This window comes from Callorhinus ursinus, unplaced genomic scaffold (genome assembly GCF_003265705.2).
Source record: "Callorhinus ursinus isolate GAN/ISIS: 27379988/994484 unplaced genomic scaffold, GSC_fseal_2.0 scaffold10, whole genome shotgun sequence".
NCBI classification, from domain to species: domain Eukaryota; kingdom Metazoa; phylum Chordata; class Mammalia; order Carnivora; family Otariidae; genus Callorhinus; species Callorhinus ursinus.
Window position 1 is genome coordinate 37,138,214 of NW_027397072.1, and position 72,089 is coordinate 37,210,302.

Genomic DNA, 72,089 nt, shown 5'->3' on the forward strand with positions numbered 1-72,089 from the left:
TCCCTCTGCTCCCTGTATCTCCCAGAGTATCCTTCAGACATCAAGTACCATTATCTCAAAAAAGCTCTCCCTGACTGTCACCCCACCCCATCTAACTGGGCCAGTCACCTAGCACAAAGCTCCCTAGACCCATCTTAGTCACTACAATTAGATACTAGTTAAAACTGAATAGCCAATGGATAGCTTACAGTTTCTAGGCTCACCCAGCCCCTACACCTGGAAAGAGGTTATTCCAAGAAGGGGCAGAGTGCTATGGCAACTAGTGTTGAGAGCACATTAGTCCTCCCCCCTCTCCCCCCACACACATTCCTACACAAAGAGAACAGACCAGACCTCCACATTAAGTAGAATTTGGCTGTGAAGGCACATCTCCATCCCTCTCCCAGGTCCTCTCAAACCAAGTGTCAGAGAGCAAGGCTTCAAGCCTGGGTAGAGGTTGGGAGCACAGTGCACCCACTGACATGGTGACAGCACATGTCCCAGCACCCCCCTTTTAGGCAGGGAATCCTCCCTCCCCTGCCCCACCTGCCCCTGCAGCTTCAAGTGGTCACAGCTGAGACGGGAACGATGCAGACAGTCCTGGGAGAGCCCTGAACTTCAGAACACTCTGGCACTGAGCTCAAGTTCGGGACTCATTTTCCACAGGCACACTTTATCATTCCCTGGTGGGAGCCAGGTTTCCATGCTCATAATTCCCAAGGAAGAAACAACGTGCCCGGATCCTAACTACACAATGTGCCTTCATCTTTTTCCTATAAAACAACTCCAAGTACCTGAGTTATGCATTTTATCAGAAACCATGTGCTGGGTGATTTTTAAATATTACCTCCATAATGCATATATATGTTGCCAAGAAACCATCAACTATAAATTACCTCCTATTCCAAGGGCCACGATATGGTTACTGTCACCATGCAAGTCATTCACATAAAATTTAAAACGTCTCACACTTTATCTTTAAATTTTACAAAATTTATTGATCTTTACGGCCATGAAAGGCAAGAAGAAATATATTTTAAGTTCGTGTCTTTTATTACTGACCCAACTGACCATGTGAAATGGCTCAGATTTATCATCACGTCCAGTTTGCCAGCATTTATGGCAACTTTTAAACATGTCATTCTACCTTTGACTTCTTGTGGTTCAGGCGCTTTGGGAGTTTACTGAGTAACTCTGATTTCAGGACCAGAACAAATAAATGGTTTAATTACTTTTGCAGCTCACTGGAAAGGAAGTTTGAAATTCACTGGAGAAGATTGTTAACGTGGGCCACAGACACCTGGGGAAGGAGCAGGCACTCCCCAAATTGATGTCTCTTTCTATATGGAAATAAAAGGAGGGGTGCCCTCTGCCAAGTAGATTCCCATGCTCCCCAGTGGGCACCTCTGCTCCACCAGGGAGCTTTAAGACAATAGTATTCAATTGCCCCTCCATTTGCCAAAGTAAAAATTATTACTGATAAAATGGAAAAGGAAGTTTTGGTGTCCTTAAAGATGTCCTTAGTGGGGCGCCCAGGTGGCTCAGGTGGTTAAGCGTCTGCCTTCGGCTCAGGTCATGATTCCAGGGTCCTGGGATCGAGTCCTGCATCGGGCTCCCTGCTCAGCAGGGAATCTGCTTCTCTCTCTTCTCCCCACTTGTGCTCACTCTTGCTATCTCTGTCTTTCTCAAATAAATAAAATCTGTTCTAATGTGATCCATGTCAAAAAATTTTTTTTAAAGATTTAATTATTTATTTGACAGAGAGAGAGCACAAGCAGGGGGAGCGGCAGGCAGAGGGAGAGGGAGAAGCAGGCTCCTCGCTGAGCAGGGAGCCCGATGCAGGACTCCATCCCAGGACTCTGGGATCATGATCTGAGCTGAAGGCAGATGCTTAACCAACTGAGCCACCCAGGCGCCTGGTCCATGTCAAATTTGGTTAAGGATGCAGAGGCTCAGTGGGGTCACCCTTTGCTCTTCGCTCCTTCAGGCCTGTGTGGCCAGCCAGCCCAAGTCCTGGGTTATGCTTTGTTTGTCCTTCCTCTCTCCCATCTCTTGGCTCAGGGTACTCTGCCACCAACTGACCTCCCTTAAACTTGGTCTAGGCTCAAATACCTTGTAGGCTACTTACAGCTGGGACCCAGAAGACAAAAGTGTAACCGTGCCTATCTACAAAGGCAGAAACCATCTCTGTCTATGGACGTCTCCAGTCTTACAACCCATCTATGAGATTTCTGCTCCCAGCACCCAGTGAACCCAAACACACAGCTGTCTCCAGACTTTGCTCATGACAGCCCCACAACCAGAATGCCTTCCAGGCCTTTCTAAAATCTCCCCACCTGTCAAGAAGGGGAGGAACCCCCAGCCCTCGCCAGATGGGATGACCCTTGCCCCTCTCAACCATGCCTGAGGTGTTATCCAAGGCAGCGCTGCAGTGTTCTGGGCAGTACCAGCCTCCCCCTGCTCCATCCTCTGTAACTCGTGTGGGACACGCAGCCTCATACTATATGTAAATGTTCTGTGCATGGCATCTTCCCTCACAAGCCTGTGCACCTGAGGGCAGGTACCGTGTCCCAGGCATAATTATCCTCAGTAGGAGCTAGCCCAATGCTTACAAAGGGTAGGTATCAATAGACCGGTTTTGAACAGAACCAAACTTACCCACAAAAATAAAATATTCAGGCTGTAAGTTGGGGGGGGGAATGATGCAAACTTATCTACTTCATAGGATTCTGTGGAAAGTTTATACATGTTAATGTTTTCTAGAGTCACTATAGTGTTCACCTTCACTGAAGGTCTGGTGATGGGCTGCCAAGGAGGAAACGTCTGGCAACATCTGTGAAGAGGTGTCACATGTCTAGAAGTGACCGCTCCCTCCCTTCTGCCTCTGATACTTTTTTTGTGTCCCCCTTTCCTTAACACGTACTTGTGTAAGAGGCGGTGGGCTTCCTGTCTGCAGGACCCCAGCAACGGTGACACATCTCTGACGTCCCAGGATCCTCCGGCACATCAAACGAGGAAGTGCTTGAGGAAGGCACGCAGGGGGCTGGCTTTCTCCAGTTGGAGGGAAGCTAGCTTAATTCTGTGGCCTTAGGAGAATTCATATGTATTTGGGTTTCTAAACCCACTGAAGAGAGGCTGGAAAGTACCCTGTCTCTTCTAGGCACAGCTAGTTTGTCCCTGCTCTGACTCAACAGCCAGTCATGAGTGGCCAGATTCAAACCCCAGCCTTCACAGGTTCTGCTCCTTCCCAGGAGGCCCAGCTCTTGGGGAGCAGAAAAGTAAAGCATCTGTCTTAGTCTGCTTGGGCTGCTGTCACAAAACACCAAAGACCAAGTGGCTTAAACCACAGACATTTATTTCTCACGATTCTGGAGGCTGGAAGTCCAAGATCAAGGTGCCGACAGGTGCGGTGTCTGGTGCGAGCTCTCTTCCTGGCTTGCAGACGGCCACTTTCTCACTGGGTCCTCACATGGTGAGAGAGGGCTCTGGGCTCTTCCTCTTCTTATAAGAGGCCCCACCCACATGACCTCATCTAAACCTAATTACCTCCCAGTGGCCCCATTTCCAAGTATCGTCACACATGGCGGGTTGGGCTTCCACAGAAGGATTTTGCAGGGACATACACATTCAGACCACAACCGCCTTCTCTGACCCTGTGCTTCCCCTTCATCTACCAGCCGGGCCTTACAGCAGAGACACACTTCACAGAGCAAGCTGAGGGGCAGAAGGACGTCTCCACTTTGATCTCTGAGGGGACAGCAAGCCTGAGAACACACTCCACGGTGTCCCACCTGCCCGCAGAGGCTCCTGGCAACTGGGCACCAGGAGCCCAGACCAAAGCACTCCTCGGCATAAATGGCAGCAGTCTATGTGCCAGGAAGCCTACAAAAAGAGAAGGAAGAAAGCCATGAAAGACTGCTATTAAAAACAAATTCTTCACAATGCTGCTTCCAGAAGTTCGTGACTAAGATGATCACTTGCCAAGTGTCCTCAGACAGCCCAGAACTACTTCTTCAAATGTGAGATGCTCGTATATGGGAAAGGGCCAGCTGACTCCCCTCCTCCAGACGAGCGACTGCTCTGGAGAGCAAACTTTCAGATCACCCCCTGCATTAGTGTGCGAGGGCCGCCATAATTAAGTACCGAGACGGCTGGCTTCGACAACGGAAATAAATGTATTATCTCCCAGCTCTGGGGGCTGGAAGCCCGGGATCCAGGTACCTTCTGAGGGCTGTGAGGGGGAATCTGTCTGGGCCCCTCCCCTTACTCATGGGGCTTTGCTGGAAATCTGTGGCGTTCCTCGGCTGTAGATGCATCTCCCGATCTCCTCCTTCATGTTCACATGACATTCTCCCTGTGTGCACGTGAGCGTGTGTGTCCACATTCTCCCTTTGTATAAGGATACCAGTCATACTGGATTAGGACTCACCCTAATGACTTCGTCTTAACTTCACCGTCTGCAAAGTCCTTATTTCCATACAAGATCACATTCTCAGGTACGAGGGCTTAGGACGTCGTCAACATCTTTTGGGTTTAACCCACAACACCTCTTAAATGGAATCCATATCACTGTTCAAACATAAAACATTTACATGGATATAGCATCAGTGAACTGGATGAGAGCCACAGATAAAGATGGATGATGAGGGCTCCTCACATCTGGGCACAAGGGGGAAGAGGGTGTGAACAACAGCTGAAGGGCACTGATGAGTGAGGACTAGGGTGTGAGATCCCACCTTGGTCTTCAACCATGTAAATGCCCCGCCCCACCCCATCCTGCCCAAGTGCTCAGTCAGCATCTTGGAGGCTCAGAACAAAGCCAGACTGCTGGAGCGGGGGGAATCTCCTAACATAACTCAGCCCCTGATGTGTATGCTCTTTAATTAATCTGCCCTGAAAAAGCAAGTCTTTTCCTAAAAGAATAAAAAGTTCAAAAATAATTTCGTATTAATACATGTCAAAGACGGCAAGGTTTCTCCTTTGTTCTTTCCTCCATTTTTAAAAACTCCAAGACCCTCTTAGAAGCCCAGATTTTCGCATGGCTACCCCACCCCCTTGAGATCACCCCACTAATTGTCATTAAGCCTGTGGGATGCCAGATATTTCATATGGACCTCACATAATTACACCAGCTGCTAAGGGGTAAGGCTCTCCCAATGTTAAGGTTATCGGACAAGTGTGGATTGGTCCATGAGTTGTCATGAGATGCTTGTCATTCTCATGGAAAATTTCATTCATTCATTCATTCATTCATTCACTTGATTGGTATTAACTCAGGATATATACAAGGAATATTATTTTATAGGACTGTTTTAACAAAGTACTACAGCCTGGGGGACTTAAACAACAAAATTTATTGCCTCACAGTTCTGGAGGCCAAAAGTCCAAGATCAAGGTGTTGGCAGGGTTGTTTTCTTCTGAGGGCCATGTGGGACAATCTGTTTTCCATGCCTCCACCCCAGCTTCTGGTGATCTGCTTGCCCTCTGTGGTATTCCTTGGCATGCAGAAGCCTCTCCTCAGTCTCTGCCTTCATCTTCACATGATGTTCTCCTGATGTACATGTCTATGTCCAGATTTCTCCTCTTGAGAAAGACCAGTCACTCTGGGTTAGGGGCCCACCCTACTTCCAGTAAGATCTCTATCTTAACTAATTACATCTGCAACCACCTTATTTCTAAATAAGGTCACATTCTGATATACTACGATTTAGGGTATCAACATAAAGATTTTGGGGGGACACAATTCAACCCATAACACTGTGTCTGGCACCACATTAGCCCCGGAGATTGAGAAATCAGTAAGAGTTGGCCCTGGGAATGAAGCAGCTCACCCATCAGGATACCAAAGGCCATGTGCCTCTCTGTTCTCACAGCTGTGACCCCATCAGAATACACGTTAGGCCAGCGCAAGTCCAGATGCCCAGGACCTAAAGGATATACTGATGCACACTGGGATAACACCTTTTTCAACAGGCAAACGGGTAGGGTTAAGGGAGATTTTCAGATTCTGAGGGTCTAAAATTTTAGGCAGTATATCTAAGAGGTATGCAAGTCATAGATTGCAACAGCACGGAGGAAGGACACACTCAGGGGACCTAGTCTCTCTACTACAGTGAGGGAGATGCTCTAATGGAGGAGGGAACCCAGGTAGAGAATGGCTGCCCCTGCTGGTGGTGGGGAGGACAGCTGGGTGAAGCGGGGGTGGGGGGGGGGACTGCGCTGGAGCGGGTCCCTGAAGAAGAGGCAGGAGTGTGCCAGGGGGGACGGGATGGGGACATGTCAGGCAGAAGGAGCGGCTGAGCAGACACACTGCGAACACCAGGACCTGGGTATGTTTCCGAGAACCTCAATTCCGCACATTGTTCAGAGATGGTTTCTTGTCACCGAGCTGGTGTATGTGGGAAGTGAAAGTGTAAAATACGGTGGTTTCAGAAATCGGGTGTTATTTTGGGTGCACCTAAAAAGTTTGATAGCCTAGCAGATCACTTTACAGTTAAAAAGAATTTTAAGTAAAATAGTGTAACTAAGTTTCTCAACTTCTGATCATTTCGAAGAGACCCCAGGAGCACTGAAATGTAAGTTTATTTTTACTCATATGTTCTGAAATTCTCTTCCATCTAAAGGACCAAAATTAAAACACACGCACACACACACACAAACACACACACACATACACACACACAAACACACACATACATACACACACACAGTCTAAAATTTATTCTGTGTGGTATTAAAAGGGAAAAGCCTCTCTTCATCCTCCTTTCTCTATTCCTCTTATGTAGATTTGGTGGGATTTCTTGAAGGGTCAACGAGGCTCTTCTGTTCCCAAGGTCTTCTCCTGGGTCATGTAACAGGGTCATTCTGTGTTCCCTGCTTCAGCCAGACGTGACTTAGCAGAGGAAATGGAAGTCTTTACCTTCATCTTTGAGTGCAAAGCTCAGGTCCTGGGATAAGACCAGAGTTCAGGAGGAATGTGTGACCTTACAAAGGAAGTCTCTGGCTTCAGCTGCACAGTGCTCTCCTCAGCAGAGTGGAGGGTCCTGGGAAGGGCCTGTGCCCGAAAGTGTGTGCCATCCTCACTTTGCCCTTCTGGTGATCAATAAGCAGAAGGATAATCTCAGACCTCAAGCTAAAGCCCACAGTGGGGCAAAACCCTAACTTCCTCCGGACAGGCAGGCAGAATAAATACCTATTTAATGGTTCAGAATTAGCAAGCCAGACCCAACTTCACCTGACTTCTTCCTAGGGATGGATGGGAGCTCCTAAGAGCTTCCCGGGCCCAGAGAGAGCACGCATGAAGCAAAGTCAGGATCAAGTAAGAACAAGAGACAACAGCAGTGACCAGCAGGGCCCGATGACCAAGAACTGGCAGGAAAGCTTCTAACAAACTCAAGTGGTGAGACACTGGTGCCAGGACCAAGCAACCAGCCAAGCTCGTAGCACTGAGCACATCCTCAGGAAAGGCAGAGGGTGCCAGCTGACCAAGTATAAGCTTCCTCCGCCTGTGCAGAACGGGAGCCTGAGAAATTAAATTATGTTAAAGAAAAACCAGCGTGCATTTCTTGCACATTGACTCCTGGGCCTGAGACTAATGCCTGCCCCCAGGACATGGGCCTTGTTGAGTTGTGGTGGTTTCCCTTAGTCATCCAGGTAAAGGGAAGGGCATGGTAGGTAACTCGGCCTACCTTTAACTGAACAGTCAAGGAAGAGGTGGAAGGGAAGAAGGAGAGGCAAGTTTTGAAGGCAAAGCAGATAAAAGCAGTAAACAAAGACCAGCTGTGGGAGCTGTCCCACTGTCTTGTCCCATGACAGCTCCTGAGGGTCACGATGCTGGGCCTCCCTAGGTAACCACTGTTTTCCCCTCCGCTCAGCACTGTGTGGTCTGCAGTCAAAGTGAGCACTGCAAGGCCAAGGGCTCGGGTGCATCTTGGCGTTTAACAGAGCGCCAGACAGTGCCTTGTTGGGAAGGACAACACTGGCCTTACTGAGTGGGGTGACTGAAGAGCTCCCAGGAGCACAAGAAGTATGAGTCCCACCAAAGCTCCTGCATGCCTTGGGGCTGCCCCTTCCCCCCGGGAATCCAGTCTGGCCTTTTGGCATGACTGCACGTTATCCCATCTCAAAGGAGTTGCCTCCATACCAGAGTGACCAGGTGGAGAGGAAACTTCCTGATAGCCATTCCCCACAACAGTCAGAGGGAGTGCCACCCTCACAGGCCACTGCTCCCTCCAACCTGGGCCCACCCCACCTGTATCAGACACCTTCTAGATGACTCTGACGAGAAGACCAAAGAGGCCATCAAAGCCTCAGCCTCCCTAAACCTTCAACCCAGCCCTGAACTTCCAACAACTCAAACTTCTTGCAGGCAGAAAAAGCAAACCTCATTTCTTGTAAGCCTCTGCCTTTTGGGTCTTCCTTGATTTGCAGCCTACCCAAACCCTTAGTACTCTGGTCTGCAGGTGGGGTATGTGGACAGGACTTTGGAGACCCCCCACCCCCCTCTCCAGCTCCCAGCACACAGGTTCTTCATGTGACAATACAGAAGGCACCCAGCATTATGAAACCAGAGCCACATGGACCTGCTGTCAGAGGAGGAGACTCAGGAAAGGCCTGTATGTGAGGCCACAAACCAACATAGTCAGTCCACCCCTCCTGAATTCCATTTCCTGATCCACACCCTTGACTCAAGTCATCAACTTATCGTGTGCCCCAGTTTAATAGAACCCCATGAACGTTCCTTACTTAGGAGACAATATGCATGCTCGTTCCATGGAAGGTCTTGGGTCTCCAGGGCTCTAAACTTCTTGCACCTTCTTAATTATAACATGTATGATCAAGAGAACTAGTATTGCCAAGAAATTGTTTCTAAATTGAAGCTCCAACAAATCCAGGTTACATGGGGTAGCTCTTTTCCAATAAGCCTCAACAAGACCTGTTTCAACATGGCGTGCCAGGAATCAACATCATCACAATGTTGACCAGAACACAAACACCTGCAAAAATTCAGAACCCCTCCTGCTGATGCCTATCATCATCCCACAGGAGGAGGAAATAGAAGTTGGAAAAAATCTATTCTATTCTAGAAGAGGAAAAAATAATTCCCTGGACAAGAGCACGGCCTAGTAAGCAGAATGAAGAAATACTGTGTTTACCAATTTTAGGAAATCACTTTAGTTGCCACATTTCTAAGGAATGTCAATGTCCATATACAGGCTGATCCCTGAGTGATCAGCAACACGCTTGGCCCAACATGGAAGGGTGAGAACATGGGCTGTGCCCAGAACACACTCAGCTTTAGCTCCTTGTGTTAGCAGGTCATAGAGAGAGGATGCCTGTTGGCCCTTCCTAAATTTTTCAGGACATGCTACTGACTCTAACAGAGACTGAAGTTAAATGTCTGTCAGAATGATTAGTGCAAGCTTCGCAAAGCACTGCTAAGGGGAGCTCTTGCTGCCCAGGCATATGACCCTTCAGGCAGAGGGCCCTAAAATCTATGGGTCTTTCATACTGGCCTGCATCCCTCAATTCTGGACTTTCCCACTGTACCTGTTACAAATCACCCAAAATTCACCTGCATGGGAACCCGAGCATGGATCCCTCTCTCACTGTGAGACCCCATGCAGCTTTCAAGGCATCCCGCAAACAGAACCAACACCACAAATGATAATTAATAAGAAACAGAAATTTAGGTGAAGAGTATGGGGAATCAAGAGAAAGAGTCCATCACATACCATCCAGGGAAAAAGCATGAGCCAATGCAGTATCAGGCTGGGGGGGGGGGGCGGTGGAAATCTGTGCTGTGGGACCAGCAGCTGTTCTGGTGTGTTCAATGGCCACTAGGATTGTAAAAGGGACACGTATACAAGCAGAATGAGGAGAGGGCCAACGGGAGGAGAGTTTTAAAAAGACATTCATTCTGCCGCTCCCCATTTGGCCACGACACGAAAGTCTCCTGCCAAATAATTTGGCTCACAAGCATTCATCATGGGAGAAGCTCTGAGGATTAAAGAGCGAATAAACAATCACAAACAAGTACCTCAAGTGGCTGGCCAAAAGACATACTCACGAGGTAGCAAATGGGCGTGCGGACCACTGATATCCCGAGAAATGCACCCTGGCCAATCACAACTTCCACGATGAGCCTCTGGGAGAGCTGCTCCACAGCTACTAAGTCTTCTGCCTGTGTGGCCTTTAGGAATGTATAGATGAGCAAAACACTTTCTGGATTTTTAAAGTGAATTGTAGGCTAGTCTCAGAATCAAGGCCATGGTAAATATGATCTTTCTTTTTACCCAGTTATTAACAGAAGCAGGCAATGTGGGTACCTCTGAGTTCTCATTTTTTAAGGACACCAAGAGAAAGGAGTTCAAGGGTGCTTTCACAGGAAGGCCACCAGCTAGCTCCATGGTGCCACCCACCCAAGCCAATACTTATTTTAAATGACTAACTAATGGTTTTAAGCCCTTTGTCTAAAACCACCACGTTGAATTTCAGCACCCACCTTCCTGCAAAAGCCTCCTAAACGTCTTGATAATTCTTCTCCTTTGCATTTTCACCCCATGACGGGGTTCAGGCCTATACGCCCTGCACAAACCACCACAACCACACGTTAGTGGTTCCTGCCTCCAACCTCCCTCTGCCCCTGACATGTAAGAAAACATTGCTTCAGGACCTCTGCGAGATTATTCCCTCCTCTGGTATACTTTGGGACAGCATCCCTCCCACCCCACCGAAAATAAGCCCAATACGCTCCCAGCTACGTCCTCCAAAACCCTCAGGTGTTAGCAGGAATCCTTTTCCCCCAGGACACCGGGCGGCGGCTCCCCTGACTGGCTCAGTTTCCCCTATCAGAGCGCTCTGCATTGCAATCATGCTACAGTGCACTTGCTTGGAGTGTGTATTCACTTCCTGCTGCTGCTCTAACAGATCACCATAAACTTAATGGCTGAAAATGACACAAATTTATTCTCTTCCAGTTCTGAAAGTCAAAAATCCAGGTCCTATAGGGCTACAGGTGATGGGTTGGAGGGCTGGTTCCCGCTGAAGGTTCCAGAGGAGAATGTGTTCCTTGTGCCTACCAGCTTCCAGAGGCCCCCAGCACTTTGCAGCTTGTGGCCGCATCACTCCGATCTCTGCTTCACCATCACATCGCCTTCTCCTCCTCTGATCACCTGCCTCCCTCTTATCAGGACCCCTGTGAGTACATCAGGCCCATTCAGATGATCCAGAATCATCTCTCCATCTCAAGGTCCTGAACTTAATCCCATCTGTAAAATCCTTTTTGCCATGTACAGTGACATTCACAGACTCCAGGGACCAGGGCGGGGACCACTGTGTAACGGCCCACCGCACACGGTCCTTCCCTGTAGGATGTGAGTAGTAAGGGTCAAGTGCAGCTGGTTGAGCTTGTACTCCAGGGCAGAGCGCACTGCCCAATAACTATGTTCAGTGAATGGACAAGGAAATGAGCTGAGGCGCGAACGAGCAAAAGCAGTTCTTCTCTCACCTCCCTGAGGCCTCCTCTTGCTTTTTATATGCTTGTCTCTTCCCTTTCCTTCTTATTTATGTATTGAGTCCCTTTCCCTCTCGTTTATCTTTTCATTTATTTTTTCCCTTTATAATCTCTTATTTACGTACGTACTTACGTACTATTTATCCCCTCCCCCCTCTTTCCCCAGCCCCCACTTCTTACTCACATGCACATCAGGGAGCCCGGGGCACGGGTTTGTCATCATTCGTCTTAAGCCTGTCTCCTGCCTCAGCTCTTTCGTTTCGTGAAGGCCCAGATTTCCTTCTGCTCTCACCTCTCCTGGATCTGTGACAGATTTAAAATGGACAAGAAAGATCACCACTACGTGCTCCCTCCAGAATACTCTCCCTAGGCCTCCCTGCCCTTCCCGGAGTGACATCTCGGTAGGTGGTAGAGCACTGCACGAATGCACACCGCGCCCGTCCGCAGACACGCAAGTGACCTCCGTCCAGCGGCCACAGTCCTTTCTGCACCTGCTTGCACATTCACTCAGCATTCCGACTTGCCTGTTGCATTCTCCTTGGACTGCTGGTAACGTCTAACTGGTTCCCTCATTAATAAATGAATCAAATAAAGTCTTCGATGTGCGTTCATTTTATACTTACATGAGTCATGATTTTCGTTTAAAAAAATTTAAAAAAAAATCATCCTTTGGAGATCTCAGGAGAGAGGCGGCCGAGGCAGACACGGGCTGTGCACCCTCCAGACTTTACAGCTGACGGGTGGCTTCAACGGCTGCTGGCTCCGGGGAGGAAAGCCTGTGCTTCCTCTCTCCCTTTCCCTTTGCCGTATGGAGCAGCTGACAAGGCGCCTCTCAGAAGGCACAGAACAGAAACCTGCCCAGGCCGGTGAGCAGAGGCACAAGTCTGCCAGGACATGCCCCAGACAGCTAGGGTGCCTGCCTGCCCTCACCTTTTCACCTTTTCTCCTCTTCCTGACACACTTCTCCAGGGGCCTCTCCCAGCTCCGGCCACGACCGCCTAGTCCTCCGGGTGGACGGCAGCCAGCCTCTCAAACTCGCAGTCTGCGTGGGCACAGCTCCCAGCCCTGGCCCTCCCCCAGCAACCATCGGATGGAGAAGTCCTGGAGTTGGCACTGCTCCCCTTTATCCGCAAGGAGCTGCCTACTCATCCTTGGAAAGAAAGGGAAAGTCCGCTTCCAGGCGGGAGAAGGGGTTGGGCTGGGGCCTGTGTCCTGTCTGGTGACCGTGGACAGAGAAGCCAGATTGCTGATGACCAGAGCAAAGGCAGGTGGGCAAGCAGCCTAAGCGGCAGGGGCTCTGCCCCAGGATCCTACGAGTTACAGCATCCCGCCCGAGGTTTCAAACTGCAGGTGTCCATCCGGGGCATTGATCAGAACGAGTCACCACACAGAATTTGCTGCACGCAGACGCCCTCTGCAGTTATCACAACTATTCGCTCTGAACTAGGGTTTGTGGTTCTTTCAGTGTACAGCTTCACATCCCAGGCCCTAGGGACCTCATATACTTGTTTGGGGCGGGGGAGCAGTGAGAGGCCTGGAGGACCCCCACCAGCCTCGAGCCAGGAGACAAAGCACCAGCTTCCATTCTCCGTGGGGGAGTGGCCCAGAGCGAACCACAAGCCTCATCTTTGCTGCACAAATGGACTCATATGATAGATCTCCCCCGGCTCCAGTCCTCAAGCTCTGTGCAAGCAGAACCAGGCCTGCCGCTCACTCAGTCGCTCCCTCAGTCTGGTGTGGACACAGCACAGTGGCACTGGGCAGAATGCCATCATCATGGAGCTCACTGCCAACGAACGTTGACCAAATAGTGGCATGAACACAGTTTCAATTGAAGTTGTGAGCATTGCTCTGGAGAAGAGAGTGGTCCTGGGGGAATGTATAATGGGCCGTTTGACCTGGTCAAGGGGTCAGGAAAGCTTTCCTGGGGAGGAGTGAATGGGCTCAGGAAACAATTCAGGCTTTTACCTCTAAGTGTGACCTGGCCTGTAGGAGTTTTGTAAATGTCTTTTACTGTCTGAGGAAATTCCCTACTGTTCCTAGCTCACTGACAGTTTTTTTACCATGAATGGATATCAAACTTTGTCAAATGCTTTACCCATCTATTGAAATGACCTTATTTTAATCCTTCATTCTGCTAATACAGTGAGTTACATTGATTTTGTTTCTAATACTTTACCGGGCTTCCATTCCTGGGATAAACCCAACTTGGTCATAATTTTTTATCATTTCTCTAATATCTGCGGAAACAGAAGATGGGTCCATGAAGAATTTAATTCTGCCCCAAATCCTCAATCCTCACTTTTTCCAGAAGTCACTGTCATCTAAGGCTGGTTGAAAACAGAGTATGTGAGAGGGACCGTGGTAGGCGCTGTGGACACCGGTGTATTTATAAATGCACTGCCGGAGGGCTGCATGGTGACAGAGCTGCAGGTCACACCCAGGCTGGGAAGGAGGGCAGGGGAAAGCACATTTAGGGGAGGCAGGTGGCAGGAGCAGAGCCAGAGTAAGTTTGGCGAAGAGCCAGCAAATCAGTGCTGCCGGCAGAGGGCCATCCACGCATGCTCTCAAATGCCCAGATACAGAGATGGAATCTTATCTTCCTGGTCAGCAGGGAGCCAGGGATGCAGGAAAGTGCCCAGAGAGCAAAGGCGAGTGGATAAAGGCTGGGATGGAGCTGTCTGTGCAGTGCACCTCACTGTGAGAGGAGAGGGTGCTGTCTCAGGTTGGGCCGCCATCACAAAATACCACATGCCAGGGAGTTTACAGATCCTGCAGCTGCAAGTCCGACATCAGAGAGTCTGAGGGTCTCATTTCTTCTGAGACCTCTCTCCTTGGCTTACAGAAGACCAACTTCTTGCCATGCCCTCACGGTCATCCCTCTGTGTGCACTCCTGGTGTCTCTTGTGTGTCCAAATTTTCTCTTCTTATAAGGATGCCAGTGAGCTCAGATTAGGTCTACCCTGATGGCCTTACGTTAACAGAGGCTGGGAGGCACACGCATGAAGGCACAGATTAAAACTCACCAGCCTGCCTGGGCCAGAGGACCGACAGACCAGGTTTGGACTTTGGTTCCCAAGTGCATCAAAGGGACTTCCATTTTTTTCCAACATGAAAGTTAGTTGACAGGCACTGTCTTTACAGATATGTTTAACGTCTAGGAGAGGGGTTCACATTCTGGCTAAGGATGCCCCTCCTCTCCCATTTTTAGTGTAAAAACAGTTTGACTAGAAAAAGAAAACCTCCCACAACTTCTCCATCTCTGGCAAGATACTTTTTTCCTTTTTTTTTTTTTAGTATTTTCCAAATTTCCTTATAGCCTCTGTGCATTGCCTATATACAAAGGGATTTAAATAATGGATCAGGAAGACAGAAAGGATGGCTTTGAGGATTACCTTTCTTTTTTTTAAGGATTTATCTATTTATTTGAGAGAGAGAGGGCACAAGTGGGAGGGGCAGAGGAAGAGGGAGAGAGAATCTCAAACAGACTCCACGCTAAGCACGGAGCCCAATGCCAGGCTCAGTCTCACGACCCTGAGATCACAGCCTGAGCCAAAACCAAGAGTTGGATGCTCCACCGACTGGGCCACCCTGGCACCCCGAGGACTGTCTTTTTAATAGAAAATAATTATGCAGGCCTCCTTCCCCCCAGCACACACATGCCCACATTGGTTATTTTGTTAGTATTAACCAAGGATCAAAATAGCATTGTCCTTGACCTTAACTTAGGCCCTCCAGCGTCAAGGAAAAAGTCTCTGAGTGAAGGAAGTATATAAGCCAACAAAACTCTTATTGAGAGATATCTGGCAACAGGTATTATACTTAAAGCCTGAAGTGTTTTGTACCCTATGACCTAGTAATTCAGCTTTTAGCTACATCTCATAAAGAAAGAGGAATGGAGAAAAGCCTCACGATCCTAAACATTTTACACAGCCTTGTTGATGATAGTAAAAAACCGGAAGCAATCTCAATCTCTAACAGTAAAAGAATGAGGAACCAAACATGCCTAACTGTGAACAGAAGGTCCCTGGCACCCCTCACCTCACCCGTGAAGAGAATGAGGGGGACCCATGGGAAGGCAGTTCCCAGCCGCATTCCCAAGCCCACGGCATCGAGAGTGTGGGCAGGAAAGAGAAGGTGGCTCTGCGGCCAGACCAACACAGGTTCAAATCCTGCTCAGTCCTGCAGTGGCATTTCCACCTCCACGCATGCAAAGCAGGTCAGAAGCCTCAGCTGGCCGGGCTCTCAAAGGAATTACATGGGGCCCAACACCTGGGAGCTCACATCCACCCAGGGTCGCCCAACCAGCATGTTGCAGAGCCAGGATTTCAAATGAGGTGCAGCCAGTTCCGAGATCTTACTCTTTCTATTCCTTACACGATTCCTTATCTCTTCTAGATTCTCCTCCCAGAAGCCCTGGGGAAACAGCAGCAGCAGGAACCACAGACAGGTGGCTGGGACGTGGGGCTCCAACTGGGGATCTGAACATGGTCCTTGCCCATGGGACACAGGAAGTTGATTCAAAAGGTCACAGAAACCAGCAGCTTTCACTGCGAGGCCCCAAGTCCTGGGATTGGGGTGTTGGAGGGGGATCCAAAGCAAACAGGCACAGGTTTGGAAGCAGACGCTGCAGTCCATCACGCCCAGCTATCAGAGGGACGCAGCTTGAACTCGCAGGCAGGGAGGGGCATTTTATTTCGCTTGGCCACAGTCCGTGTATTTTCACAATCTGCGAGGGAGGCAAGAGATGACTTTCCTGCCTGCTACAGATAGAAAGCTCACTGGTGTCCGCTCCATGGAAGACACTGCTTGCCCCCTTCAAGAGCAGTGGATGCCTGCCTTGGTAGGCGGCAAGCTCCATGTGGCCGGCTCCCACTGCCCTTAGGCCCCAGGGGCCCCTCCATGGTCCGGTCTCCACGCCCCTTCACCCTGAAAAGTTGTAGGTACACTGTCTGTCAGTCTGTGACACTCTTTTTTTGCACTTGTGTCATTCATTTCTCATTCTTTCCTTGGCTTTCCTTTCACGGTCCACTGGAGATGGGGTCTCTCTCCAGAGGACACCTGGGCTGTGGTGATCGGTTTAGAAGCAGGAAGCCAGCTCTGGAACAAAGCGAATGTCATTTCCAAATCTGTTCCATGTGAACAGATTTCTTGGACCCATCACAGCCAGCCAAATCAGTGGTCAGTGTGGAAACACAAAACTCTTCCAGGCCAGACCCACACAGACAAAACTAACAGGCCTGCCTTCCTTCCTGCCTGCTTTCCTTCCTGCCTGCCTTCCTTCCATCCTGCCTGCCTTCCTTCCTGCCTGCCTGCCTTCCCTCCTCTATCCTTCACCCTTCCTACGTTCCTTCCCTTCTCTTTTTCCTCTTCTTCTTCAGAGAGACCAAATGGAAATAAAGCTGAGGAATCCTGCAGGTGCTCTGGGCACCAGGGCAAAAACCCCAGAGATCCATGCAGGAACACAGATCCCTCCTTCTCCACAAGATTTCACCCAAAGTACAGTCACCCTCCCTGGGATGAACAAGAGAAGTAAAGGGATGGAGGAAACATTTATTGAGCACCTACTGAGTACCAAGTGTGCTCAGAGCCTGTGAGGCAGGCCTGGTGCTTCCTGTCCGCAGACCTGAGGCTGAGAACATGGGACAGGAGAGGTACCGGTACAGATGGGGCTCTAATTGCTGGTTTCTGGCTCCAGAGCTCATGCCTCTGCCCTCTGGCAGCAATGTAAATGGAATCCCCCAAAGAGGCTCTTTCTGAAAACTGGTGACTTTAGCCAAAAGGTTACAATCAAAAGAATCCACATATGTTCACACAAAGAATGCTAAACGAGTACAAACGATACACAACTACACATCACAACATGAATGAATCCCATGGCATGGTGTGGCTGGCTCGTACCAGCTCCTAAGAGCTGATTATGAAATATTTTGGAATTTTCCAAGCTGATTCTTAAATCATGGCTTGAAATCAGCCATGGTGGGAGTGTTTATACCATTGAAATTGGCAAACACTCCAAACAGAGCCTTTTTTTTTCTTCTTCTTTTTTTGAGAGCCAGCTTACCAGCACACTGCTGGATGGATCTTACAGACACTGAGCCGAAGTAACCAGACATAAAAGAGGACACGCTGATCCCACTTATAAGGAGTTCAAGAACAGATGCAGCCTCCCACAGGGATGGGGGTCAGGGTGGAGGTCGCTCTGAGGTGTGGTGGGAACATCAGGCAGGCTGGTCATGCTCTGTGTCTTGATCTTGGTGGTGGTTATATGAGCATGCTCAGCCTGTGAAAATTCACTTGCGATGGAGAATTTTTCACAGACACAGCCTCCTAACATCCCCAAACATCTTGGCGGGGAGGAGGGAGAGGGGCACTATTTGGCAAAAGCAAAGAGACCTCTCCTTGAACCTTTAAAAGAGATCAAATGAGCCTTCACAAGTGAGACTCTAAGACTCAGGCTCAGGAGTCAGAGGCTTTACTCTGTAAGCTCAGGCAAGTTCCTCAGTCCCTCTGGGCCTCAGTTTCACCATCTATTAAATGGAAATAATTAAAAAAAAAAACCCTACGTCTAGGGAGACTGAATGTGCATCACATTGTCTCAAACACTACAAATATCCAATATGTTGGTTATTATTTATTTTTGCCTTTATTAATAATAAGCAGGGCTGGGTAGGAGATAAAGAAAGGAGAAAAGGAGGGAAAATGAATGTGTGAGAAAACAGTCAGTGAGGGAAAGCACAGTATTTCCTGCAAAGTGTGTGTTCTGCCTCTGCCGCCTAGCCCTCGCACCTCCTCCGTCCCCCATGGCTGGGTAAGCTCCCTCCTAACTGAAAATACTGAGTCTGCAATAGGACAGAATGGCCCAGAGTCAAAACAATACCAACTTGGACCAAGTTTGATTCTGGGGCATGCCAGGCACGTGGTCCAATCTAGATTTAGTGGAAGAATTCACCCAGCTAAACCCATGGCAAGTTCCCAGCATAGCTCTAAAGGAATCATACCAAGTGTGGAAGGACTAAAAATTCTGGTAAGGGCTTAAAAAAAAGGGGGGGGATGGGTTACCCTGGTGATGGGTATTAAAGAGGGCACGTATTGAATGGAGCACTGGGTGTTATACACAAACAATGAATCATGGAACACTACACCAAAAACTAATGATGTAATATATGGTGATTAACATAACATAATAAAATAAAATTTAAAAAAAGATACATGGAGAAAACACAAATAAAAATTGTAAAATTTTCATTTCCCTCAGAGTAGATAGTGAGAGGCTTGTGTATCTCATGCTTTGATCCCAACATGATTTCCACTTGGGCTATCAGCAAATATTTACCAATAACCTACTCTGTTCTACATGAGACTCTACTCAAGGTTCAAAAGAGAAGCACAGATTCTCAGAGGTAAAAAGGGACCCAGGAGATCACCTCATCCAATTACCCACTGGTTACCTAAATTTTCAAACAATTTGGTGGGTGGCCAGCCAACGTTTCTGACATTTGCATACTTCCAGTGACAGGGAACTGAAGTTCTCACAGGGAACCTCCTACATCAGGAGGAAGCCGGTGTATCTGCACATTGCTCTGTGAAAACATCACTGAAAAGAAATAATCGGCCTGACTATGGTCCACACGGAGTTTGGCTCTACACCTCAGGGCCACCAAACATCAGAAGCCCCTTCCACTGGATGTTTCCCATCATATGTGCAGACCCCGCTTTGCTCTTGTATTTTTTTGGATCAACAATGCCGTTAGAGAATGTCACCTCCATTTTTTCCCATAAATAACAGGCTTTCCCATTTTTTCAACTCTATCTTGCTTCCCTATTTTTAACTACTGCAAAGTTACAAATCAAAACCTAAAGAGCATTATTAGGTTCCATGTCACCTTTTCTTCTTAAAAATTCTTTTTAAAAAGGAGTCTTCACCCAGTCTAGGGCATCCAGTTGTTCTGTCATGTCTCCCGGCCGGTACTTCTAGCCAAGTCCTCTAACGCTGCTCCACGTCCTCATCTCCCTCGGCAGTAATGACTCTCTTCCACGAGCCCTGCATATGCTGCTCCCTCCATCCCACCGTCACCCCCCCAGTCTCAGTTCAGATGTTGCTTCTCACCTCTCCACTACACCTTCCTAACATCTGTGCCCCGTCATCCTCCCCTGCCAGAGAGCGGCTCTCTCCATGGTCGCCCCAGCACCTGTCACGCTGAACTGGAACTGCTTCTTTGCATCTCTCTCTCCCACTGACAGTGAATTGTTGGATTGGGGACCGCTTCTCCTCTTCCATCTTCCAGCATCTACCACCCTTCTTGCGTAAGGCAGACCCACCATTTTTACTGAACGATTTTTTTCTCCCTCTGCTAATTCAAGTGTGTGAATTTGCTGGTTGTGTTCAAGAAATGTCGAGTAGATTTCCTGACATATTTGTGTAGAAATAGTAGCTTTGTTAAGGAACATGTTCAGATGCTAATCTTACGTAAGCCCGGTAGACTACAGCATTTCTCCACATGGATTTCTAAGAAGAAAGCTATGGTGAAGGTTCAGATTATAAGATATGCTCACAGAAGCTAGTCACAGTTGTAAACATCAGTATAATTGGTGCATAGTATATAGAACACAGCCCCATCACGGGTACTTTTGTTGTATTTGGAGTTTGATCACATTTATAAAATTAAGAATCCAGCACTGGAATCTATCACACATTAGATAAAATAAGTTTCTTATAATTAAAAACATGATGCCAGAATCTCAGCTCACAGGAAGATGAATTACACACACCCTTCCCTGTTCTTCCTGCTAAGTCCAACAAAAAACCTGGACATTAAGTGTAACGTTAAGAGACAGGATGAGAGACTCTGAAAGGAGGAGAGAAGGAGATTAGCCAGGGAACTCAGAACCCGAGTAACAAAACAATGAGTTCTTGGAGTGGACCCCACCCGCGCTTGGAGTTAAAGAAGCCAGTGAACTGGAAACACCAATGGACACACACAAAAGCGACCCCAACAAAAGCCTGCTCTGTCTAGCCGAAGGACCAGGAAGAGGTCAGTCCAATAAGACAGAACACCATTAGACAATAACCACCCGACTCCAACCAAATACCATAGAAAAAAACGGTGGCCCCACCCCTACCCACACCAACGATCGAATGGAGAGCTCAGACTTCTACCCCCACTAGGCTAGAAGGAGGCGGCCCAACGCCCTGTTAGCATGGTGTCAGAGAAGAGTGAGTAGAGAGTCGGGATGCTCTTCTTCACCGAGCAGCACCCCTCCCACCCCCTGGAGACCAGGCGTCAGTGGAGGCCACCTGGGAAGACTGGATTCCCTCCCTGCTTCGGTAGTCCTGACAGAGAGTGGGGTCAGGACTTCCACCAGAGCCTGGCAGGAATGAGGCCAGGGCCTCCCCTCCCACCTATGGCATCATTCGAACTCTCAGAGTCCTTGTATCATTGTCTGTTGAAGTATTCCCAGTGCACCTAGTTATATTTAGAGGGAGGACCAGGGGAGAGTGAGTATACGCCATCTTGTTCTGGAACTGAAGAGCTAGCATATATTTCTGATGCCCACTCTGTGAAAGGCGCTGCCTCCACTTCCACAGCTAACCAGACAGAAGCAGACCCCCGTGGAATTTCTGAGTGCTTAGACCATGCAGATGGGTTGCCTCTGCTACAAGGCTGTCCGTGTTTCTCAGCGGAACCCTTGAGAAAGATCAAGGAGCAGTGGAGCCCAGAAAGTGAACGTTCCTTGAATCCAAAGCTCCAAGGTGGCCCTTATTTTCATCGCAGGATGACGTTTTCTCCGTAATTACCCAGTCACTAAATGGACCCGAATTGGAGGCCCCCCTCCCCACGACTTGATGCCACCCTCTATCCCTTGCCATACTGTCCTTCCAGCTCAGTAAGCCCACTTCTGCAGCTCTTCTCCCTCCTGCCTTGCTGTTAGCCTGCTACTTCTTCCTCTGACTTTAGGGGACCTACTTTTGGAAGGCTCCTCCTTCCAGTCCTTACTGAGGATTTGCTGAGGGTCAAGGAAATTATGCAGCCAAGATCATTTTTATCGTATCTAAATTAAGAGTAAATTAACTCTGAGGAGCACCTAACAGACTTGTGTGTTACCAGCCAGAGCTTGGGTACTTGGGAGTTTTGATAACATTTTGGCAGCTCAGTGGCTGTTTTACTACATCCCTGTTGTCGGCTGTGTTTCAGATGATCCAGGCTGCCAGAAAAATAATGGCCTCTAAATAAATGAAGTGTTTTTGCATTTGTTTGGTAAACACTCCCCACCCCGTACAACACCTAACAGTTTCAAGCTCATGACTAAGGCCCAGTTAAGTCTTTTTTGGGTAATGTACACAAAAGTGAAGATATTTTTTTTTCTACTTTTCTATTTCAAGAAAACAGCTGAAAGGATATTTTACAACACTCTGCAAAAGAAATCGTTTCTGTGCCAAAATCAAACATGAGACATTTCAACCCAAAATAAAATCTGACAATGCCATGGGTACCTTAATTATAGCTCTTCTACAAGAAAACTGTTTGAAGGCAAGAGGGGCTTTTCAGTTGAGTTTTGTTGGAAATTAAATCCAATTATAATGAGCATTAACTATGGACTGGATAACACCATTTCCAACATGTAGAACACTCCTATCCTGGACCCGGATTTTAATGACGAGGCTCTGTGCCAGGGGCCTTCCATCACGGAGAAGGAAACCTGGAAGGCCACATCGCAGGCCCTGGAAGTAGGCCCAACTGGTAAATGGACATGTATAACTTAACAGGACAAAAATAACAGAACTCCAAATACTTTTAAATTCACTTGTTTGGCCTCAAGATGGGTCCCTGAAATAATCACATACCCTGATTTCCTAGGGGCCTTTGGCCAAGGTTATGAAATCTTCATTAATGGCACACAGATCAGGACTGGACAAACCATCCACCTTCTCCTGTTTGTCTCCCTCTGATGCATAATAAGAAAGTGTTCCTTAGATGAGTCAGCAGCCCCTTCCAAATATACTGATTAACTAAGCCTGAGCTGTCCAGATCTGACTCCTTTCCCATCTTGCCACCAAATGAGGTGGGCGACTACATCCTGAGGCCCTACTACGCTGCTCGGGCTCATCCCGGTCTCTGGCCCCAGGGCTCCGAGAAGGACACTTTTTAAGGAAATGGGCTCTGAGGCACTGTCATTCCCACAGACTCTGTCCTTCCATGGTGTGTGTGGCCTGGCACCGGCTTGAGCAGTGACTGTGGTCCAACAGCTTCTGTATCTGGCAGCATGTGAGTGTGCATGTGTGTGTGTGTGTGCACAGAGGTTGTTCCCAAGCAGGAATACCTTCATGGGCACTTTTTTCTTGACCAGCTCTCAGGACCCTGAACAGCCTCTTAAAAGTGTCCCCACATCTGATCTGTTCCATCCAGTTCCTCCTTCTCATGCCAACCAGATGGGTTTTTCTGAAGCCCCAAAACCAAGGAGGCTGCACGTCCCGTGGTCAGAAGAACCTGGGGACTCACTGCCTCGCTGCCTGGAATGGAGGTCCGGACCCACCATCTACCGCAAAGCCTCACTGTCCACACTCTGCTCTTCCTTTACAACACTCAGAAAACACCCATTACCTTTCAAGACTCAGTTAAGACTCCTATCCTCTATAAAACTTTTCCCAACCTGTCCATCCACCTCCCCACCTCAACAAGCAGAAATGACACCATATCATATATTTTTGTAATTATTATAACCTTGCACGCAGGTCTTTCTCTAATAGATGAAAGAGAGAAAATAGGACCTCTGCAAAATATCTTTGTATGCCCAGTCTTTCAACCAAATACCTGGCACATAACACTCACCAAATGTTTGACAAGCAAATGAATGCATCTTTCAGCTGGCAAAGAATTCCAAGTCCTCTCTGGAATGAAAGATACATTAAAAGAAAAGTGCTTGAGCCCAAGGGGACCTCCCACATCGGGGAAGTGTGCAGCTGCGGGGGGAGGGGGCACTGCTGGGTCCTCCAAAGAGCACAGAGATGTACCTCCCCACCATGTGAATACCAACCACGCAGAGAGAGGGTGCTCATGGCTAGCAAAAACCAGGAGAGAAAGGCCCAGAGCGCCATGGCCAGCTTCTGTCTTCAACCTGCCTTAGCATGGGGGGGTGGGGGGGGGTGGGACACTAGGGGAGGCAGGAGGAAGAGGAGGGCAAGAGCAGATCTTACCTGCGCCCCTGCCTAGTGATGGTCCCCCAAGCCTGAGCCAGGCCTGTACTGCAGGAAGGGAGACACGTGGAGAGCATTTTCACATCTCGCTTCCTTTCCTGACCCTCTCTCTTTGGTCCTTAGGCTCTCTCACCCTTATAACACTTACTCCCAGAAAAGTATCTGCGAATAAACTAGCTAGAGCATGCACACCTACCTTCTGTCTCATCCCAGATCTCCAGAGACAACAATAAAGTATGCTTTATAAGAGAAAACAATTCCCAACCGTGCTAGATAACCAGAAGGGGCAGGTGTGCTCAGAGCACCAGAAGCTTACAAGATCCCCTGAGAGATGAGATCAGAGACCACATCGAGAGTGGGCCTGCTCACCCCACAGCCTGGCCTATCCCCACCACACCCCCATCACTAGATCGTAGCAAAGAAGATACAGCATTCAGGCAACCTCCAAGACAAAACTAGAAAACACATCCACAAAGGGACAAGTATTTAAAGAAAATGATCATCAAGAAAAAGCACCGAGGGCGCCTGGGTGGCTCAGTTGGTTAAGCGACTGCCTTCGGCTCAGGTCATGATCCTGGAGTCCCTGGATAGAGTCCCGCATCGGGCTCCCAGCTCGGCGGGGAGTCTGCTTTGCCCTCTGACCCTCCCCCCTCTCATGTGCTCTTTCTCTCTCATTCTCTCTCTCTCAAATAAATAAATAAATAAAATCTTTAAAAAAGAAAGAAAGAAAGAAAGAAAAAGCACTGAACTCATGAGTGGAAGAATTCTCCAGAAAAAGAATTCAGAGGAAGCAGAAGACCCAAAAAGAAATTGTAATTAATTTTCTGGCAATTGTTTGTACACATTCTTTCACAAACAGAAATTTTAAAAAATTTTAAGTAAAAACTACCAAAAAGAGCACAAGTGAAATCTTCTAGATACGAGACAATAAATACGCTTTATTAAAGAGGAAGGGGTGGGGGGGGAACAGAAAATTTTGTACCCAACCAAACTATCATTCAAGTGTGAGGAGGGAAAAATAATTCCAGTTACATTATGGTAAACTGGATTGTTGTTCCCAGTTCTTCACCCCCTTTCTTGGGTCCGGTACCTTGAAGTACCTCCCAGCACAGAAAAAGTAAGGTATACCCCCCCACACCCCACTCGCTTTGGGCTTTGCCATGTGACTTGCTTTGACCAATGATGGGTAAGAAAAAACTTGGGATGTGTTTGCACGGTCTAGCCCAGCCTCTCAAGCTCCTCTGATTTGCCCTGAAAAGAGTATGCTCCAGGGAGCTGCTTCTCCCATAATAAAATACACGGAGCTGATCCAAATCCAACTCCCGGCTGGAGTCAAGCCCAGCCAAGCCTGACCAGAAGGAGCCAAACCCCAACGAATCCACAGACCCACAAGCAAGCAAAATATATGTTTGTCACTGTAAGTCACAAGACCATGAGTAAATTGCTATGTAGCATTAATGCAGCAACATCTAATTAAGAGACAAACACAGAAAGTTTACTGAATTATTCAGGCCCCTTTTCTGAAAGAATTACCAGAGGATATCCTTTAGCAAAATACAGTACAATCCAAGAGACAAGGAACAACAACAACAAAAAAGTAGTAAGAAAAGAATAAAATAGGGGCACCTGGGTGGCTCAGTCGGTTAAGCGGCTGCCTTCGGCTCAGGTCATGATCCCAGGGTCCTGGGATCGAGCCCCGCATCAGGCTCCCTGCTCGGCGGGAAGCATGCTTTTCCTTCTCCATCTGTCCCTTCCCCTGGCTTGTGCGTGCTCTCTCTCTCTCTCAAATAAATAAATAAAATCTTGGAAAAAAAAGTAAAGAAGAAAATATGTAATTAGTTATATAGGTACTGATAAGAAAAAAGTAACAGTAATCTTTTTTTAAAGATTTATTTATTCATTTTATAGAGAGCGAGCACAAGCAGGGGGAGGGGCAGAGGGAGAGGAGGAGAGAGAGAATCCCAAGCAGACGCCCCACTGAGCATGGGGCCTGACTTGGGGTTTGATCCCACAACCCTGAGATCATGACCTGAGCCAAAATCAAAAGTTGGACACTAAACCGACTGAGCCACCCAGGCACCCCCAAAATTAATAATAATCTTGACGACCATTCCAGATGATCTCCAACTGAGCAGTAGTGATGACAGGGAAGGAAATTAAGGTTCTCATCTTGTTCAAATGGTACAAGAGAGGATGAGGAATGTAGATGCACTTAAATCAACATTGATTGGGGGGGGCAGAAATAACTGTCAATGTGCAAATTAAAGTTTTAAGGGTAATTACTGGAAAAATATAGAACTGAGATGTATTGGGGTGCCTGGATGGCTCAGACGGTTAAGCATCTGCCTTCGGCTCGGGTCATGATCCCAGGGTCCTGGGATCGAGCCCCACATCCGGCTCCCTGCTCAGCGGGGAGCCTGCTTCTCCCTCTCCCTCTGCCTGCTGCTTGCCCTGCTTGTACACTCTCTTTCTCTGTCAAAAATAAATAAAATCTTAAAAAAAAAAGAATTGAGATGTATTACTTTCAATCTATTAGAATAAAAAAGAAAATTGAAGACGACAATCCAACAAAGGCAAGAAAGATTTTTTTTTATTTTTTAATTAAAAAGGACAACAGGGAGCATTTTACAGATAAAACACAGGATAATACGGCAGGAATGAATTCAAACACATTAGTAATCAGTGAAAATTCAAGGCTAAGTTCTTCTATAAAAGCAGAAATTCTAAAAATTAGGGGATACTTCCTAAAACAAAATAATGCAAAAAGGACCAAAAAAAATAGCAGGCAAACACTAACTAATAGATACTGAATCAGTATCACTTCCAGACAAGAGAATTCCAAGATGAAAGCATCAAAGAGGACAAAGAAAAAATATATTTAATTAATAAAAAGTGGAATCTATGTAACAGTCATCAACCTTGATGCACCTGACCACAAATTCCAAAATACTGGATACAAAGACTGATAGAAAGGCAAGAAATCCTCATAATGGATACATTAACACTCCTCTTCCAAAACCTAACAGATTAAGTTGACCCCAAAAAGGGAGGATCTAGAAGAAACAAATAATAAACAGGAAGGATTTAATAGAGAGCTTTGTACAGAGCAGAAAATACACATTCATTTCAAACACAGGAAACCCTCACAGAAACTGGCTACTACGAGGCTTCAAAGATAATCTCAGCAGGTTTCTCAAAGCAGAAATCTCATAGGGCACCTTCACTGAACACAATTCCATAAAACATAAATGAATAGCAAAAGCATAGCCAAGAACCCAATTGATCTGAGAACTTTAAAACAAGCTGAGAAAAACAGACGCAGCAAATCATTCACCCTCTCCGCCTAGACTGCTGCTCTTGACATCTCCCACTGCTGAGTGCTCTCTCTGTACATACCTCTTTTCTCCTCGTAGAATGTCCATCTCTTGGGATTTGCTTAGATGACTGGATATGAATATTTTTAGGCAACAGTTTTGCTTGTCATCCAGTATGCTAGTTCTTAATTGAGAATTGTGGCCAGAGGGTACGTGGGTATGAGTATCCTTTGCTTATCTTCACAGTACTGAAGTTTTATGGGAGTAACTGGCTGTGTAAGAGACATAACAAACTTTTCATATTCTTTTACTCTTAAAATCAATATCTTTTTACAGTATGCTTTCTACATGACCCTTTTTTGTACATTTAAAAATATTTTGACTAAATAAGACTGCTGATTTTGCTACTTTTTCTAAAGGGGTCTTCAAGTAAGTAAAAAACATATATTATAGGTAGAGGGAAAATGTGCTTTGTGCATCTTTCCTCTCACACCCAACCTGTCAACAACAGACATAATTTATTTTAAAACCTGTATCCTCAAATTATCTCTTGAGATCTAATATGAGACCTTTGAGGAGAGAGTGTGCTCAGAACTTAGGAGGCAGCAGGCCAAGTATGGTAAAGGTACAATAAATTTTCTAATTTTACACCTACAACAGGATATATGGTCACTAAAAAATAAAAATATATATGTAGGACTTAATGTACTCTTGCTTCATCTACCTGTTTGCTATGGTTTTCAAGATCAGAGTATAATTCAGAAAAGCAAATGTTTCTGGCAGTAATCTATCAGTTCAAAAAAAACGCATTTATACGATACAAGTAAATAAATATTAAAAAACAAATCTCAAACAGAACTGGGAACTATTTTAAAACAAGCACAAGGCAGTGCATATCAAAACCTATAAACTGTAGTCAGAGAGGTATTCTGAAAAAGTTTTATAGTCTTTAATGCAAATATTAGAAAAAAATTTTAATGAAATGGATCCATTAAGCATTCAACTCAAGAAGCAAAAAACAAAAAAACAAAGTAGCCAAGACAGAAATGCAGAATTAATAAACACAAAAGCATAGATAAATGTTTGCCCAAGGAAGCAAAGATTCTTTTCTTGAAAACTAGATTAATAGCTAGATAAAAAACTCTTAAAAAGGAGTCAAGAATTTAGAATTTAGTTGTGTGTGTGAGTGAATGCACTGTGCGGTAAGTGAATATGAAGGTGATGGGATCTCAAATTGGGGGAAATTAAATTCTATTGGGACGATCAGTAAAATTTATTGAAACAAAATTAAGTTTAGATACTTGACTCACACCCTACCCAAAAAATGAATTCCAAATGAATCAAAAAAAACATAAAATAAATATCGTAAATGCATCACAAAAAATATAACATTTTTGTAAACTTAGGGTAGAGTAGAAATAAAAAGCAAAAGTTATAAAGAAAAGGACTAGCTATATACATTTCTCAATCATGTACAGTGGCCACAAAAATATAGTTTAAAAACAACAGAACAGATCAAAATATTTGCAATATGCATAACAGAGAATTAGCATCCAGAATTATAAACAATTTAACAAGAGAAAAGTAACAAGCCTTCTTTTTTTCCTACCTTAGGACCTAGTGTCATAAACAGCTCCATGATTTCATCATTCATTCTCCTTAGCTTTCTGCACACACTTGGTATATACTACTGGAAAGACATCTTCCAAAACCCACAGCATAAGTTACCTGACTACATTATGTTGATAGAGAATGAACAGTCATGGGGAGTTAGATGAACAGTTGTCTAGAGAGAGATGCAGATCTCACCACACATAACTTCTTCTAAGATGATTTTATTAGTATTCAAAGTGCTTCCTGCTTGTTTAGAACAGTGTTTGCAGATTGCTTTACTTTGCAGCGAGATGAAGTTTATGTCCCATATAAGAAACCATTCTGATTTGACAGTCTCCGGTCATTATGAGTTAGATCCAAAAAAAGTGTTACATAATTTGTTATAGTTAGTTTTGGTTAGTATCCAAATATATAAAGAACTGATATAACTCAATACCCAAGAAACAAATAATCCAGTTTAAAATGGGCAGAAGGCATGAACAGACATTTCTCCAAAGAAGATATCCAGATGGCCAACAGACACATGAAAAGATGCTCAACATCACTCATCCTCAGGGAAATGCAAATCAAAACTGCAATGAGATATCACCTCACACCTGTCAGAATGGCTAAAATCAAAAAACACAAGAAACAACAGGTGTGGGCGAGGATGTGGAGAAAAAGGAACCCTCATGCACTGCTGGTGGGAGTGGGAACTGGTGTAGGCACTCTGGAAAACAGTATGGAGGTTCCTCACAAAATTCAAAAGAGAACTACCCTACGATCCAGGAATGACACTACTAGATATTTACCCCCAAAATACAAAAAAAAAAAAAAAAAAAAAAAAAAAGACACACAAAAGAAAAGGAAGGAAGGAAGAAGGAAAGATTTTTTTTTTCCCTTGTGATAAGAACTCTTGAAATCTACTCTCTTAACTTTCGTATATATATTACAGCAGGGTAACAAGCCCCCCCTTTTTTTTCAGCAGGAGGAGGTAGACAGGCAGTCTACACAAGGAGAAAGACAAGAGGCACTGAGTATAAGAAAGGATGCCGGCCTCACTAGTCTCTGCACCAAGACCTATTACCTCTACCTGGCCATAGGGAAGAGAGAAGGCAAAGAAAAGCACACACCCTTGCATTTGACCCTTTTTAGGATGTCTGCAAAATAGTGATGGAGAAAAAGAACTTTGGTGGGCTAAAAGGAGACATTATCCAAGGATCTCCCCGCAAAATGTGATTCGTGACTTAAAGGGCCCCTTTGATCCAACGCAAGTTATGCCTCCAAATTTCTGGAACTTTGATAGCAGCACAAACTCTTTTATGTTTCCATCTGTATCACAAATACAATCACACTTTGTTTTCCTCTTGGGATCATACATTTAGCAGTGAGTCTTATGTGTAATTATTCTTGAAAACCTCCCCACGTGTAAATCAGGCCACAACATTTTCATGCAAAAAGCACCCAGTCCTTCTTCCCAGAGTTGCAACATGAAACCTAGTCAACGTCTTAGAAACCACAGACCCAGGCTTGCCCACGAAAGCACCACTCCCAGGGGCCCAAGACCGCTGAGCCCTGGTGGAGTGTGCTCAACCACATGAGACATTAAGAACCAAGCAGAAGACGCCGAATTAATAACTCACAATGAAGAGAACATAAGGGGACATGGGCCAGCCCAGGAGAAAACATGACAGTTAGATCAGTACTCAGCACCAGCCACAAGGCGGGCATGACAGCCTGTCCTAGAGACCAGCCCTCATCTTCAGGAAGTCTTGCACTTAACCATCTTATTTGGTTTTAATTGTAGTAAAATACACAACATAACAGTTACCATCTTAACCATTTCTACAGGTTCTATTCCGTAGCATTAAGCACATTCATGTTGTTGTGCAACATCCCCTCCGTCCATCCAGAGAGCTCTTCACATTGTCCCAACTGAAACTCCGTACCCATCACTCACTCACTCCCTGTGTGCCCACCCTCGGCCCCTGGCAACACCGGTCTACTTCTCATCCTTATGAATCTGACTACTCTAGGTAGTGCTTCTATAGCAGAATCATACAGGATCTCTCTTTTTCTGCCTAGCTTACTGATTGCCTCAAAACTCATCCACATTGCAGCATGTGTTGGAATTTCTTTCCTTTTTAAGGCTGAATAATATTCCATTCTATGTATATACTACATTTTGTTCATTCATTCATCTGTGGAAAGACCTTTGGGTTGCTTCTCCCGTTTGGTTATTACAAACGTCATCCTATGCCTTTCCTAAAGGCATCCAGAAGATTCCACAGTGACCCACTGCAAAGTCTTGCAGTGAGTTTTATTTTCCCCAAATCAGCCGCATGTCAAACCTAAATCCTTTGTGCTGTGCCTTAAGGTCATCTCTTCCTCGTGCTCAACATAGGTTCTGCCTTGGCTCCACCACTTACAAGCTGCAGGACTTTTAACAAGACCCTTCACCCTTCTACATCTTGGTTTTCTCATTGGCAAAGGGGGAAACCTTTGCAGGGCTTTGCAGAATGTGAAGTACACTGATGCACAAGAGCCCCTGGCCCTGAGCCTGACACTTAGTAAGAGTGCAACATTGGTAGCACTTTGAAATAAGCATGCTTTGTCGATTTAAAATTTGTCCATCTTCTGTACTCAATCTCAAACTCCTCTAGATGACTCATATTTCCTAATCAAGTCCCTGTATGTGTGTCTGTGTGTCCAATGAGTCAACTTTCACACACAGAGATGCCAGCTAAGCTATCCGCACATCCTTCCAGAATGGCTCAGGGCTGAGCAGTGGAAGCCATGCCATGAGAACCAGCCTGGGGATGCATCATTTCAGCCACCTCAGGGCTGAGTTCTGGACCCACATCTCTTTGCATCTCAGCATCTAAACATTCAGAAACACCCTCTTGGCTGGTGCCAAAGTGAAGGCACTAAGCCAGCTCCCCACCCACATTTCCCTTCAGGGCAAGGTTTTCCATATGCTGAGGTGGCTCTTGAACCCAGGTCAATTTAGCTAGCACCTGATTTTTTTTCAGCCTCCTTCAAACAGCCCTCTCCTAAACTGCCCCTACTTCTGGCTATGTTTACTCCTTTTTACAGTAAAGAAACAAACAAAAAAATGCTATCTCTTCTCAGCCCAGAATAGCCTGCACAATCCCATCCCTGGCAAATTTGTTGCTGTATTCCATCTAGTCATGCAGTTGGTGCCCAGATGTGCCAGCACTGTGTTGGGGGCAGCTGCAGGCTCATGTCCACCAGTGGCCTCTCCTGCCTCACAGCCAGGATCTTATCTCCTCCTCCAGGGCTTTCCTGGACGGAACGCTCACCTACTGCCAGAGCAATGAGGCACAGGACCTCCCTGCCCGCAGCCCCAGTGTCAGGAACCCCACCTGCTTCAGATGCCTCTTCCTACAGTCATTTTCAAGATAGAAATCCTAGTGGGAAGCACCAGAAGCTTACTTAATAGGGGACATGTGCTATCAAACTGACTTGCTTCTGGAAAACGAAATCACGGGAGAGGTTGGGCTGGGGGTGGGGACAAACAAGCCTGGGTTCAAATTTTAGCTCCTCCACTATACTAGCTATAGGGTGGTCATCCCCGGGGCAGCTGCCCAGTCACACCACTTCCCCCAGGGGCTAGGGCCTCGATGACCCTGGCCATAGCTGACAGAGCTTGGGGAGAAACATCTGGCCAACCCCCTTCACAGTATAACAACAGCCAGTGGCAAACCCTCTTTTTCACTGTACGAATTGTTTTCGTTTCAAACTGGGGATTACAGCAATAAGCCCAAGCTTTATCTGCCCGAGTCCAGATTCAGAAATGTCTAAAAACTTCACATATACATGTTAAGCGCATGACCGTCAGGTCCCACTCCTGGAATACACAGTGACTGGCACAGCTCCCCGCCAGGGGCCCACTGGACCTCAAGCCTGCTCCCAGCACCATTCAAGCCAGAAAGGCTGTCACTGTGCCCCTGTGGTCCCCGGGGCTCTGTGGCCTGCTTGTTTCAGCTTTCCCCAAGAATCTGGAAATGAGCTCCACAGCCCTCCAGTAAATCCCTGTTTATTGCTGGAGCCATCGCAACCTTAACTAATGTACTGTGTAATCTTAGGCCAAGCATATCAGCCCATGTGAGTGTAGACAGGCTGTGAAGTGATGTAGACAAAGCACCCAATACAAGGTTGGCCCTAAGCAGAACCACCATAAAGAACAGCCATGCTCCCTGACTCATAAGACAGAGGTCAGGAGGGCAGCAGGAGTGGAGGGAGCAAGGTGAGAGATGCAGAACGTGCCAAGCTGAAGGAATGGGCTGCAGAGAGGGCACAGGCCAGAGAGACCAGCTTTACTCAGTGCCCACTTCTGCTCCAGACTACTGTCCCTGATTCCCACCCCTGCTTTCCCCACCCCCAGCGCATGCCCCAACACGATCTACCTGATTTCAGAAAGCCCCTGATCATGGGGTATCTGCGCTCCTCTGCATGCTGAGTCCTGTGGGCAGCTACCTTCTTTAAACCCCCTGGGTGAAGATGATGACTACGATGGTGTGGTAGGAGAATAATGGTCCCCCCAAAGGTATCCACCTCCTAGTTCCCAGAACCTTGGATATGACAAAATTGAGGAATGCAGAAGGATTTAAGGTTGCTAATCAGATGATAAGGGAAATTATCCTGAATTATCCAGCTGGACTCAATACAGTCACGCAAGCTATTAAAAACAAAAGAGGGACCCAAAGAGTTGCCAGAGATGTGGTGTGAAGACTCATCCCACCACTGCTGGGCTTTGAGATGGAGGACGGGGTCAAAAGCCAAGAAACTGGCAGCCTTTGGAAGCTGGGAATGGCCCCAGTTTACAGCCAGCAAGAAAACAGGGGGTCCTACATCCACAAGGAACTGGGTTCTGTCATCAACCCAAAAGAGCAAGGAAGCAGACTCTCTCCTGGAGCCTCCAGAAAGGAGCACAGCCCTGCCGACGCCTTGGTTTTCACTTGGTAAGACCCATGTCGCCCTTCTGACCTCCAAATGTAAGAAAATAAATGGGTATCACTTTAGGTCACGGAGCCTGAAGTGGTGTGTCACATTAGCACAGAAATGAATATAGTTGGTACTGACTCATCGCACAGGCCTGTGCACACATGATCATGTTCAATCCCCACGACAGCCCCAGGAGTAACAGCTAGCATCATCATCTCTGTCTCACAGAATGGGAGGAGGGAAGCTTGTCTCTTTCCCAAGGTCAAACAGCCCCTAAGTGGGGAGTGGGGACTGGATTCCAAACTGATCAGGCTTCAGAGCTTGTCCATAAGCCACAGCGCAATTGTGTCTCCCCAGGCCACAAAATAAATTGTCGGTTCCCTAAAGCACACGGACACATACACACACACATACCCACGCACACACAGGGTAGAGACACCCTGGCCATCCTTTGCTACTCCATGGTTGTGCTGGCTGGCCCCAAGTACCTTTTGTACAGGAATGTCCTGCTATGTGGTTTGGTTATGCGATCATTTAGAACTTTTTGGTTTTAGGTTCTGGAAACACTTGACATAAACTAGCAGCTCCAACAGGAACCAGCCCCACAAGGAAGGTGGTCGTGCCACTTAAGAAAGGGTTAAACCAAAGTCCACACCCCCTGCCCCTCCCTCCCATGGGAGACCTCAGCCACTGGCTTCCACAAATCATCTTAAAAATCCCTTTTTTAAAAAAGTCAAGCAAACTATGTATAAATCTAAAATAAAAAGTCTTTGCTTAATGGAAGGGGGAAATAGAAAAGTCTTTAAAGGGTGGTGTGGCTTCTCTTACTATCTGAGGGAGGTAGAGATGACAAACATCACAAACATCATGATCTGACACAAAGGAGGCACAATCTCTGACATTTCTTTGCCACTAATTCTCAGAATTCTGAAATGGATTGGCAATCACTATAATAAACCAAGGTTTTTCAGAGTGTTATCTACTGACTTACAAAAGGGGTTTCACCCTATGTTAATCCCTCAATGACTTTTTGTTTTTCATATTTGGTGTTATTTCCTCCTTTTGCAGAAAGCAGCCATGACACAGCAACCACGACCCTGGGAGGGACCTTCATTTCCTATGAAGACTCATATGCTGGCCCCGCCAGAAAGCTGTCACTGGTCTCCAAAGGAAACATCTCTTTTTGTTTAAAAGAAGTACATCTGCGGGGTGCCTGGGTGGCTCAGTCATTAAGTGTCTGCCTTCGGCTCAGGTCATGATCCCAGGGTCCTGGGATCCAGCCCCACATCAGGCTCCCTGCTCTGCAGGAAGCCTGCTTCTCCCTCCCCCACTCCCCCTGCTTGTGCTTGCTCTCTCGCTGTGTCTCTCTCTGTCAAATAAATAAATAAAATCTTAAAAAAAAAAAAAACAGAAGAAGTAAATCTGCCAATTTTTGTGAAATGTGGGCAATCCCGGGAACAAAGAAATTTTCAGTCCAGCAAATAACAAATTAGGAAAGAGTTCCTGAAAGAGTGTCATGGTTTTTCCATGAGGCCCCTGCTGGCAACTCAGCGGGGAACCGCGGAAGCATGAGAAGAAATGGCTTTTGCACTTACCTGCTTCCTGAAGTAAAGAGAGAAATCACAGTCTGACTTGTGACCAAACACCTCTAGGCCAGGAAGAAAGGAGGAAGGAGATGTGAAATGTGTACCATGTCTCAGGGGCTGTCAGAATAACAGCCATCACCATGTCGTGAGTTTGACACCCTGCTCTGCCCGTCACACGTACCACCTCACCTATCATTCCCAGCAGTGGTGTAAGCCCCCTATATGCAGATGGAGAAACAGAAGCCAAGACAGAGTTCTGTCCTAACATGCCTCAGTCAGTGGACCCTGAGGTCGAGATTTGAAGCCGGGGGCCAGAGACAATCACATGTAGGTGTTGTTACGATCCTCGTCACTGATTACCAAGGGTCACTCAGGTGGACGGGGTAGACACGAGATTGAAAACCACACTGTCGTTGCCACAAACAAAACAAGTTTGAGGAGGGTGGATGTAGGGAACGGCTGCCACAGAGAGGACTTCTTACTTGAGAAGTGAGTGACAGCCAGCCACCGGTTCACCCCAGGTAGGCTGAGCAGATGGGGCACACAGGGTCTCACAGGCTGGCAGGGGCCCAGAACAAGGAAAATGCAAGAAGCTGAAAGAGGAACTGGTGCTGCTGAGGGCTGCCAACCAGGGCCTGGGAGAGCTCTGCTGGGGGAGCGGACAAGGGCCACACCTGCACACAACCCTCTCCCAAACACACAGGCCTTCGTCTAGCGCAGGAACGCATCAGCCTTCTGAGTACGAGAAGCCTGGTATCCAGAGAGGGAAAGCAGGGCGCACAGGGGATGAGGAGGAGTGTAAGCAGAGGAGGGCAGCTGAGCCAAGCACCTTCCTCCCTCTCCCCGTAAATTAGCAGCTCACATGCAAGCAAGAGCCAGGAAGCAGTTCTCACTCCTTTCTTTTCAAAGCAATCTCTTTCCCACCACCATGTATCAACTACCTCTTTAGAAGAGAAAGAAGTTCCCACTTGATGAGAAAATTGGGCCGGGGAGCTCCTGCTGTCGCAGAAGCAACATAGTAACATCATTTCCTTCCTTCATGTGACACACTGAACGCCCCACTGAGCGCCCGCCATGTGTCAGGCATGGCACCGGCCCTGGGGAGTGTGGGGAGGTGAAGAAGGCCACACACGAGGATCTGGCTGGGCACAGGTGCTGACTGAGAGCTGCGGGGGCACAGGAGATCTGACCTGGCTCACACTTTCAGCCAGCACTGTCTCCTTACTCCCAGACGTGAGGAGATCGTGGAGAAAACCTTACAGGTGAGGCGAGTCTCTTTTCTCTGGAAGCCCTCAGACGAGCTGAGAAGCCACCAAGACGGCTGACTGCAGAGCTCTGTGCACAGAGATACTCTGTTTCCAGACACCTGGCTCCACCCCAATGCCCTCCTGTACAAGTGAAGAAAATGGTCCCCAGAGCGTTTCAGGGACCTGCACAAGAAAACCAGATGATTGTCAGATTGAAAGCTGAAGCCCACCTATCTGCAACTTGATCCTCGGTTAGGTCTGATTCTTCCATCCAACCATTCATTCGTTCACTGGAACACTTACTGAAATACTGACAGAAACACAGAGCATTAATGATATGCAAGAACTGGACTTGGCTCTTTATGTCTCTGGAACTACAGGATGTAATGTTCACGTGGAAATAAACTTTATTGGTGCTATTTCAAACTTATTATTCATTAGAAGTGTTGCAATGCTTTTGTCATTTGGTATATGTCTCTATTTTGATCTCAGTCTAATCACCTCCTGGTGACAGGATCCAAGGGAGAACTTATGGAGCCCTGACAGCATCTTCTATGGTCTACCACAGTAAAATTACAGAAAACCAAAGACAAAAAGGTTCTGAAAGCAGCCAGAGCGGGGAGGATGTAGGACTTTCAAAGGAACAACAAGAAGACCGACAGTGACTTTTCTAATGGAAACAATGGAACGATTTTTGAAGTGCTAGAAAAAAAAAATAGCTTACAACCAAGAATTCTATACCCAGAGAAATATTTTTCAAAGCTCAAGGCACAATAAATACACTTTCAGACCCCAAGTCCCTACAACAGAAACCGGAGAGTGTTCATCAAAACAAAACCCACAATGAATGAAATACTAAAGGAAATTCTTCAGCGGAAGGAAAATGTTCCCCCTACAAAAACAAAAAAGAAAACCACAGAAACAAAGAGGAGCAAGGAAGAAGGCACACATGTGGGTAAATGTAAACAAATACTAATTACATGAAATAATGACTTATGGAAACTAAAATATATGTAGAATTAAAACTCCTGATTCGGTAATAGGCATGAGAGGGGTAAAGAGAATTAAAGTGTTTTAAGGTAATAACATTGTCTGAGAAATAATAAAAATATTCATTTATATTCAAGTGTAAAAGGCCAAGAATATAAAACTAACAGACTAATGGAAAGGGGGAAATTGGATAAAATATTTGATTCATACAAAAGGAGGCAAGAAGGGAGAGGAAAAGAAACATAACACAGATGACACAAAGAGAGAACAAATTATAAGATGGCTATGTTATATAAGATGGAAATAAAACAAATGTTCTAGTTAAAAGCCTGAGGTGACATCTGCAAAAATGGATGAGTAAGAACGTCGAAAGTTTGCCCCTCCATAAAAGCAACCAAAAAACTGGCAAAATTTCTCAAAATCAACTTTTTCAGAACTCTGGAAATTAACCAAAGGTTTACAATAATCCAGGAAGCCTTCAGTCAAGAAAATCAAGTAAATCTTATAAAGAAAGAATTTCCTTCTACTGGAAAAGAAGGAAAACTGTATGTATCTGCAGGTGACATGATCTTATATAAATCCTAAAGAATCAACAACAAAATCTATTATAAGCTAATGAACAAGTCCAGCAGAATTATAGGATACACAATTGATACTCAAAAAGCAGTTGTATTTTTATATACCAACAATGAACAAATCAAAATTGAAATTAAGAAAATAATCCCATTTACAACAGTATTGAAAAGAAAAACTACAAAAGAAAAAAATAACCAAAAAAGCATAAAACTTGAACTTGGAAAACTCTGATACTTTCTTGGACAACACTAAAGATCGAAATAACGGAAAGATACCCTGTGTTCATGGATAGTAAGACCTAATGCTGTTAACACTGCAATGCTCCCCAAGTTCATTTACAGATTCAATGTGATTCCTATCAAAATTCCAACTGCCTTTTTCCAGAAACAGACAAATTGATCCTCAAACTCATCAGGAATTACAAAAAGACCCCAAGTAGCCAACACAATCTTGAAAAAGAAGGACAAGTTTGGAGGGCTCACACTTTCAGATTTCAAAATCTACATGACCCTACAAAAAGACACAGTAATCAAGACAGTGTGGTACCCGCCTAGGGAACAGGCATACAGAAACCACGATCAATGAACTAGAACTGAGATTCCAGAAATAAACTCAACAATTCCAGTAGCATTGTAAACCCAAATGAGAAAGGTAGAACAATAAAGTTTCTATAAGATTGCACTACAAAGTGAAAAAGCAAACCACACAGCAGAAGGTATAGCTGTAGCAAATATATTTGGCAAAGGACTCATACCCAGGACATACAAAGAAAATCTTATGATCGGATAGATAAAGACTAACCACCCAACTTAAAAGTTAAGCAAATAATGTAAACAGGCACTTCATGAAAGGAGACATCCAAATGGCCCACACACATCTAAAAAGGCACAAAGGCTTAATCATCAGAGAAATGCAAGCTGAAGCCACAATGAGATACCACTACACACAGTTCAAAAGTACACTAATAGTACCAAGTGCTGGTGAGGACGTTCTGCAAAGGAAAGCTCATATACTGCTAGTGGGGGTAGAATGTGTTGAACCACCTGAACAACCATTAGGCAATATTCACTGAAGCTGAAGGTAAGCATACCTTGTGACCTATCAATTCCAGTCTTACCCAACAGAGATGCCTACATATATTCGCCAAAAGATATGCTCATGGCACCATTATTCATGATAGCCCAAAACCGAAAAGAACTCAAGTGTCCATCGAAGGAGAATGAACGAATGAATAAGAAGACTACATGAGAAATGTATACAGTGGCGCTCTAGACAGCAACGGGAAAGAGAGAACTGCCACTGTTGACAACGCAGAGGAATCTCACCGAGCATTAAGCCAAAGAAGCCAAGCTCAAAACTGCACAGTTCCAGTTACCGAGAATGTAATAAAACAGGCCCATCCATCTGTCGTGAGAGAAGCTGGGACTGGTGGTAACCTCTGCAGGAGGTGATGTTTGGGAGGAGACACGAAGGGAGCATAGCGGGGGCTGGTAAGGCTCAACGTCTCTATCTGGATGGGGGTGTGTTGCCTCTGCAGTAATTTCGCATGCGGCACACCCGGTTCCCCTCGCATGTTCTACTTAATCTGTACGGTTCACCAGAAAAGCCCTGGAGAGGCCATCCAGACACCGCCAGGAGGAGCGTGAGCAGAAAGAAGTGCAGGTGAGAGTGAGGCTGAGCAGAACCCACAAGCGAAGTCAGAAGGCAAGACCAAGACTCCCCTCTCATCAGCTTTGCGGCAGGGATCCCAGGCCGGTCCCGCTGAGATAGAGCAGCTGCTTCCCTGAGGATCAGAGACAGACCACTTTGAAGGCCTGACTCCATCCACATGGAAAACCTTATCTCATTTGCCTCCTCCCCATGGTTTTGAACCATATCCAGCTCCTTTCTTTCTGATAGCACGAAAGGAAGGAATGTGCATACACAGAATTGACTCAAAGTGTCTCTGAGGATGACCAGGGGGAAATACTAGACAGCTTTCAGAAGACAAGTGAGCCACACCAAAACTCCAGCACACGATTCTGTGGCTGCTTGGGATCACCACCTCTTCGGCAGGCAGCACTCCTAAGGAGCACAGCTGAGTGTGCACCCCATGTCAGGCAGTGTTCCCCACACTTTGTATGTGTTATTCACTTACGTAATCCCCCCCAGGAAGCCTATGAAGCATAGTTTACCATCATTATCCCCAATTTACAGATGAGAATGTTGAGGTACAAAAGTAGGCATGTTGCCAAGCTTTCAGCACTAACTACTAGTGGAGCTGGGATCTGACTCTTCCACCTCCTGATAACACAGGTGCACACCACCTCTACAGATGCCCAAGCTCAGCTTCTGCACCACCGGGTTCATTTCTGGAGAAATGTTCCTCAGGGCTTGCAAGCCAGGGCATGTAACCCATGCACAGAGGACAAAACGTGAGTTGTAGAGAAAGATGTTGCAGTTCCCTCTGATTCCTCCTGGGGGTGTCCGACTAATGTCACACTTCTTGTGGAAATGACCACAAACACAAAATTTCACCACCTATAAGTGATGCTGTTCTCAAATGGTGCACATTGGCTTTAAAAAGTTTTATTCAGTCCCAGCCACAAGTCCTGCTCTTTGTTCTATAAAACTGAATTACCACCAGCTTTACAAGAGGGTTTTCAGGGAGAACTTCTTCAGGCAGACTGAAGAATGAGGTAAGAAGGTAGGTAGGAAGAATCGCTCGTGTTGGGTCTCTCACCACTACTCCAGGCGGTGCCCGTGGGATGGTGACTCGCTGGTCAGTGACGCCACCAGCTCCTGAAGCAGCTCTGCATCTGCCTCCAGAAGCAGCTCGTCATCATCACGTAGAACTGTCCCCCTAACTGGTCCTGTCCGGAAGCCCTCCTCCTTCCTCTTTCTCCGGAGCATTCCAGAAACGGGCTGACGGTGGGGGTTCAAGTGAGCATTCCTTGCTTCTAAAGGCTGGAATGTGGGAACACAGATGTAAAGTGGCCCAGGGATCCCACCCTCAGTCACCAGACCCAGAACTGTTCCAAGCTGGGATAGTCTGCATTCGGGGATAGCTGCTTCTTTTCCAAAAGAGACCTACCTTTATCATTTATGGGGATTTCTAAGAGACGAGCTTTCAACAGCGGTAAAGAAGTGAAAGCACAGTTTGGAACATGTTCGAGATCGGCTCCATTGTGGTTGGTAATCCTGTTAGTTTCTAGCTCACCATCCATTAATGCCACTCCCAAGTCACCCACAGTCACCCTTAATTTGCAACTAATGGAAACAACTCCCTCAAAATGCATTGCCGCAAGGGAATTGCTGCTTCTTATGCCAAGCTGAAAGTCCTCAATGGCACTGGGACAGTAAGGAAATAAAAAGGGATAAAATGATCGCTGAGTGTGTGGGGCTGGTGATGCTCTGCCTGTCGTGGACACTGCGGTCTCAAGGACTGCCTTCCCAGTGAAGGGAAGATGGGTCTCCACTGTCGGTGCACATTCATAGTCCTCTCCAGATCGTGTCTACGAAATTTCACATCTCAACCATTGCAACACAGAATTCTGTGTAAGTGAAAAATGCTGTCCGAAACAATGCAAGACATAAAACAAGTGTTCTGATTTCTAATACATGGTTCTATCAATCCTGGTACTTCATCCTGATGCACACATACTGCTACAGAGTTTCCAAGCCCCTAATCTAGTTAGAGCCTGATGCCTGCCACCCACACTTGTAACGTTCTAGCTACCCTGACTTCTGAGCCTTGGAAAGGAAAGCAAATCACATTCTCATCTTTGCCAGTTACTGTCCACACCCAAGACGTACATCCAGTTCTCTGAGCAACTGTGGAAACATAACCCAGAGAGATAGGTATCTGCTTGGACTGCCTGCCCTCAGACAGTGTCACTGAAGGCCCTGCCTTAGAAGCAGGGGAGTGGTGGGTGGGAGCTCTGCGCAAGCTGACCAGCAGCCCAGGGAGCAGAGAGACTGCCTTAGCCTATTCTCAGCTTTACTGCTCACAGCTGGGTGACCTCAAAGGTTGCTCAGCCTTTCTGAACCTCCTTTTTCTCACCTATAAACCTGTCTAGTTAGATCAACTGACTGGGTTGTGGTGTGATTTAAATCAATTAGCATAATGAGCCTCTCTCAGTGACTAGAACAGACACCACTCTTACATGTTGGGGAGATATGGCCAGAACCTGCCCTGGGGATGCTTCTATTAACAACCCTGCACCGGCTCAACCCTTACCCTGCACTCCCACCTGCACTAGCACAGTCTCCAAAAAGGGAAACCACACTTCTGGTACTTATTTTTGTTCAAAAATGATGTTTCAGTGATTCTTTGTCAGTAAAGGTGCAGCTAACTCTTAAGCTTCAGGAAAAGAAAATAAGGCCCAGAACATGCACAGATGTGCTCTCTACTCACCCTTGGCAACAGCCCCAGACCACTCTGCTTTGCTCTGGGAGCGCCCAGGGTGCAAGGGTGCCACTTCATGGCATCTGCTGTTTCTTCCCAAGCAGACGCTGGCTGTCAGCCACGGACCTCCCCTTTGTCACTGGCTGTCTCGCTGAACTGCCATCAACCTTTTGATTCTATTTTGCCCCAACTTTGGGGAGGAAAAATTCCATTCTTTTTTTTTTTTTTTTAAGGAAGGAAAGCGAAGTCAGTCAACCTAACAGAATGGTTTTGAGTTATTTTCCCTAAATCTGATCAATATATGCTACAAAATATATAAGGTTGTTAAGAGTTTTACTACCAGAAGAGAAAAAAAAAATCGAAGGATGCAACTCATATGATTCTTAAAGGAATGTTCCAAGCCCCTCACCTGCCTATGCTCTTCAGTTGGCGAAGAGGTCTACAAATATTATTAAAGATAAAATTCTTTTTTTAAGAAAAAGACGCCTGAGCTTTTCCCTCTTTCTATTAATGCTTATCTATAGTGCTATGGATAAATCACTCTCCCCAGAGTTGCTCTGGGACTTTATTATTTTATTAGTTTTGTTTGTCGGTTTGTTTGAACGATTTTATTTATTTATCTGAGAGACAGACAGATAGTGACAGAGATAGCGAGAGAGAGCACAAGCCTGGAGGAGAGGGAGAAGCAGGCTCCTGCTGAGCAGGGAGCCCAATATGGGGCTCCATCCCAGGACCCTGGGATCATGACCTGAGCCGAAGGCAGATGCTTAACTGACTGAGCCACCCAGGTGCCCCTGTTTTATTAGTTTTTTTAAGCTGCTACCAACCACACAGCGATGTGCTTCTGGGGTTACCACTGCCCCAGCACTGGGCTCGGGCCCTCCCCAGTGCAGAGACGTTAGGGCCGCCCACCTCCAGGAAGGCACTCAGATTTCCGCATGGTGTAGGCCAGCTCTGACCCAGACCCTCATAGAGAGCCTGCGAGGACAACCATTTCTGGCTGGATTCATGTTTATCATTGGCAAGCAGGTGGATAATGTCAGGGGACAGGGTCGGGGTACCATGTTAGGAAAACATGAGATGGGGAAGTAAGCCACTCAAGAGGCAAAATTAGGAAGGACGATGTCCTACTATTTGTGCGACCACCTGCACATTTAGCCTAACTTCTAGTCGAGGTGACACAATACTGCCATCTACTAAAAAGGCAAGGAAATGTATGCATGAGTCCCTGCTCCTTGCCTGCCACCTCAGTCTCCCCAGAGAAGGACAACACACACAAGCAGTTTGCCCTTTGTTTTCTGAGTAAGGGTTAATAAAAGTAATGACTGAAAATTTCTCTGCCAAATCCGCAAAACACAATCTCAGCCCTCAGACCAAATGGTTTCAATTCCCTGCTCCTTCTCCTCCCTCCTGCCGTCAAGATAATTCGGGCAGCCAAGCCGCGCAGAGAGCAGGTTAGCAATCTTTAGGGCTCAGTCCTCCCACGACCAACGGACAAACCTGCTCTGTTTTCCTCAGGATAACCTTGCCGTGGTTCTTACTCCTGTTCTGTGTCACCTTCTTTGAGTGTTTCTTTATTTTATTATCAGCTACAGGGCAAAGGTCTAAATGGTTTCTTCTCGGGCTGTCAGTATGGCTCCCAAGTCACTATGGGACCATCCATTATTCCTGGGCAGACAATGACCAGGATGCCCATGGCCAGCCCTGAGCCAGGCAAGGGAGGTGGTGTGCCTCTTATCCTAAAGACTGGGGGGTCTTTCTCTCTCTCATGCTCCCCCCCCCTTTTTTTTTAAAGCTTTCTGTATGTCTTATACCATATCAAGCCTGACCTTTCCATTGGGGCATCCCTACATCAGTCTTCAGTTGTTAATGAAGCCGAGCCCCCTCTAACTCTTCCTTAGCTTGCTCTCTCTCATTCAGTGGACTCAGGCACAACTGGATTCCAACCCAGCTCCCCAGTGACCAGCTGAGAGACCCTGAAAAAGTCACTCAGTCTCTGAGGCTCACTTTCCTCATCTGGCAAACAAGCATAATTTAAAGGTGTTAATTCTTTGAGTTGTTGCCAGGGAGAAATGAGGCTGGGTGTGAAAAGTGCTGACACAGGCCTGGCATGTAGTAAATGCTCAGTAAACAGTGTCACTGGTTGGAAGCGGGGGGATCATCCATTTCACGGAGGAGAAAACCAGAAAACAAAAGAATACATGCCCTCTGGTTGAACCCTCTCAGCTTACAATGAGGAACCAGAGCCCAGAAATCGGACATTTGTTTTGCAAGGGCATGCCCAGGTGCGGCAGGGGTTAGGGGCCGCACCTCCTTATACCCTTACCCTCTCTGTTGACCAGGCTGTGCGAAGGCTCCTTTGCCAAAGGTCTCAGCAGTGACACTGTCCAGGTGAGGATGAAGTGAGAGAAAACCTGGTTCAACCTGACACACACTCTATGTCCAAGAGATGTTTCTGATCACAACTACAATTCAACTTCCTAAGAACGAAATATGGCAAAGTATTTTCAGAGCTCATGTCTCTTACTGAGAAATAGTGAATGTAATCAAGACAATTATAATAACTTAAGAAAGGCCATCAAGATCAAGCCCATGGGCTATTGAGACTAGGGTATTTCACTCACAGTGCTGGACGTGAAGTATTTACAGAAGGACCAAAAGCTGATGGAGACAACCCTTAAAGTACCCTTGCTTCCCCAATTGGCAGTGAGGGCTGTCTTAGTGCTGGTGATCATCCTCATCGATCTCCAAACTATTTAGATTTTTAACCAAGACCTTCTCTCAAGACAACAAATTCCAAATGTTGACCAAGTTATTTGTCTTAACTCTACTCTCTTAGACCTTTCAGGACTCTGGTGGAGATGCATCAACAAGACGGTGTTGGCGTCATCCGTACCCTATGCCCTCACCGCCACCACCCTGAATCCTGCCATTTCTTGAGCTCCTGCAGTGCCGGGGAATATATAAAGCCCTCACGGGTCTTATCTATCAAATTTGGAATAACAACCTCACAGTCAGGTTCTGTCACCATCCTCACCATGCCAATAAAGACTGCCAGGTTCTGGGGACACCTGGGTGGCTCAGGTGGTTAAGCATCTGCCTTCGGCTCAGGTCAGGATCCCGGGCTCCCGGGATCGAGCCCCGCATCAGGGCTCCCTGCTCAGCGAGGAGCCTGCTTCTCCCTCTCCTGCTCCCCCTGCTTGTGTTCCCTCTCTCACTGTGTCTCTCTCTGTCAAATAAATAAATAAAATCTTTTTAAAAAGACAAGACAAGACTCTGAAAGGCCGGCGCCTTGCCTGGCACATGATTAGAGTTAGGACTCTTGGTCCCATCTCCCATCTCCAGGGAAGGGCTGGAGATTGAGTCCAATCAGGTGTGCCTACATAATGAAATTCTAGATGGAACCTGATACATTGACGGGTCTCAAGGAGCTTCCTGGTTGGTGAACACATCGATGTACTGGGAGGGTGGTGCACCTTGATTCCCCTAGGACAGACACTTCTGCCCCTGCCACCACTGCCTTCTACCTCCCCACCCCCACCCCTAAACCTTGCTGCCCTATGCATCTCTTCATCTGGCTGACCACTTGTATCCTTTATAATAAAATGGTGATTGTAAGTATAGCACTTTGCTGGGCAATGCAATGTGAGTCATTCTAGCAAATTATGGAACCGTGGGAACCCCCAAACCGTAGCCAAGTCAGACAGAACTGTGAGCAGCCTGGCAAGCTGGGACTTGCGACTGGTGTCTGAAATGGTGGGCAGTCCCATGGAACTGAGCCCTTGAACTTGTAGGGTCTGCACTAATTCTGTGTAATGTCAAATTGAACTGTAGGACACTCAGTTGGTGTCAGAGAATTTGTTTTGGAATGGACGTGCCCTCCAGCCTTTCCAGCCCCTGGATGAAGTGTCTCCATCCCACATCTGAGCCTCTCCTTCAGCAGTTTCTCTGATCATACACCCGTCTTTCCACGCAATAACAACCACCACGCAACTTCACACCTTCTCCAGCTCGGATACTTCCTGGTTGTGTTCAACAGGGTACCAGATGGTTAAGAGAGGGGTGTTAAATGGCTAATGTTAGTACTAAGGGGCAGACAATCTTAACACAACTTTGAAAAGACCCATCATCAATAACATGATGGGCAGAACACATGTGAACCTCTGTTCAGCAGTATGGGTGCTGACCATCACTGCTAGCATCATTGTTCACAAATGTTTAATGGATTACCTTCAAGATGAGCACACATCGGTAATGCATTAGAGACCCAGGAAGCCTGCTCCCATTCTGAAACCTTAGTGTGCCCTGGACACTTCCCTTCCTCTCTCACTGATGTTACCCACACGTTGTTGATGCAGTCAGCAGGCCCCTTAAATGAAGTTTCCCTTTCTCTCCTGAAACTAGAGGCCAGTGATGGGGGATTTTGTGTTCTTTCCACAAATCTGTTAGGAAAACACACAGCTTTATTTAAGACCTTTTTTTTTTTTTTTTAAGAAACCCAGCATGAGATTCTCTATCTTGTTCTCCTAATTCAACACATAAAATTCCCCATGTCCCTAATGCTCCCTCCATCTCCCCAACAAACTGAACTGAAGGTTCCTCCAACAAAAATACTGCACTGCAAGGTTACACTTCCAAATGACTTTCACATACATAGTCCTTTCTGTTTTCTTTCCAGAGCAGAAAAGCTATTGTGATCTCCCTTATTAAATATGAGAACACTGAAACCCGCCTGGGCCGGGGTCATTTCCATGCATTTCCCCACTTGCTCCTTTCAGCAGCCTAGGAAACCAGTGCTATCAGTGACCCAGTTTACAGATGAGGAAACTGGGGTTCAAAGGCTCCAAAGAGATTACTTGGGACCACACAGCGAGTGAGCGGTCGAGCTAGGCTTCTTACCCCCAAGAGCACAAAGCCACCGCCATGCGTTCTCGGGTGCCCATCTAGGGTGTAAGCTCAGAGGCAAGCCCCACCCTGCCTGGTTCCCTTGAGATACCACAACAGATCTTGACCCAGTGATGTGAGGAGACACCTACATGTCAGTGTCAGCTTCTTCCCTCCCCTGGCACCTTCCTGCTAATATTCTCCCTTATGAGGTCAATAAGAGTCAAGGTCAATGGGCAGCAAGCCCATTATTCCACTCACTCCTCAGACTCCTGAGCTCCTCACCCTGCATCTCAACTCTCTCTCCTGCCTTCTTGTTCCATTCCTTTTCCTGACTCTCCGGATGCGAGGATCACTCCTTCCCTGGCACCTCCCCATCCCTGAGGTCCAGCTCATTCTTGCCCCTCTCCACTCAAGCCACCCACCCTGCCATCTCTTCAACCACCATCTCCAGGTGGAAACTTCAAGTCTCCAGGGGTCAGGCTGAGGCCTTCAATTTGTCATGTGTTTGGCCAAATCACTGGATGCATAGTATGAACCTAATAAATATTTGTTTGAGTCATAAACCCATAAACAGGAGTAACCAGTGGTTTAACGGAGTACAACACTTAAACCAGTAAGAATAGCCAAATAAGAACTGTCACTATTCCAAGCAGGGTGCTAAGCACTGAACTTGCTTTTACCTATTCAGTCCTCACCAAAATGCTCAGGCAGATGCCATGATTATTCCCATTTTACGATTGAGAGAAGCAAATTTTAGAAAGGTCAGGTGATTTTCCCGAGATGACGTAATTAGTAAATAGCACAGCCATGACCGCAGCTGGGGGCCTGACTCAAACACCTTGGCTCCTCTCCCCAGTAACTCAGTGTGGCCTTGGTCAGTCCCCTGCCCTGCCAGTCTTCAAGGTCCCCTCTATGAAAGAAGGGAATTGAAAGAGGTGATCTCCAAACCCATCACAACTCAAAAGTGCTGAGGGCCCCTGTGGGGACATGCACTCTGCCAAAGAAAATCACAGAGCAGGAGATGGTGCTCATTTGGGGAGGGTGGCTGAAGGAATGGAAGAGGGAAGATCAAACTTCTTTTCTTGGGGATAATAATTTCTAAGCCTCGCTTTGTTTCATTTGTGAAAACCAGTATGTGGTTTTGGCCAGAGAAAACGTCTGAGAGCAACAGACCAGCTTTGAACCACAGACACAGTGGCTGGAAGGTACCCATAGTGTCCCACCTGGGCCCCAACTCCAGGCCAGAGTGAGGCCTTGAACCACCAAGGTTCTGCTGCCCTCTGGCTGCCCTCTGGCTTCCTTTCTGGAGCTCCTCCTGCCCTGTCTGGAGCTTCTTCTTTCCCTGACTTCCCGGCCAGCCTGTGGTTCCCCAGGAGCCCTGGGGAGGACTCGGGCCCTCTCACCCAGCACCTACTCCTCTTTCCCCTAGGTTTTGGTGCTGGAGAAGCCACAGCTACCTCCTGCAGCTCTGAAAGTGATAAGGTCCCAGAGAGCCCATGGAAGGCAAAAGGTGGACCTACGTTTGCATTTCTCTCCGGCAGAATGGAGACCAGGGTGTCCTAAGCCCACTGAAGCTACTATAACAGAATACCACGGACTGCGTGGCTTATGCAACAGAAATGTATTTCTCACAGTTTGGGAGCAGATCTGGTATCTAGTGAGCATACTCTCCCTGGTTTGCAGATGGCTGTCTCCTCGCCATATCCTCACAAGCCGGAAAGAGAGCAAAATCATGTCTCGGTGTCTCTTCTTAAAAGGGCACTAATCCCATTCATGAGGGCTCCACCCTCATGACCTAATCATTTTCCACAGGCCTGACCTCCTCATACCATGGCACTGGGAGTTTAGGCTTCACTGCAAGCATCTGGAGAGGACACAAACATCCAGTCCATAGCGAGGGGCAATCAGGTGACTGTTGGGGTTTACAGCCCTGACACTCAGCTTCTGAGTCAACCCAGAATCTGCCAGAGAAGTTGGAACGGACAGGACAAACCAGGAACCTCTGCGGGCGTCAGCCCTGATGGGAGCGAACCACAGACCCTCCCAGGACCAGCAACGAGGACAGGGAGGCGGCAGGGAACTGCGGGCCAGCAGCCACCCCGGAAGCCCACCGGGGGCCACATTTCATGTCTGCATTCATCCCCTAGGAAGCGAGGATTCTGTAGGCGCTACTCAGGACAAGGACGCCAAGAGGACACCTCCACAAATACTACTCACCAGTAGGGTAAGCAGGAACTGGCTTCTCATTAGCATCCATGACTTTGAGCCCAGCCTGGGCCACAGGCCGCGCTGGAGACTCCCATCTCCTCCTCCCGCCTCTGCGGCTGCGTCATCCTGGGGGGAGCGGGGGCGGGGGGGGGGAGGGTGTCCTCAAATGATTTGCTCCGAGGGTCATCATGAAGATTCAATGAAGGAATCCACCTGCAGCGTTACACGTAGCTGTTCTCATCCTCACTATTACGACAGTTCAGAGGTTGAGGAAGAGCGAGCAAAGGCCAGTTGCCATTTGTGACACCACAAATGCGCATGTTCGTGAATAACAAGCAGGGCGCGTGCGCACACTGAACTCACGCCAAACGTTCTCTCCCTCCGCTGGTCCTCGCTGGTCCTCACAACGTTCATCTTCACGCTTCCTATCAATGTCAGTGGTCGCTGCTCCTTGTGAGAGCCACATGCACAGCGGGAGGGACTAGACGGAACACCACCGTCACTCCCCAGGGCCTGATTTGCAGGCAGGACATAATCCATCTCATTCTTTCCATCAACGCCCTAAGGACTGAACTTGGGATCTTCCCTAATTAATGATGGCCAAACAGTACCTGGACCCGTGCCTCCTTCAAGACCCTGTCTCCCATTCTTGCATGTTTTCTTAGGCTGTATTTCTCTGCTTACCGGAAGTGGGAACTCACCAGAAAAATATGCTTTACCTTTGGAGATGATTTGCCTCGAGGTCTGGATTTTTCACTCTACTTTTTAAGTGAGAACCTGCCCTGGCTGAGTCCTGTTTTTTAAAGGCATCTGCCCACATTTTGTCCCCAAAAGCTTGGCTCTTGGAAGAGCATGAGGAAAAATGGACTCACAGTGAAGATTCTGGAAGAGAGAGGCCAGGGACTGACAAGCCTGTCCATAGCCCTTGAGGGGAGGCAGTTTGAAGCTGCAGACCCTTCCTGCGCTCTCTCCCCCCCCACGCCTCAGCTGCAGAAGCTCTTCACTCATTTGCTTCATTCTCTGGCCTTTGAGTTTTGAGTAAGAATATTAAACACACACGGATACACACAAATCCTGAAATGCCCACACCCAACCCATTTCTCTAATTTTACAGGTAGTTAACAGGTGACTGGGGCAGGGGCAATTAGCATTGGTGACGAGTAAAATACAGGTGCCCCCAGCTCACAGCCTATAGTCTGAACACAAATTGCTTTCTGCCTCTGGGGAAAAGGGCTTGAACATTCGCCCTTCAAAACCTTGTCAGACCAGGGCTGCTCCTCGACAGATTCTTTAAGGTTTGCTAGTGGGAAAAATAGATCTTCACCAACCAAATCCTCTTTAGACATAGATACTCTGACATGTTTTCTGCTCCTTCACTTGGAGATGAGAAATCCTTCAACAAAGAAAGCCAACCAGATATCTGGAGGTCAGATACTATTCCCAAATGTGCTCATTTGACCTGCACAGTACGATAATTTTTTAAAAGTTGTAAGTGGTCAATTTACAGCTGGTCTTAAAATCAGGCATTTTTGCACTTTAAAAATTCTGATTCTAGCTTTTGCAGAAAATCTGACAACAATAGGCCTCATTTTCCTGTGGCAAAGACTAACTGGAGCTGAGTGGTTTTTTTCCACTGAGATGGGCATGAGCTCTTCATTCCCCTAGTTCCCTCTGCCTCACAGTTAGCCCTCGGAGGTGCTCACAACCACTACCCACCTGCCTGCAGGCATGTGAGCTCATACCCCAGAAGCAGGCTTTGAAGCCTGGTTCTCTCCATTATATATCCCTCTCTTGCCTCTACTTCCCCATCCTCACCCTATGCGCATCTAGCTGCTCCTCAGAGCAGAAAAAGAAAGAAAACTTCAGCTAGCGTCAGGAATGTGAGGAATGCCAACCTGGCCTCCCCGAGTTTCCATGTCTGACACAGCAGTGCAAGAAATAATTGTTGGGTAATAATGAAGGATTTGTCATCCGTGCTGAGACTATTTGTAAGCCTCAGATCTGTTTCTGTGCTGGATTTAAAAAAAAAGAAAAAAAACATGTTTCATGTCTAATGGGAGTATATATTTTCCCCCCAGAAAGTAAAATTTCAAGGGAAGGAATTATCCAATAAGGCTCTCCAACACTTACTCTCCAAAAGAGAGAAGACTCACGCCACTGACCCCAAAGATAAGATGTGCCAGAAGGGAGTGCCAACAGAGAAACCCTCCCAGAAAAGCCTGCCTTGGCCTGGCATCAAGTGGAGTGATGGGGCAATGGGCTACAGACTGGAAGAAAATTTTTGTCATCACACTGAGTCTGCAGGAAGACTTCCCAGCCTCCCCAGCTGTTCTTCCTAAACTCAGATTAACCTAATCTCACCCAGAATATACCCTGGAAACAAAAGCAGTGTTTGACCTTGCTGCCTTCTGGTTTTCTCGTCCCCTTTCACTTCCTCCAGCTGCCTTGTCTGATGCCAGCCTAAGACCATGGAGTCCTGTCTTCTCCCCACCACCACCCAAGGTGACCCGGCTCTCTCATGATAAACAAATCTGTGTTTCTGTGTGCCATAATTTAAAATTGTTTTTAAAGTCTAGAACTCTTCAGGTGGAATTTTGTGAGGAACCCTAAAATGCAAGGCAAATAATGAGGGTGCCTGAGATGGATGCACAAGTGGAAGGAGGATGAGCCCAGAGCCCCATGTGCTTAGTGCCCTTCATACCCCAATTCTGCTCCACCCTTCAGGGGTTCATCAGAGTCTGAGGGCTTTGCAGGTGCAGTTTGGAAAACTTTGCTATGAAGTCTTGTCCACATGTGGAGTGAGGGCGGTGACGGTGTTGTTAGTGGTGGTGGTGCCATTGGTGGCAGTGGTGATGGCGGTAGTGATGGAGGTGATGGTAGTGACAATGATGGCAAAAGTGGCAGCTATGGCAAATAGTGGTGGTGGTGGTGGTGGAGGTGGTGATGGAGGCTGGAGTGGGGGGTGATAATGCCGATGGTCGTGGTAGAGATAATGGTGGTGATGATGGTAGTGGTGATGGTGATGGTGGAGATGGTGATGGTGGTGATGGTGGTGGTGGAGATGGTGATGGTGGAGCTGATGATGGTGGAGATGATGATGGTGGTGGTGGAGATGGTGATGGTGGAGATGATGATGATGGTGGTGGTGATGGTGGTGGTGATGGTGGTGATAATGATGATGGTGATGGTGGTGATGGTGGTGGTATGATGGTGATGTTGATGGTAGTGGTGATGGTGGTGATAATGGTGATGATGGTGGTGGTGATGATGGTGATGTTGGTGATGGTGGTGATGATGATGGTGGTGGTGGTGATGATGGTGATGGTGGTGGTGGTGATGATGGTGATGGTGGTGGTGATGATGGTGATGGTGGTGGTGATGATGATGAGGGTAATGATGGTGATGGTGGTGGTGGAGATGATCGTGGTGATAATGGTGATGATGGTGATGGTGATGGTGGTGGTGGAGATGATGGTGGTGATCATGGTGATGGTGGTAGTAGAGATGATGGTGGTGGTGATGATGGTGTTGTTGATGGTAGTGGTGATCATGGTGGTGGAGATGATTGGTGGTGGTGGTGGTCATGGTGGTGATGGTAGCAATAGTTATAGACAAGGTTATACTGAAACAAAGAATTTATTGGAATGATATTAATTTTAGGCCCTATGGTAGGAAAAATAAGAAGGTAAACTCCTTTTTGAAAAGCATCATCTTCCAATTCTTTTGCATTTCTCACTGGTATACATGTAGAAAAGGCACATAGTAGGTATTCAATAAATGTAACTTAACGTGAGATTTTCATCTCTTAAAAGAAATAGCTCATCCAGAAAATTCTGTGTGGCTATCCCTAAACCCAAAAAGACACATATTAAGAGAAAGGAATAATCTTTATGAAAAAAAATGGATAAAGTATTTCAATATGAAGGAAAGCAGAGGAGTAGGGTATAAAGAAATCCCTTAAACTTAGATACCAGCTCTATCCTGGAAGAAAAAGGAAATAGGAAAGCCATTGTGTGTTGAGCCTTCACCAACTCGTAGCAACCTTGCAAGGTGTGACTGGCATCTGTGCAAAGAACCGAGGCCCTCACACCAAAGTTCTGCAGCTGGTGACACCGCAACCCATGGGCCTGAGGCAGACTCCAGCCAGTCTGGCTCACTCCATGATGCAGTTCTGAATGAAGGTTGGAAATTAGCCAGAGGAATCAAAGAATTCCATTTTATGGTCCTTTCTCAGCCATGTTACGCACAGAGGCTGGTCTCAGGTGTGGTCCCGTTGCCGCCATGCATGAATATACCTGACAAGGGTGGTTTTTCCTCAGTGTTTAGAGACTTCATAGCCCAGCTTGATTTCTGCCTTATATCTCCACTCTGGATGGATGGTGGCTCAGAGGCCCAGCCTATGGTTAGTTATGTTGCACTGAGAACCTGGTACCGCACAATAAAGAACCAAACCTGCAGGAATCGTGTGTGCAGAGCACATGACCGGGCCATGCGGCGGGAAGTCACCTGGGCCTATTTTCGATGCTGCCAAAATCCGAATAAATATCTTGATTCTTCCCCTACGTCACCTCCAACCACCAGGTCTTGTATGTGCACATTCTGGGCCAGGTACTCCCGACCCGTGAGGGTCCAGCTCTTCTCCACTATTTATTTGATTTTTGTGACTCTCTATTTTATACAGAAAAGAAAATGTCCAGTATTTGATTTTCTGTTTAAGTTGATTTATCATGTGATAAGGGCAATACATACATACTGATGGTATTTTGGAAAATACTAAAAATTATTTTAAAAAATGTTTAAATTATGCCTAGACTTACTGACCATCAGTAGACAAGCACAGTGAACATTTTGGTGTTCCAGCTACTGCAGGGATGTGTGTGCAAACATGGGGGAGGGCAATTTTGGGTTTTTAACAGAATCAATTTTCTATCTTTTGTTTAATTTTATTTTTTTTAAGATTTCATTTATTCATTGGAGAGAGAGAACACAAGCAGAGGGGAGCAGCAGCGGGAGGGGGAGAAGAAGACTCCTTACTAAGCAAGGAGCCCAGCACAGGGCCTAATCCCATGGAGATCATGACCTGAGCCAAAGGCAGGTGCTCAACCATCTGAGCTACCCAGGCGCCCCTCTTGTGTTTAATTTAAAATGAAGCCACAAGCATTTTCTCAAACCATCAAATATAAAACAGCATTCCTTCATGTATTCTTTTCACAACCTTTACTGGGCACCTACCAGGTGTCAGGTGCAAGCTAGGGTCACAGGGACGAATAGGCAGAAAGTCCTAACCTTACACATCTATGGGTAAAAGTGGATGCACTCTCACAACAGTGGGGAGGGTTAAGTTGAGACCCTGAGAACACAGAGACTTGAACACTAAGGGCTTTCATACACACAGGCAGAGGTCTCACCCACGCAGCTGCCGACTCACAGCCCGACAAGCCCAGCCAGCAAGACTGTCCTTTCCCACTGTACTGTGTGTCCCAGGCTGAGATGACTTTGGGATGTTCCTCTTTAGGAACAACATTTCCTAAAATACCATTAATTATTGATGATATTTAACAGCAACATAGATTTAGACATTAAATGACTATCAGGTACCATACAAGAGTGGCCGATCCCAGGGTACACAGGCTGGGCATCAGCCCGGCCAGCCACAGCCTCTAACGGGAGGTCCCCCTGGGTGCTCAGCCATCCTCACACCCGCCCCATGGTTCCTGCAGTAGGGCAATCATAGCACCTGCCGGGCGATCCAGTTCATTCCCATCAAGCACTCAGATCAGGGCTTGCCTCACGGAGACCCCAACTGTTATTATGGGTGTGTCCTCCCAGGTCCTTGTCCGTCCCTCCCCTCCATCCTTGGAGCTGCCCTGAATGTCTTTTTTAACAAGGTCTGCCTTCCCTGGGAATCTGGGGTAGGTTCCACATAGCCGTAGCTTAAAGCTCACCTCTGCAGGAAAGGCCCCAGTGTCACACGAGAACATCAACAGCAAGTACATCCTAAGAGAGATGACAAATGCACTCAGAAGACTTCCAAGGCAGAAAAAGGTGGAGAATTTTTACTCTAAAGAGATGGGAGGGGGGACCTGAGTGGCTCAGTCAGCTCAGGTCATGGTCCCAGGGTCCTGGGATTGAGCCCCGCATCGGGCTCCCTGCTCCGCGGGAAGCCTGCTTCTCCCTCTCCCTCTGCTACTCCCCCCTGCTTGTGTTCCCTCTCTCGCTGTGTCTCTCTCTGTCAAATAAATAAAATAAAATCTTTAAAAAAGAGAGATAGAGGGTAAGATGAAGTGGCTTAAGAAAGCCCCGAATAAAACTGGTAAGAATGCAAATCCTGGGTAAGATTATATGAGATATTTTACCTTTTTCTTGATGCTTCGCTGATTTTCATAGTTTGAAAAGTGGGTATATATTGCTTGTGTCATCAGAACATGTAAACCTAAAAAAATAATAATAAATACCTATCAATTCAAAGTGAGTAAAGTAATTCTTGCGGGAGCAAGCTTTCACCTATTTTTCGTTCCTGACAATTTGATATAAAATAGGAACTGGAACCCCAGTTACCTATATAGAACCAGGTGCTTGCAAAATTGCATTGGTGCAGCAAATTAAGCAAGCCAGTTCAAGTTCACAAAAACGCTTTCCACCTACTAGGGGAGCCGAGCGATGGAGCCCCAGCCATACAGGGGGGAAAAATGGTTTTGGCTGTGTAATCACAGCTAGAACAACCACATTCTGTTTTTTTCCTTTTTAAATATATACATCTTTTTCAATTCTAAATCAGCAAATGCAAATGTGAGAACGCCAGGCTGTCTGAATGTCAGCCCTTTTAAGAGTGAGGACGGGCCTCAGGAAAATTCACGGCGGGAGTTTTGCTCTGAAATGGAGACAAACAGAAACCAGGCCTTGGGCCTTAGTGGGTGGTTTACCTGCTGCTCCCGCACTGTCCCTTTCACCCCAAAACCTAGTCCTTCGCCTCCCTTCTCCTAAGCAGTCAGGGCTCAGTGGACAATGCCCCGAAGTGTGTGTTTTCCCTTTACCTGATGATGCTGAGTCCGGGAGTGGACAGGGGAGGACCCGAAGCAGCAGCCTCGGGGTGGAGGGACCAGGACACTGTTGCCTTGGAAATGGAGGCATCTCGTTTAAGTATCTGATAAGCCAAACACAGTGTGATGAATCTGCACTAACATGAGCTGATTTGTGAAATGCAAAGGGCTCATGTGTTATTCATTCAAATAAGTAATTCACTGACCAGTCTCACTGGTGAGGCACCTGGCGTGTGCAGACAGGCAGGCAGCCACCCCGTGGCACCCACGGAAGACCCAGGAGCAGAGGGACAATTCTGGGCCCCGTCTGCCGGGCTCTAAAGCCGTCACCTTCTCACGGTGTCAAATGCAGCTGCAGAATGCAAACATGAAGGCAAGAAGAAATGCTGTAAACGTAATGACAACTCAATTACAAAGTGGGGGGAGGAGAAAACCACCTTTGGGGTGTCTGTTTTATTTTCTGCTAGATCCCCAGGCCCCTCACTGTTCCTGGTACAAGGTATCTGCTCAGTAAATACTTGGTGAGTAAATGAATCAGTGAATAAAATTGCCTGCAGAAATAATTGATGCCTTATAAAATATATTAAAGCACCATTCAGTTAAAAGGCCAAGTGGCCACAGTTAGGAGGACATCAAGCTAAATGGACATGAGGATCAAAAACCAGAGGCTCGCATCCTCATTTTAAAAATCACAGCGATGTGTTGAAATGAACCACCTCCCGCCCCCACCCCGGTGTTCAGTAGTGATGCTGGATGCAGAAAAGAGGCTTCTTGGTGACAGCGCCCCCTGGGACGTGTCCTGTAATCCAGGTGAGATGGGGTGGAAAGCCTTGCTCACACACCATAGTCTTGCACCTGGGACTGAATTTTTCAGGTAAGCAGGTGAAGAACATGAAGTATTCCCTTTTTAAAAACGAGAGAGACAGGGATACCTGGGTGGCTCAGTCGGTTAAGTGTCTGCCTTCGGCTCAGGTCGTGATCCCAGGGTCCTGGGATGGAGCCCCGCATCGGGCTCCCTGCTCGGCAGGGAGCCGGCTTCTCCCTCTGCCGCTCCCCCTGCTTGTGCTCTCTCTCTCTCTCTCTCTGACAAATAAATAAAATCTTTAAAAGAAATAAATAAAAATTTAAATTAATTTTTTAAAAATTAGCACATGCTCTGTCAGAGAATGGAACTCGTCACATCAGGGGTAAAGGTGATGCTGGCATCTTTGAAGTGACAGGATGGGACACTGGAAGCTTCAGAGGAGGGCAGGACTGGGTAATGCAGGGCCTCCCTCCGGCCCTCGAGGCAGCAGGATTGTCCCCCTCCCACTCCACCCCTGGGCATCCTGAAGCATCATATCTACCTCAGTTTACCTTTCTCCAGAAGAGTTCTGAGTTGTCCGAATCCCTGCCACCCTCTAAGAAGAGGCCGGCTCCCCGGGCACCCTTCTGAGCACCAGAGCAGGGCCGGGCCTGGGTGGGTGGTTTACCACGCTAGCGGGTTTACCGAATCCGGGGCATGCGGTCTTGGCTCACGCACTGGGGGCGGCATGAGAGAGGAACAGCCGTCCTGTAAGTGGCCAGGAAGCCCCCCAGGAAGCCTCCCAGCTCGGAGGCTTCTCACCGGAGACTGCGCGTGCTCACAGGCTGTTCAACGGAAGGGTTCAGCAGGCCCCCTTGCACGCGGCAGGTCAGGGCTCCGGGATCCTTCTGCCCGCACACAGCCACTTGGGTCAAGAGAGAACACGTACCTCATCCACTCCCATCTCACTGGTGCAAACTGGTCAAGGGGCCCTATCTAGAGGCAAGGGGGACCGGGCACATGGCCGCTGGCTGGGCCACTGCTTACCACCACGACTCTACTCAGTGGAAGAGGAACGAGACGCTCCTCAGCGAGGGAAGGAAGTCTTGGAGGATGGAGCAGCCATGAGGCCAGGCTGGGCTGGGCTGGGCTGGGGTCAGAAACAGAACCAGGCTGCAGGGACCAGCATGGGCGGGCCAGCAGGGGGCTGCAGATCATATCTTCCCCAGAAAACTTTCAGTGGAATTTTGTGGTTGCATAATGTTTTTGTACAACTGGCTCCTCTGGGGGGACCTGAAAAGGCACTGAGTTCTGTGTCTGGTCTTAGGTGGAGAACAAGTACCAGGGCCAACCTACATTCCTCTGATACCACATATCCTGACTTCAGGATAGCCTGGTGCCATGCATGCACATTTTAATACTATCGTGCAGTTTTGCAATAGTGGTCCCCAAATTAGTATCCATCCACGTTTTGCTCATTTGGAGTTTGAAACATAAGCTGTAAGGAAGGTATACTAGGTTGAATAGTGTCCCCCAATGAATTCATGTCCACATGAAGCCTCAGAATGTATCCTTTTGGAAAGAGGGCCCCTGCAGGCGTAATAGTTCAGATGGGGTCATGCTGGGTGAGGGTGAGCCTAAAACCCAATAGGCCCAGTGTCCTTATAAGAAGACACAGAGGGAACACCATGTGAAGAGGGAGGCGGAGATCGGAGTGGTGCGTCTAGGAGCCAAGGAACAGGGAGGACTGTTGGCAACCACCAGCAGCTGGAGGAGGCAAGGAAGGATCCTTCCCTAGAGCCTTCAGAGAGAGGATGGCCCTGTGGCCTCCCCAACTGGAAGAGAATCAACTCCTGGGATGAGAAGCCACCCAGTTTGTGGTGACTGGTTACAGCCACCACAGGGAACGGATACAGGAGGGGATGGTCAGAGGGGAAGGTTAATCAAATGAGTGTTAGAAAGTAGAGTCATCCGTAGCTCTCCATCGCCCATCCCCACCTCTCTCCTCAGCTCCACGCATTTTTTGCAGCAGATGCTCTCTCCAGCTGGTCGTCCCTGGCGCATCAAACACAGCAGGTCTGGAGCCGAAGGGATGCCTCTCGTCCAGCCACGCCGCTCTGCTGTGCTTTCCTTACCCTCTCCCTTGTCCGCAGTCCCTGGCTGCAAGCCCTGCCCTCAGGCTCGCCTCCTCTGTCCTCTGTACCCGGCATCCAATCCCCCTCCCAGTCCCTCACTCCTGCCTCCCAGGCCCCCTTCTCTGAAATGGGGCCCGTGCTCTCCTTTCTCTCAGCAATGCTTCTGCGCCTCACTGCAGATGGAACTTGGTATATCTCAGATCGGGTCCCATCGCTCCCAGCTGAGGCGGGCATACCTGCTCACCCCTTCCCCAACTTTCCCCCCACCTTCTGCCAAAAAGACGAGTCTAGATAGATCCCTCGCATGACATACAATCAAGCACTCGACATGGATGACTGAAATTGCCCCTTACAATCACCCTAAATTTAGGCCCGGTCGTTAACCTCCTCTGATAGGCAAAAGAACCAGGATTGAGGGAAGATGAACTTGCAGGTGGCAAAGAGGGGGCTGAAGGATTCCCCCAAAGTGAGCCAGTTCTTCAACTTGGAATTAAAGACGAAACATGGACTCTCCCAAAAATCCGCCATCTGGCCCCCCATTAAAACACCATAAATCATCGCGGTAATTGTGCAGGAGTAATAATAAAAAATGATATTGGACTATTTGGAAACTGGGTTAAGCCTGCAGGTTTAGAAGATCATCCGTGCAAATCCCATCACTGAGACATCTTCGGAGTCTTGAAAGTCTGCTATGAAGCAGGTCCGAGCTCCCTGCTGACTCCCGTGGGGAGCACGGGGGAATGGGATGTCCCTCTGAGGGGCCTTTCTTGAGAACCCTTGTGCAAAATGCTCCCCTCAACATGTCTGGGCAACAACACTACTGTACCCTCTTATCTAAGCGACTGTCTATAGACAGAATGTTTGTGTTCTCTCAAAATTCATATATTGGAGCCCCCAACTCCCAGAGTGGTGGTATTTGGAGGTGGGGTCTTTGGGAGGTAAACAAATTTGTGTGAGGTTATGAGAGTGGTGCCCTCATGATGTGGATAGAGCCGTTCTAAAAAGAGAAAGAGCAAATTTTACATACAAACTTAGCTTTAAGGTAGAAAAATGATGCCTTTCAGATTTCAAGCACCTTGTGTGACCATTCTGACCCATAAAGTTAGTGTAAAGAAGTGAACACTGCTAGCCCGTGTGCTTGAGGTCCTAAACATCTCCTCTGGTGGTTGTATTAGTTTTCTAGTTCAGTATATCAAATTATCCCAAACTTAAGACTTGAAGCAACACTGATTTGTCAGCTTACAGTTTAGTAAGTGAGAAGTCCGTGGCTTTCGTGGCTCAATCCTCTGCTCGGAGTGTGTGTTACCAGACTGAAATCAAAGTATCCGATGGCAGCATCTCTCTCCAGAGGCTCTAGGGAAGATTCTGTTGGCAAGCTCATTTGGGTTGTTAGGTAAATGAGTTACAGGACTGATGTCCATGTTTCTTTGCAGGCTGTCAGCCAGGGTTGCTTCCAGCTCCTACATGCCACCTGCACTCCCTGCCACACAGCCCCCTCCACCTTCAAAACCAGCCAAGGAGAATCTCCCTCCCACCGAGTCCCTCCTGCACTTCAAATCTCTCCCTGATTAGTCCAGGCTCACCCACAATAATCTCTTCTCCTTGAAGTCAGCTGACGGGGGACCTTAATTACATCTGCAAAATCTTTTCACAGCAGCGTCTAGGTTAGTGTGGGATTGAATAAGTGGGACAGAGTGTGTGCATGGGGGCAGGCATCTCGGGAGCCATCTTGGAATTCCACTTACCACAATGGCTTGACCTTGGCTCATCGGCCTCATGCTCGTCTTTATTCAAAAAGAGCAGGAAAAGGTCCTTTATTTCTAATTATTTCAATATGCCAGAAAATGAAACTTGTTTTGGAGCTGACAATCTATTCTGTGGCCAAACTGGCAAAATTTCAGAGACCTAAATAAAAACCAGCCTATTCTGAAGCCCGTTTGTGCAGGGCCCAGCATTAAAGCCTCTTACCAGCTATTAGTATCACCGGAACAAGGGACAGACAGCTCAGGCACTGCAAGCCACCATGTGACACCCCAGGGGCAAGCAGGAGCCTGCACCAGAGGGCCTGGCTGTCCACTCACCAGCACTCACTGCTCTTAGAAGGAGCTCTGGTTACCTAAACTTCACCCCTCAAAGTGTGACCCTGACCAGCAGCATCGGCACCACCACCTAAGAGCTTGGAGGAAATGCAGAGTCTCAGGCCCCACCCCAGGCTTCTGAACCAGACTCTGCCTTTCAGCAAGATTCTAGGTAATTCATGTGCACATCAGAGCTGAGGAGCATGGTGGAAGCCACTCGCCTCAGCTACTCATTCTGCTCCGCCGAATGCACCAAACATGCCACCCCTGCCCCACACAACCCCACCTGCTCCCTGCCCAGGCTGAGCCCTGATAATGGATTAGATCCATGTCACAGCTAGCCATGGGAGAGGAGTCTCTTAACTCGGGCAATGATTGCCTGAAGTAGCTCCCATTTCCTGGGGTGCAGGGCTGAAGCTGGTGAGTGACAGGAGGGGATGCGGCCTGGCCCAGTCTGAGCTGCTCTCAGACCTGCAGGCCTTCTCTGGGACACAGGGTAGCCAGGGCTGCCTGCATGGTCAAGGTAAAGTGTGGAATCGGTGCCCGATGAAGGGCAGGGAGGGAGTGGGAGAGTAAGACAGGCCGGCCTCCTACTGCATGACTGACAGCACCTTTCCGAGTCACCTGCCAGGCACGTCTTCTGCCCCAAGTAAGTATAGACTCGCTGTGTGTCCAGAGAGCCGGGCACTCCAGAAAGCAGGCTTCTGCTGCCAAACCCTGGGCCCTTTCCTAATCATGACTTCACAGCTGTCTGCCTCAGGGGCCACAGGTCAGTGGCTGGGAGACAGGACACCTGTACTCTGGCAACACCAGAGTCCAAACCCGACTCCCCGCGTTCTCACCACGTCACAGTTTTGGCAAGGTGCTTCATCTCTGAGTAACATTTTCCTGGGGCGGCCAATCCTCCTGGTCTGGCTTTCCCTGCCAGATACCCCATAGTTCCCCGGGGCCAGGAGGCTCTTCATTTTCAAACTGCAGCCCCAACCTCGGGGGCTCCCTGGGGTCACTCAGGGCCCTGAGCTCCGATGTGGCCCACCTCTGTGTCGGAGGAGAGAGAGCTCCGGAGGGGCTCATGCCTGTACCTCAGATAACGGAGCCACTGGGGCTCACAGCCCCCCAGTCGAGGCAGTCACGTGCCCCACCCAGCCAGGGGACAGGAAGTGCCAGGCTGCCCACCAGAAACTGGAAAGCTGCAGCCGTCCAGCGAGATGGGAAGGAGAGTATGGGGGTGGTCTAAAGCCCCCCCCCCAAGTCCCCTTTGGGCCACCTCTGTCTTCCACGTGTTCTGAGAGGGCAGCACACGATTCAGGAGCCCCAGAGCCCCTTGTGCAATGGCAGGGTTTCTGACAGACAGCGAGGGTGCAGGAGGGCCCTCAGCCCTCTGCCTGAGCACTGACCTGTTCTCCCTACTTGCTGAGCTCGACGACCCAGGGCCTGCTTCATGGAGGGGCTTGTGTTGGCCCTCGGGTTTCTTATTCTCTCACGCAGCAGGAAGATGAGGCTCCCCTGACAGAACTCAGCTCTGCAATGTGGGGGAAGGCCTGTGGCTGGGTGAGGGGTTTCTCTGGGACAAGAGGTCCCAGAACCTGGGTCTTCGGGGATACCATCGTCAGGACAAAGCCGGCTCTGTAAGTTTCCAGAAAGCACAGCTCTCCTGCAGGCTTCATAGCTGGGTAGCCTGTGTTTCTGTCCTTGGTGCTTTTACTTACCAGCAAGGTGACCTCGAGCAAGGACTTTAAGAGCATCCCTCTCATAGGACTGTAGTGAGGGATGAGGGAGAAGGGGGAAAGAGTCAGAGGATTAAGAGTTTAGGGTCTAAAGGTGGGACGCCTGCTACCCAAACACTCCTCCCACAGACTCTTGCTGTCGATTCAGATGCAGTTTTGACACAGAGCTGGCATCCCTCTCTTTCCAATCCTCATGACCTGCCCTCCGAAATCAGAAACTGCGTGGCCCTGCATCGGGGGCGTCCTGTGCACACGAAGGGCCTAGATCTCCCGGCCCAAGTGTGCCTACCCATCACTATTAGGTGTGCTTCAAAAGCACAGCTGTGCCTGATGGACGCTTAGGGAGAATTTGGTCCCTTTGAGTTCTTCTCCTGTGAACAACCAACTTTCCACTTGTCACCTAGTCTCCTCTCCAGGTATCACCAGGCCCAGCCCTTACACGGGGGCGCTAAACTTTGTTATGCAAACGAATTTCCTGGTAGGGAAGGGTCAGCTCCCAGGAGGGCTGGATTCTAGACCTGGATGGCACGCAGTTTGGGAAGCTGCATGCTGAATGTCTCCCAGCTTTGCCCCCAACCCCTGCCGGGGACACAAGGGATGGGTGGATATCCCAACTTGGCCGAGGATGGGGGTCCCCCGAGCCCCTCGCACTCAGATCCCACCTATGGATCTCAAGGGGTCTCAAGGTTCCCAGAACTGCTGTCCAGCAGAGGAGAAGGAGCCCTTTCTCACGCCGCACCATCTGCAGCCCTGGATGCTGTACCAGGAGCTTGCTGACAACACAGGGCGAGCCAAGGGTGCCCAAGGCAGAATTTTGCCTTTATCCATGTGGTGACCGGGGCTCATAAAACATATGATAGTTCACCCCCCACCGTGTTTAAAAATTGGCAGCACTTATATAAGTGCTGGGGCTGAGAGCAGCTGAGCGGTGTAAGAAGAAAAACATCACCTGTCCAGGAAAACCATTGTAACATGTTGTGTTTCAAAGGAGCTAATTTTGGATGAGCCTCAGAAGTTTCTAGAGTTCTAGAACGGCCATGTGTGTTCTCAGAGGGAAAGAGAGAAGTCTCCCTTCACCCAACAGAGGCTGTGGCATCTCTAGCCCACTTTGTTATGCTTTCCAAAATGTCTCATTCGTGCAAGTGGGTTTTATCAAGGGGAGCAAGGCCTCCTTGGGGACACTCAGGAAATCAGTGGGGCCTTTTCTGTTGCCGCCGTGATGGGGGTGGACACTGAAAGCATTCATCAGATACAAATCAGGAATTCCAAGAGACTCCCTCATAACACAGAATCCCACCACATCCCACATGATTTTCTTTTTTTTTTTAAGATTTTATTTATTTATTTGAGAGAGAGAATGAAAGAGAGAGAGCACAAGAGGGGGGAGGGTCAGAGGGAGAAGCAGACTCCCCGCTGAGCAGGGAGCCCGATGCGGGACTCGATCCAGGGACTCCAGGATCATGACCTGAGCCGAAGGCAGTCGCTCAACCAACTGAGCCACCCAGGTGCCCTCCCACATGATTTTCAAACACCTTCCTTGACATCCATGTAGGTGAAAATCTGTTCATTGTTACCTGAGCCTGAACCGAACAACATTGTGTATTTTTTCACACAGTTTCCAATAACACTGAGTCTCCCAGGAATCAACCACTGCATACATCAAGAGAAGACAGTGCTTTGATTTGTTTGAAGCTTTTTCAAGATCCAGTCTCCAGTCTGGACTATCAGGGCACAAACGCCATTGTTGTCAGATGGATAGATGGACAGACAGATCTGACAGCAAACTCAGCCCAGGTAGGAAGCCCCATGCAGATGACCATGGAAGTGACTCCCTCCACTCCCCGGGAGAGAAAGCGCCTCTCCCCTCCTGCCTGAGTCCTCCCTCTCCTGGGCTCTTTACAGCAGCTATGATGAGAGACGGGAGAAGCTGCTGGTAGTTTGGGTTCATCACAACATCTCAAATCATTTTTCAAACTCTTGGTCCAGCCCCTTAGACCCTTTGCCAAGTACTTTTCTGCTCGGTTTTCAAACCCTAGGGAAATGTTATCTGAATGTTTCCAATTTATTTATGCTCAGTTCATCAAAATGCCATTTTATAAGAGCTGTTTAACCTCTGAAAGGTCTGGGAAACTTGCCCCTGATATATTTATATGTGAGAAGCAGGCTGGGTCCTTCTGTTAAGTGGGAGTACCCTGCTGGGCTGCCCCCAACTGCCCCCCACCCCTGGACCACCTGGGCAGGCTTAGATGCAGACCAACCCCAGGCCATTTCAGTGCAAGAGATGAGGCTGGGTACCATCCAGGCCACCTCACCTCCACAAACAAGAGAGAACTGTTGGACCCTAGCAGGAGATTTGAGTTCCCAAATGCAAACATTTTTGTGAAGTTTCCTCCCCAGAGAGCATTCCTTAAATGCAAATGAAGAGTCTCTGGAGTGCTCCAGATTGGAGCTGGGAGAGGGAGAGATACATTCTGAGCCTTCAATGTGAGCAGAGTCTCATCTTCCTCTGCCGTTTCTTCCTGACTGGCTGAGGTTTAGATGGGATAGTGTCTCCAGTGTCCAGAGCCCTGCGAGATCCAGGATCCCCTTCAAGAGAGGCCAGGAAGTATCTGGTGGGGTTGCCCTCCTCCCGACCTCCAGCTCACTCCGCAGCGCAGCCTGGAGTCTGCAAGATCTGCTGGAGTGTCCCCTCTCCCTACCACGTATCCACTCCTCTCATCAGCAGCCCTCCAAGTATAAGGATGGGGGGATAGCTTCTTCACCCTGACTCACTTCTCCACTTTCCCCACCCTGGTTCAGTTCAAGCCTCTCCTGCTTGGGGGAAGGGGGAGCACCAGAAATCAGAAAAATCAGAAATCACTAAAATTAAAAACAGAAAATCAATGGAGACAAAGAATGGAACAAAAAACTGGTTCTTTGAAAAAAAAAAACAATAAAATTCACAAACCTCCAGCAAGACTCACAAAGAAAAAAAAAGAGAGACAGAAGACACAAGTTACCACTATCACCCATGAAATGAGACAAAACTACAGATACAGCAGACATTACTTGAATAATAAGGAAATACTACGAAAAACATTAGGTGCATAAATTTGACAACTTAATTGAAATAAACCAGTTCCTTAAAAATTACCAACTACCACAACTCAGGCAAGATGAAACAGATACTGTGAATAGCCCTACAACTAATAAATAAATTTACCTCTTAATTTAAAAACTCCACAAAAAGAAACCTCCAGGCCCAGATGACTTCACTGAAGGGAATTTCAACAAATGTTTTAAAAAATGTCAACACAAATTTTACACAATTTCTTCCAGAAAACAGAAAAGAAGGGAACACTTCCCAATTTATTTTATGAACCTAGTATTACCTGATATCAAATCAGACAAAGATAGTACAAAAAAAGAAAACTCCAGACCATAGTATAGTTCATGGATATAGATGCTAAAATTCTTAACAAAATATTAATAAATAAGACTTAGCAGTATATAAAAGAAATACCACATGATCAAGAGGAGTTTATTTCAGAGATGCAAAGTTGGTTCAATACTTAAAAATCAATCAATGTAGTCCACCATCAACAAGTGTAAGAAAACAAATCACATGAATATATGTTCACATGAAAACTTATACACAAGCTTTTATTTTTGCTTTTTTATATATAGTACCCAAAACAAAATAATCAAGATGTCCTGCAGTGGGTGAATGGCTAAACAGACTGGTACAACCATAGTATGGATGGATCAGCCAGGGGTCTACAGATTCAGATATATGGAGAAAGAGTTTAAGGAAGTGGCCCATGTAATTATGGAAGCCAACAAGCCCAAAATCTGCAGAGCAGGCTGGCAGGCTGGAAACCCTGGCAAGAGTAGAAGGTGCAGCTCAAACCCGGAGGCAATCTGCTGACAGAATTCCCTCTTTCTTGGGAGAAGTCAGTCTTTTTTTCTCTTAAAACCTTCAACTGATTGGATGAGGCCCATGGACACTATGGAAGATAATCCGCTTTACTCAAAGTCTGCTGATTTAAATGTTAATTTCACCCAAAAAAAACCCCAAAACAAAACAAAACAAAAACCCTTCACAGAAATATCTAGAATACTATTTGATCAACTATATGGGTCAATATCTTGACCTAGCCAAATTAACACAGAAAATTAACCATCACAGTGGAGTACTATTTGGCAATAAAAAGAAACAGACTGTGGGCACACACAACAACTTGGAGGGGTTTCAGGGGAATTCTGCTGAGTAAAAAGTTGCAGTCTCAAATGGTCACATACTCTATGATTCCATTTACATAACTTTTCAAAATAACAAACATACAGATGTGGAAAACAGATTAGCAGTCACTAGGGGTTAGGGATGGTGGGGAGGGAGGGCAGCATGACTTTAAGGGGAAGAACAAGGGGGACCTTTGTGGTGATGGAGCAGGTCTGTGTCTCGGCTGGGTTGGCACTTTCAAGAATCTATACATGTAATACAATGGCATTAAACCACACACACACATAGTACCCAGGCCAGTTTCCTGGTTTGGGTAGCGGACTATAATTACACAAGATGTAACCAGTGGGGTGACTAGAGGGAGGGTACACAGGAAGCCTCTGCACTGTCTTTGCAACTTTCTCTGAATCTATAAAGATTCCAGAATAAAAATTTAAAGAAATAAAAGAACCAGAAGGATTTATAGCAAAGAGTTAATAAGCAAGTCTTCAACAATGAACATGTTTTCCTCCTAATATAATACACACTTTTTTCTTTTACTTGTTTTTTTTTTAAAGACTTTATTTATTTATTTGAAAGAATGAGAGAGAGAGAGCACATGAGAGGGGGGAGGGTCAGAGGGAGAAGCAGACTCCCTGCTCAGCAGGGAGCCCGATGCGGGACTCGATCCCGGGACTCCAGGATCATGACCTGAGCCGAAGGCAGTCGCTTAACCAACTGAGCCACCCAGGCGCCCACTTGTTTTTTTTTTTTTACAAGAATGTCCAAAACTTTTCCCTCAGAAGGAATTAGAGCAATATCAATTAATGCACTGATGCCTGTTAATAACCGTTGGAGGAAGAGGCCAGGGGAACTTGCCTGAGAAGCAAGTATGAGGATGCCCTCTGCCTAGATACCACTGAGGTGGCCGAACCCCTGGGTTGTCGGAGTTGTCAGGCCCCTGACAGAAAACCTGAACCCCCCATCCACCTTCTCATCTCCTTGGGTAATCCTGGGATTGCAGGGATGGCAACGGTGGGCCCATGACACATGGAAACCACTAGGGCGCCAAAATCTGTTCTTTTCCATCTCCTCACCTTCTTAAGGCAAACCGCTTTCCTTTCTTTTTATATCTATCCAAACCAACAGCTGAAAAGGAATAAACACCACTGTCTACAAAAGCCACACAAATCTGTGTTAATAGATTCCATTCATATGTATATATTAAGCCCATGGAGATGAACAGCCCTTCCCAAAGCAAGTTATTTATAGCTATCAGAGTGGACAATTGAAAATTAGGGGTGCAAGTTACTTTTGAAGTTTGTAGATGTGTTTAAACTGACCCTTTAGTCATGGGACTAGATTGCTTTCAAGCTGCCTTTCAAAGAGTAGTCTAAAATAAAAATAAGAACCATGCAGAGGTCCTTGGGTGGCTCTGTCATTCAAGCGTCCGACTCAGGTCATGATCTCAGGGGTGAGATCAACCCCTGGGTCGGGCTCTACGCTATGCAAGGAGCCTTCTTAAGATTTTCTCTCTCCTTCTCCCTCTGCCCCACCCCCCACCTCTTGTGCGTGCTCTCTTTCTAAAAAAAAGAAAGAAAGAACCATGCAGACAGGACTTTAGGGGCACCTAAAGGAACTGCCAAAAAAAGGGTAGCAACTGATGGCCTCCAGTCAAAGGGATAGGACAGGGCGCCTGGGTGGCTCAGTTGGTTAAGTGACTGCATTCGGCTCAGGTCAGCCCCACATCGGGCTCCCAGCTGAGCTGGGAGCCTGCTTCTCCCTCTGACCCTCTCACCTCTCATGCTCTCTCTCTCAAGTAAATAAATAAAATCTTTAAAAACAAACAAACAAACAAAGGGGTAGGACAGATGTGAGATAACACAACAGGGCAGGCTCATGGAGAAACAGCCCACAGTGGTGACCCTTGTCTACAGTGATGAACTTGGTCTACAGTGATGAACTTGGTCTACAGTGATGAACTTGGCCTACAGTGATGAACATTGCTACAGTGATAAAACTTGTCTATGGTGCTAAGCTTGGTCTATAGTGATGAATTTTTTCTACTGTGTGAGCCTAATCTCTTTCCCACCAGCCTTGCCTCCTTCTTGCCCATCAAGATCCTCCCCACACTCTGACCCTGTCAGGCCTTAGCTGACCTTCCAGGGCTCTGTATCTTCTGTTGGGGCTTCTTCCCCATCCCCCAACCCCTTCCTGGGAAATGAGTCAGCAGGGTTTGGCTGGCTCTGCCTCCTGCCCATGTTATTACAGCTGATTCACCAGATACAGTTGGTACACAGTTTGGAGTATTGATGCAATTCATTTCACATTAGATCATATTTCCCTGTGTCATTAAATATTCTTGAAAAACATGATTTTTAATGGCTGCTAACACTGCCAGCACCATCTGCTTACTTGATGTTGGCATTGAAGCTGGCAGACCTCAGCATCCCCCTGGTCTTGGATCCATCCAGTGGAGAACATACACCGAAGTGTGGCCATTTCCTGGCATTCCACACTATACACTAGGCCCCCCACAGAGCTACTGCTTTGAATCTAGGCATTTAAACATCAAAACATGATAGCCACAAAAATTTTTTTAAAAAGCCCTATAATAAGCCACCTGGCCTTTAGCCCAAATTTACTTGCCCCTGAGATATTTCCGTTCACTTCAGTTCAGATAATGGAGGAATGAACTTTCTTTTTTTTTTTTTTTAAGATTTTATTTATTTATTTGACAGAGAGAGACACAGGGAGAGAGGCAACACAAGCAGGGGGAGTGGGAGAGGGAGAAGCAGGCTTCCCGCGGAGCAGGGAGCCCGATGCGGAGCTCGATCCCAGCACCCTGGGATCATGACCTGAGCTGAAGGCAGATGCTTAACGACTGAGCCACCCAGGCACCCGGGAGGAATGAACCTTCTTTCCTACACGAGCAGGGATAGACATCTAGTACGCAGGCCCAAGAAGATGGTATTAAAAGGATCCTTGGATCATAGGATTTTTTTTTTAATAATTATGTTTATCGCACATATGATGTGTTTTTGTACCAGATGCCCAAAACAACATAATAAAAAAAAGTCCTTAAAATATAAAGTATTTAGAATAAGGCAATTTTCTATCCATTTGAATAGATATTCAACTGATTAATATTAAAATTATTATCACAAAATTCTTTGCCTCTTAGGAATTACTAGTAAGAGTTAGGGTCAACTTTTTAAATCCTCACACAGTAATCATATAGAAATCTTTACGGATGGGCACCTGGGTGGCTCAGTTGGTTAAGCGTCTGCCTTCAACTCAGATCATGATCCCGGGGTCCTGGGATCAAGCCCCGCATCGGGCTCACTGCTCAGCGAGGAGTCTGCTTCTCTCTCTCCCTCTGCCTCTCCCCCTGGCTCATTCTCAATCTCTTTCTCTCTCCCACTAATAAATAAATAAAATCTTAAGAAAATTAAAAAAAAAAAAAGAAAATTAGAAAAAAAGAAAGAGAGAAATCTTCACAGATTCCATGTTCTGTCTAAAGAAGAGAAAGGACACAGCACTCCTGTATGGGCCCCTTATTAAAGATTCTGAGAAAGTCATGCAATGATCACAACCTCATTTGCTGCACATGTATGGGCCCCCACACACTGCACAAAACACCGTTATGGAAAACTATCACTACTCTTTGTGACATATTTTTGGCCCAAAACGGCAAGGGGAGGGATGCTTTATTGCAATGCAAGTGCTCAGATTTAAAAGTCCACAGTGGACATTACCAGCAAACAATGTTCCAAAGCAAGGGTCCCTGAGTCCCCTGCTCACACACGGGTGTTTCCCAGTCAACTATATGAGAAACCCACCACCCTTTCCATTACTGGCTGCTCCTCAGAGTTTTCCTGCCCAGTTTTGCTCTTCTCAACCTTGTGCCTGCTGGTAGAACGAGACAGAAAAATAGGAAACTTGTACATTTTCCTTCTCACTGATTGTTCTGTGGCAGATTGTGTTTCCAAAGGTGGCCACAAGAATACCTCCTACCCCACGTGCCTTTCCAAAACATTGCATTCCTCCATCAGGAGGTAGGATCTAATTCCTTTCTTCTTGATCTGGGCAGGCTTGGGACTTGCTTTCAACCAAAAGCATGCAGCAAAAGGGTAACACCTGATTTCCAAAGCTAGGGCATAAAAGGTGATGCAGTTTCCACCCTGCAGCTGGAAACCTGAGGCCCATGTGAGAAATCTGACCCCTGGGAGGCCACCATGCTGAAAGGTCAGGCCATACCTAGGTGTTCCAGATGACGGTGCCAGAGATAAGGTCCCCGTTGATAATTGGCATCAACCACCGCAATTACAAACAAGTCTTCAGATGATTCCAGGCCTCAGCCCCCATCACCACCAGCCTTTGTGTCTCCCCAGCTGAGGCCCCAGACACCAGGGAGCAGAGACTGGTCCATGAGGCCAATGCAGATTGTAAGGTGTTACTACAACAAGGACATGGAGGCAAACTTGTTAATGAATGTTGTCGCTCCTAATAGTATTTGTGACTAATCAGTGTTCAAGAAAACCTGAATTTCCCTGAAATCTTACAACCTGTGCATAAAAAAAAAAAAAACTTGATGAAAATAAGGATGACATGGCCTAAAACTTGCAAAGGTCACAGCTCTGTGAAAAAGCTGGATTGGAGAACTTGGTTGGTCCCA

General features: G+C 47.2%; 3 long non-coding RNA genes across 4 annotated transcripts; 1 reads left to right on the forward strand and 2 right to left on the reverse strand.

Annotated features, from left to right (window-relative positions):
* Nucleotides 1-3,313: 3,313 nt before the first annotated feature.
* Nucleotides 3,314-51,973, reverse strand: LOC141373580 (uncharacterized). Of its 2 annotated transcripts, none has more exons than XR_012379730.1 (7): nucleotides 49,456-51,973; nucleotides 27,087-27,276; nucleotides 25,317-25,492; nucleotides 11,679-11,797; nucleotides 10,049-10,171; nucleotides 4,409-4,548; nucleotides 3,314-3,861 (listed from the first exon to the last, which is right to left on the reverse strand). It is a non-coding gene; the product is annotated as an uncharacterized lncRNA (long non-coding RNA). The 2 variants fall into 2 exon arrangements; XR_012379731.1 differs by lacking the exon at nucleotides 49,456-51,973 and adding an exon at nucleotides 28,614-28,955.
* Nucleotides 20,445-29,666, forward strand: LOC141373581 (uncharacterized). The gene is made up of 3 exons (XR_012379732.1): nucleotides 20,445-20,529; nucleotides 22,844-23,017; nucleotides 29,583-29,666. It is a non-coding gene; the product is annotated as an uncharacterized lncRNA (long non-coding RNA).
* A 3,420-nt stretch (nucleotides 51,974-55,393) lies between the features above and the next one.
* LOC112821024 (uncharacterized) lies at nucleotides 55,394-57,031 on the reverse strand. The gene is made up of 3 exons (XR_003207325.1): nucleotides 56,481-57,031; nucleotides 55,803-55,879; nucleotides 55,394-55,443 (listed from the first exon to the last, which is right to left on the reverse strand). It is a non-coding gene; the product is annotated as an uncharacterized lncRNA (long non-coding RNA).
* Nucleotides 57,032-72,089: the final 15,058 nt, after the last annotated feature.